At 41.7% G+C, this 72,089-nt stretch overlaps 1 protein-coding gene across 1 annotated transcript; it reads left to right on the forward strand.

Annotated features, from left to right (window-relative positions):
• The first annotated feature begins 21,489 nt into the window (after positions 1-21,489).
• LOC116364204 (uncharacterized) lies at positions 21,490-36,009 on the forward strand. The gene is made up of 3 exons (XM_031817445.1): positions 21,490-21,539; positions 22,582-23,479; positions 35,775-36,009. Exons 2-3 carry the CDS (start codon positions 22,605-22,607, stop codon positions 36,007-36,009), a joined length of 1,110 nt encoding a protein of 369 aa, XP_031673305.1. The 5' UTR covers positions 21,490-21,539; positions 22,582-22,604.
• Positions 36,010-72,089: the final 36,080 nt, after the last annotated feature.

The following is a 72,089-nucleotide window of genomic DNA, read 5'->3' on the forward strand; positions in this document are numbered from 1 at the left end:
CTCTGGGAGAATGTATCTTCTCTGGTAGAATGTATCTTCTCTGGTAGAATGTATCTTCTCTTGTAGAATGTATCTTCTCTGGGAGAATGTATCTTCTCTGGTAGAATGTATCTTCTCTGGTTGAATGTATCTTCTCTCATAGAATGTATCTTCTCTGGTAGTATGTATCTTCTCTTCCAGAATGTATCTTCTCTGGCAGAATGTATCTTCCCTGGTAGAATGTATCTTCTCTGGTAGAATGTATCTTCTCTGGTAGAATGTATCTTCTCTGCTAGAATGTATCTTCTCTGGTAGAATGAATCTTCTCTGAGAGAAAGTGTCTTCTCTGGGAGAATGTGTCTTCTCTGGGAGAATGTGTCTTCTCTGGGAGAATGTGTCTTCTCTGTCTGAAAGTGTCTTCTCTGGGAGAATGTGTCTTCTCTGGTAGAATGTATCTACTCTGGTAGAATGTATCTTCTCTGGTAGAATGTATCTTCTCTGGTAGAATGTATCTTCTCTGGGAGAATGTATCTTCTCTGGTAGAATGTATATTCTCTGGTAGAATGTGTCTTCTCTGGTAGAATGTATCTTCTCTGGGAGAATGTGTCTTCTCTGGGAGAATGTGTCTTCTCTGGGAGAAAGTGTCTCCTCTGGGAGATAGTGTCTTCTCTGGGACATTGTGTCTTCTCTGGGAGATAGTGTCTTCTTTGGGAGAAAGTTTCTTCTCTGGGAGAATGTGTCTTCTCTGGTAGAATGTATCTTCTCTGGTAGAATGTATCTTCTCTGGTAGAATGTATCTTCTCTGGGAGAAAGTGTCTTCTCTGGGAGATAGTGTCTTCTCTGGGAGAAAGTGTCTTCTCTGGGAGAATGTGTCTTCTGTGGGAGAATGTGTCTTCTCTGGGAGAATGTATCTTCTCTGGGAGATTGTGTCTTCCTTGGGAGAATGTTTCTTCTCTGGGAGAATGTGTCTTCTCTGGGAGAATGTGTCTTCTCTGGGAGAATGTGTCTTCCTTGGGAGAATGTTTCTTCTCTGGGAGAATGTGTCTTCTCTGGGAGAATGTGTCTTCTATGGGAGAAAGTGTCTTCTCTGGGAGATAGTGTCTTCTCTGGGAGATAATGTCTTCTCTGGGAGATAACGTCTTCTCTGGGAGATAGTGTATTCTCTGGGAGAATGTGTCTTCTCTGGGAGAATGTGTCTTCTCTGGGAGAATGTGTCTTCTCTGGGAGATAGTGTCTTCTCTGGGAGAATGTGTCTTCTCTGGTAGAAAGTGTCTTCTCTGGGAGATAGTGTCTTCTCTAGGAGATAGTGTCTTCTCTGGGAGATAGTGTCTTCTCTGGGAGAAAGTGTCACATCGAATAGCTGAGTTTCTCTTTTATACACTTTCTCCAGTTAAGTTGGCAAATGATTCACCATTCAGAGTTCTACAGAATACGTATTCCTAGGAACTTTGTCTTTCCTCCTCCTCAGACTACACCCTTCCTCTAGTCATATCTCAACCTGTCCCTCCATTACCCAGTCCATGTCTCCTTTTGACCCTGACCTAAAAGTAGGAATCCATAGAGGTGAAACTGCCACTTCAGTTTGTGATATTATAACAAAGATGTTAATTCAAACAACAAAAACAAAATGATGATCGGACATCATTCCACCTGAACAATAGAACAGTATGTAGTAAATACATGTTACATACTATATATATGTTACATGCCTTGTATATGTTACATACTATATATGTTACATACTATATATATGTTACATACTATGTATATGTTACATACTAGATACATGTTACATACTAGATACATGTTACATACTATATACATGTTGCATACTATATACATGTTACATACTAGATACATGTTACATACTATATACATGTTACATACTATATATATGTTACATACTAGATACATGTTACATACTATATGCATGTTACATACTAGATACATGTTACATACTATATACATGTTACATACTATATGCATGTTACATACTAGATACATGTTACATACTATATACATGTTACACACTATATACATGTTACATACTATATACATGTTACATACTAGATACATGTTACACACTATATACATGTTACACACTATATACATGTTACATACTATATACATGTTACATACTAGATAAGAGAATGTGTCTTCTGTGCTAAGAGAATGAAAATAATATTGATCGATTGACTATGACTTGTTAAAACACCCAGCATTGGTATTTGCAAAAATAACTTCCTCAGCAATTCCTGAACCTGTGACCAAAAACAAGCCACATTTGGGCAGTACCAAAACAAGCTACATTTGGGCAGTACCAAAATAAGTGATCTAATGATTCTGACTCTTCGCAGCAAAATCTGCAGAGCTGGGATGGTTGTATCCCCATATACAGTGTGGAGAACAAGTATTTGTTACACTGACGATTTTGAAGGTTTTCCTACTTACAAAGCATGTAGAGGTCTGTAATTTTTTATCATAGGTACACTTCAACTGTGAGAGGCGGAATCAAAAAAAAAAATCCAGAAAATCACATGTTATGATTTTTAAGTAATTTATTTGCATTTTATTGCATGACATAAGTATTTGATCACCTACCAACCAGTAAGAATTCCGGTTCTCACAGACCTGTTAGTTTTTCTTTAAGAAGCCCTCCTGTTCTCCACTCATTACCTGAATTAACTGCACCTGTTTGTTACCTGTATAAAAGACATCTGTCCACACACTCAATCAAACAGACTCCAACCTCTCCACAATGGCCAAGACCAGAGAGCTGTGTAAGGACATCAGAGATAAAATTGTAGGCCTGCACAAGGATGGGATGGGCTACATGACAATAGGCAAGCAGCTTGGTGAGAAGGCAACAACTGTTGGCGCAATCATTAGAAAATGGAAGAAGTTCAAGATGACGGTCAATCACCCTCGGTCTGGGGCTCCATGCAAGATCTCACCTCGTGGGGCATCAATGATCATGAGGAAGGTGAGGGATCAGCCCATAACTACACGGCAGGACCTGGTCAATGACCTGAAAAGAGCTGGGACCACAGTCTCAAAGAAAACCATTAGTAACACACTACGCCGTCATGGATTAAAATCCTGCAGCACATGCAATGTCCCCCTGCTCAAGCCAGCGCATGTCCAGGGACGTCTGAAGTTTGCCAATGACCATCTGGATGCTAAGGAGGAATGGGAGAAGGTCATGTGGTCTGATGAGACAAAAATATAGCTTTTTTTTTACACTCGCCGTTTTTAGAGGAAGAAGAAGGATGAGTACAACCCCAAGAACACCATCCCAACCGTGAAGCATGGAGGTGGAAACATCATTCTTTGGGGATGCTTTTCTGCAAAGGGGACAGGACGACTGCACCGTATTGAAGGGAGGATGGATGGGGCCATGTATCGCGAAATCTTGGCCAACAACCTCCTTCCCTCACTAAGAGCATTGAAGATGGGTCGTGGCTGGGTCTTCCAGCATGACAAGGACCCGAAACACACAGCCAGGGCAACTAAGGAGTGGCTCCATGAGAAGCATCTCAGGGTCCTGGAGTGGCCTAGCCAGTCTCCAGACCTGAACCCAATAGAAAATCTTTGGAGGGAGCTGAAAGTCCGTATTGCCCAGAGACAGCCCCGAAACCTGAAGGATCTGGAGAAGGTCTGTATGGAGGTGTGGGCCATATACTCCCTGCTGCAGTTTGTGCAAACCTGGACAAGATTGAATGTTGTATAATAATAAAAATGAAAAACTCTAAGTTTTGAATCCGGGGTCATTTTATGTATCAGTTCATAAATCATAAAGGATCAGCCGATGTTGCAATTCCGTATCTTTAGTGAAAAGTGTCAGAGCAAGAGTGGTGTTTGTCAGACCAGGAGACATCCTGAAAACCTGTCTTGTCATTAAAACATCTGTAGCGTCTGAACGGTTCGGTCTACAAACTAATACGACCTACAAACTAATACGACCTACAAACTAACACGACCTACAAACTAATAGGACCAACAAACTAACACGACCTACAAACTAACACGACCTACAAACTAACACGACCTACAAACTAACACGACCTACAAACTAATAGGACCACTCTATGCAAAATGTCCCGGAGTCATCTAAAGCGAACCGTTACCCTTTTAAAAAATAAGTATGGTGGTAGTTTTGTGACTAGTTTTGTGTAAAAAAAAGTATATATATATACATATATATATATATATATATATATATATATATATATATATATATATACTGTAACCCCACACATCCTGTGCCAGACCTTAGGCCCCAAATACAAATAACTTTGTTTTGTTCAGTACTTAGGAAATTTGTTGTTACTTAGTTTCCACCTTGAACTAGGGGAGTTAACAATCTCCCCCTAGGAGGAGGTGACTGACGCACAGACACTGTGGAGACAAGTGATTGGTTCCCATTACTCACACCATGGTCCCCACGCCAGGGCAACAGTGTTTCCTTCTGACCTCCTTTGCCCTATTCTCTTTCTGATATTCTGCATAGCAACAGCGACACGTGATAGACAAACCTGACTTCTCCCCTCTCTGGTCCCCAGGTGACTGAGGCTCATATGAGGGAGGAAGAGCAGCTGCCAACACCAGACTCAGAAAGGAGACATTCTAATGACAAGAGATCACCAGCCTCAGAAAGGAGACATTCTAATGACAAGAGATCACCAGACTCAGAAAGGAGACATTCTAATGACAAGAGATCAACAGTTCAGCATATTCTGCAGATTAGACATATTAATTACCTTTGTTACTTAGCTAATTCTGATTTCTCCACCACAACCGAAAGACCTTCTCAAATTCAATAGCTAAATGATCCATGGTATGCCCATCTTAAAACGATTCGGCTCAACCCTCATTTGCTTTATATTGCAATATTTTATTACAGTGATCAGGTTATGAATATGTATTTTGTCATAAGTTTTCTTACAAATTAAGTTTTTAATATTCTATAAACATATAGTATTATTTCAATGACTAGATGGAACCTATGCTGTCACTAATCTGTGTTGTTACAATGTTAACTAGTGTGAAGCTAACCTCTTTATAACAGGGTCATGCTAGTTAGACAGAAAACAGATGGAGGCACTTCCAAACTGGAGATACTATCTGAACTTGTCCAGTGGTTGTTCTGTATATATTGTTGTCTTTGGTGTATTTCTATGCTACTAATCTGCTGTTCAGTTTCATTGTTGTGTAATAGTGAGATGCAGCACTGCCTTGGAAAAGAGACCTTGATCATCTTGGACACTACAAGCTGCTGTTTAGTTTAATTGTTGTGTAATAGTGAGATGCAGCGCTGCCTTGGATAAGAGACCTTGATCATCTTGGACACAACAAGCTGCTGTTTAGTTTAATTGTTGTGTAATAGTGAGATGCAGCGCTGCCTTGGAAAAGAGACCTTGATCATCTTGGACACTATAAACTGCCGTTGACAGATCAACTTAGTGACAACAAATCAAATCAAATGTATTTATATAGCCATTCGTACATCAGCTGATATCTCAAAGTGCTGTACAGAAACCCAGCCTAAAACCCCAAACAGCAAGCAATGCAGGTGTAGAAGCACGGTGGCTAGGAAAAACTCCCTAGAAAGGCCAAAACCTAGGAAGAAACCTAGAGAGGAACCAAGCTATGTGGTGTGGCCAGTCCTCTTCTGGCTGTGCCGGTTGGAGATTATAACAGAACATGGCCAAGATGTTCAGATGTTCATAAATGACCAGCATGGTCGAATAATAATAAGGCAGAACAGTTGAAACTGGAGCAGCAGCACGGTCAGGTGGACTGGGGACAGCAAGAAGTCATCATGTCAGGAAGTCCTGGGCATGGTCCTAGGGCTCAGGTCCTCCGAGAGAGAGAAAGAAAGAGAGAATTAGAGAGAGCATATGTGGGGTGGCCAGTCCTCTTCTGGCTGTGCCGGGTGGAGATTAATACAGAACATGGCCAAGATGTTTAAATGTTCATAAATGACCAGCATGGTCCAATAATAATAAGGCAGAACAGTTGAAACTGGAGCAGCAGCACAGCCAGGTGGACTGGGGACATGTCATCATGTCAGGTAGTCCTGAGGCATGGTCCTGGGCTCAGGTCCTCCGAGAGAGAGAAAGAAAGAGAGAAGGAGAGTATTAGAGAACGCACACTTAGATTCACACAGGACACTGAATAGGACAGGAGAAGTACTCCAGATATAACAAACTGACCCTAGCCCCCCGACACATAAACTACTGCAGGCAGTAATCATACAAACTTGGTTCTTTCTCTCTTTCGTGTGCAAATGAAACAATCTTGGTCATGCATTTTTACATTGCAAATGGTCTACATGAAATATTGAGTAAAACACTGCAATGACAAAGCACAGCGTTCAAGTACATTAGATCACTTGTTTTGGTAATGCCCATACATAGCTTTTTCTTGGTTCCATGTTCAGGAATGGCAGAAGAATTGCAACATTTACCTGGAGCTAACTCTGTATGTAGCACTGCTGGATGATTTGAAAGTCATTGTCAATTTATAAATAATAGAATAATACTCTTATCAAAAGTGATCATCTTTGCAATCTGTAGAAACTGCAGTGATAGATGGGAGAGGTTGAGGGTAGATTTAAATAAAATAATAACTCATGTAAAAAATGTGTGTAAAAAAACTAAACATATTGTACCTGTCAAAAGTTTGGACACACCTACTCATTCAAGGGCTTTTCGTTATTTTTACTATTTTCTAACTTGTAGAATAATAGTGAAGACATAAAAACTATGAAATAACACACATGGAATCATGTAGTAACCAAAAATATTGTTAAACAAATCAAAATATATATTTGGCATTTTCTCAACCAGCTTCAAGAGGGAGTCACCTGGAATGCATTTCAATTAACCGATGTGCCTTAAGTTAATTTGTGGAATTTCTTTCCGTTGTGTTGTGACTAGGTAGGGGTGGTATACAGAAGATATCCCTATTTTAAAGAAAAACCCTGGAATGAGTAGGTGTGTCAACGTTTGACTGGTACTATATATATATGGGGAATTGGAAACTAATGATGCAGACAATTACATTGATAGAAGCAACAATGTGCAATATTAAAGATGATCTGCCTCTAAAACAAATATGTAGAAAGAAAACCATAGCGCATTGCTGTTCTATTGTGCAATCATGTGGAATGATGTCCGGGAAAAATATAGTGTTTGAAGTAACATCTTTGTTGTAGTGTGTGTGTGTGTGTGTGTGTGTGTGTGTGTGTGTGTGTGTGTGTGTGTGTGTGTGTGTGTGTGTGTGTGTGTGTGTGTGTGTGTGTGTGTGTGTGTGTGTGTGTGTGTGTGTGTGTGTGTGTGTGTGTGTGTGTGTGTGTGTGTGTGTGTGTGTGTGTGTGTGTGTGTGTGTTGTGTGTGTGTGTGTGTGTGTGTGTGTGTGTGTGTTGTGTGTGTGTGTGTGTGTGTGTGTGTGTGTACTTCTAGTGAAGTAACCCTATTGGACCACACTATCTGAAGATCTCCGGGTTCAGTGAATCATCACTTCTACCTCTAATCAAATCAAAATAAAATCTAAATTATTTGTCACATACACATGGTTAGCAGATGTTAATGCGAGTGTAGAGGAATGCTTGTGCTTCTAGTTCCGACAATGCAGTAATAACCAACGAGTAATCTAACTAACAATTCCACAACGCTACCTTATTAACACAAGTGTAAAGGGATAAAGAATATGTACATAAAGATATATGAATGAGTGATGGTACAGAGCGGCATAGGCACGATGCAGTAGATGGTATCGAGTACAGTATATACATATGAGATGAGTAATGTAGGGTATGTAAACAAAGTGGCATAGTTTAAAGTGGCTAGTGATACATGTATTACATAAAGATGTAGTAGATGATATAGAGTACAGTATATACATATACATATGAGATGAGTAATGTAGGGTATGTAAACATTATATTAAGTAGCATTGTTTAAAGTGGCTAGTGATATATTTTACATCAATTTCCATCAATCCCGTTATTAAAGTGGCTGGAGTTGAGTCAGTGTGTTGGCAGCAGACACTCAATGTTAGTGGTGGCTGTTTAACAGTCTGATGGCCTTGAGATAGAAGCTTTTTTTCAGTCTCTCGGTCCCTGCTTTGATGCACCTGTACTGACCTCGCCTTCTGGATGGTAGCGGGGTGAACAGGCAGTGGCTCGGGTGGTTGTTGTCCTTGATGATCTTTATGGCCTTCCTGTGACATCGGGTGGTGTAGGTGTCCTGGAGGACAGGTAGTTTGCCCCCGGTGATGCGTTGTGCAGACCTCACTACCCTCTGGAGAGCCTTACGGTTGTGGGCGGCTCGGTTGACATACCAGGCGGTGATACAGCCTGACAGGATGCTCTCGATTGTGCATCTGTAGAAGTTTGTGAGTGTTTTTGGTGACTGGCCGAATTTCTTCAGCCTCCTGAGGTTGAAGAGGCGCTGCTTCGCCTTCTTCACGACGCTGTCTGTGTGGGTGGACCAATTCAGTTTGTCTGTGATGTGTATGCCAAGGAACTTAAAACGTACTACCCTCTCCACTACTGTCCCATCGATGTGGATAGGGGGGTGTTCCCTCTGCTGTTTCCTGAAGTCCACAATCATCTCCTTAGTTTTGTTGATGTTGAGTGTGAGGTTATTTTCCTGACACCACACTCCGAGGGCCCTCACTTCCTCCCTGTAGGCCTTCTCGTCGTTGTTGGTAATCAAGCCTACCACTGTTGTGTCGTCCGTAAACTTGATGATTGAGTTGGAGGCGTGCATGGCCACGCAGTCGTGGGTGAACAGGGAGTATGGGAGAGGGCTCAGAATGCACCCTTGTGGGGCCCCAGTGTTGAGGATCAGCGGGGTGGAGATGTTGTTACCTACCCTCACCACCTGGGGGCGGCCCTTCAGGAAGTCCAGTACCCAGTTGCACTGGGTGGGGTTGAGACCCAGGGTCTCGAGCTTGATGACGAGTTTTGAGGGTACTATTGTGTTAAATGCTGAGCTGTTGTCGATGAACAGCATTCTCACATAGATATTCCTCTTGTCCAGATGGGTTAGGGCAGTGTGCAGTGTGGTTGAGATTGCGTTGTCTGTGGACCTATTTGGGCGGTAAGCAAATTGGAGTGGGTCTAGGGTGTCAGGTAGGGTGGAGGTGATATGGTCCTTGACTAGTCTCTCAAAGCACTTCATGACGACGGAAGTGAGTGCTACGGGGCGATAGTCATTTAGCTCAGTTACCTTAGCTTTCTTGGGAACAGGGACAATGGTGGCCCTCTTAAAGCATGTGGGACCAGCAGACTGGGATAAGGATTGATTGAATATGTCCGTAAACACACCAGCTAGCTGGTCTGCACATGCTCTGAGGACGCGGCTGGGGATGCCGTCTGGGCCTGCAGCCTTGCGAGGGTTAACACGTTTAAATGATTTACTCACGTCGGCAGCAGTGAAGGAGAGTCCGCACGTTTTGGTTGCGGGCCATTTCAGTGGCACTGTATTGTCCTCAAAGCGGGCAAAAAAAGTGATTTAGTCTGCCTGGGAGCAAGACATCCTGGTCCGTGACGGGGCTTGTTTTCTTTTTGTAATCCGTGATTGACTGTAGACCCTGCCACATACCTCTTGTGTCTGAGCTGTTGAATTGTGACTCTACTTTGTCTCTATAATCAGCAATCAGCAATCACAGGATTCATTCATGCTCCTTAGATGCCAGGTTAGGGTTAATGACTAATTTCCTGTTATGTTCTATGGACCCCCTGAAGTAGCCTTGGCCACCCCCTGGCCACCCCATGTATAAAACTCTAGTTCTGCCACCGACACTGGCACACTCAGACAAGAGTGTTCTGAAATTGAAGTAAATAGTGAGAGTGAATTTGCTACGTCTATCAACAGTTGTTGCAGTGACATCATAAACATTCCATTGAAATGGTTTCTTAGACATGTAGCTAGCTAAACAGTGAAGCATAATCCCAACTCATAACGTTACTACCCTGCATGAATCTGCAGGTAGCTAACCAAACAGGTTCAATGTTAGCTAGCTAAAATTAGGTTATAACTAGCAATGCAAATGGCTCTGAGATACTACACATATCATACATGTAATGTTAGGTAGCTAGCCAGCCAGCTAACGTTAGCTAGCTAACAGTACACTTTAATTTGATATGAAAACTACTTCTGTCAAAATTTGAAACGTGTAATGCCATGGTTACCCTTAGTTTGAAGATGTAATCCGGAGCCTTCTGTGTGTTCTCCTTTCGACTCTGTCAGCCTATTTGCAATCAAACGGCAGAATGTTCTCTATCTCCTTAGCTATCATGCTCTTAGTCCACTGATTTCAAAACTCGCTTCTCCAGAAAGTGGAGAGCAACACTTATGCACTTCTTCTACGTGATATCTTTCAAAAAAGCAGTGTTAGAAATGATTACCTACACAGACTGACCTGCTCATATTATAGACAGAAGCGTGCCACATGGGAGACCAATCTGAACTCCTCTCTCGGCATGTCCAGCCCACTCATTATCTCAGCCAATCTTGACTAGCGGGAAGGTTGCTGACTTTTTCCATGGATAAACCAACTAGCCTCATATACATTTGTTTTTTGTATTTACAGATGGCATACACGTTTGTGCATGAAGGGTGTTGATTTTGCAGTCGTGCATCCTTGGTATCAAATTGTGAAGGTCTATCCCAATGAGTTTCATCTCCTCCTTGGTACTGTAACTTTAACATTTCATTTAGATTTTTAATGAGAACCAGTTGAAATGTACTTTATCCTAAAGGTTTATGTCTGTTATGTTAACTGTTGCTGAACACAAAGGTGAAAAGGTCAGGGCAGCTCCCAGTCCTGGTGTTCTGTCCTCTCCATGGATTCTGGCTTTCATTCTCTCATTCCCAGTGAGGGAACACACCTTGTCTGAAGGTTGCTCCTATTCAGTCTATTATTCATACAGTGTCTCTGGGCATTATAATGGGTGGACATGGAATGCATGCATCTACACATGGAACCCAAGACTGAGATGAGCCTGGTTAGAGTATCTTTGATAAGAGGAACAAGTGACATGTGGATGAGTGTAATTGTTTTGGTCACAGTATAGCAAAGGATGGGTGGAAGAGCATATGACCTCACACATCGTAGGTGGTATTGCAACACAAGAATATTCTTTACATTTTTAAGAGTGAAAGGGAATGAACTGTTAAAATTTATAGTAAATGATATGATAATAATTAGGCAAAGACTCAGATTCTGCAAAAGGTTTGTTGTTCTTTATTCAGAGAACGTTCTAAAGTCAACCAAAATGTGAGTAGTCTTTATACCACCCCACACACCCACACACCCCCACACCCCCCCACACACACAAACAGTAGGTGGGCTGTATCTTTTTCCACAGTTCACATTCCTCGTTTACTGTTCACTGTTCTACCCATCTGGCAGTTCCTCGCTGTTCCCTTCCTCTCTCTCTTAGAGGGGCCTTGACAGGGCCTCTTTCCCGTCGAAAGTTTTTCAGAGTTCCAACCAAGTAAAGGTCATGTATAGTTCAATTGTCCTCTGTGTTTTCTCAGTCACACATTTCTCACCCTTAACTTGTCTCAACCAAACCTTATTGGATTTTAGTCTAATTATTCTTTAGTCATTACTTTAAACAATAATTCCCTTATCAGTTACACCAGCTCTGTCAGGAGGAAATGGGCCAAAATTCCCCCAACTTATTGTGGGAAGCTTGTGGAAGGCTACCCAAAACATTTGACCCAAGTTAAACAACTTAAAGGCAATGCTACCAAATACTAATTGAGTGTATGTAAACTTCTGACCCACTGGGAATGTGATGAAAGAAATAAAAGCTGAAATGAATCATTCTCTCTACTATTATTCTGACATTTCACATTCTTAAATTATAGTTGTGATCCTAACTGACCTAAAACAGGGAATTTTTACAAGAATGAAATGTCAGGAATTGTGAAAAACTGAGTTTAAATGTATTTGTCTACTTCCTTTTCCGGTCACAACTTGCAAACTTGTTTACGTGTGGCTGTGCGTTTTGTTGCCAACCTATTTTGCTTCCTGACAACTTTACGGTTTTTACTTTTTAATTACCGTTTATATTAGTTTTTTTCCCTCAACTTTTTTTCATTCATATTTTTTTACTCCTGATGCTTTATCTGGACATGGTTCGTCAGGACCTCCAACAGCCTAAGCTAAGTAGTAACATTAACATGATGCCTTCTAATTGCAGTCGCTGTACTCAATATACAGGAGAACGATCACTTTACGGCGAGGATAGCTGTGCTACAAGCCCAGCTTCAGACGCAGTCGTTAGGCAAGGGTAATTTCAGTGTAGGAAAGGATGAAACAGCGTCTGTGCCACCAGTAAGTACAGATTGTAACGTTAGTATAACTCCCCTCGCACAGTCCCACAGCCGGACAACTTTCTCACGATTTCTGGAGGGAAATGCTGTAGGAATGCTCAACCGTCGCTCATTCAGCCAACAGAAACTTTCAACCGGTTTTCCCCATTAAGCAGCGAGTCGGAGTCAGAGGCCGACCTTCTCTGGTCTCTACTCCTCCCGTTACGGGGTCTGAGACGCCGAAGCTTCCCACCATTAGCTCTGACAAATTGAAAACTCTAGTCATTGGCAACTCCATTACCCGCAGTATTAGACTTAAAACGAATCATCCAGCGATCATACACTGTTTACCAGGGGGCAGGGCTACCGACGTTAAGGCTAATCTGACGATGGTGCTGGCTAAAGCTAAAACTGGCGAGTGTAGAGAGTATAGAGATATTGTTATCCTTGTCGGCTCCAACGATGTTAGGATGAAACAGTCAGAGATCACCAAGCGCAAAAAAGCTTCAGCGTGTAAATCAACTAGAAAGATGTGTCGCATTGAGTATTTGTATCTGGCCCCCTCCCAGTTAGGGGGAGTGATGAGCTCTACAGCAGAGTCTCACAACTCAATCGCTGGTTGAAAACTGTTTTCTGCCCCTCCCAAAAGATAGAATTTGTAGATAATTGTCCCTCTTTCCGGGACTCACCCACAAACAGGACCAAGCCTGACCTGCTGAGGAGTGACGGACTCCATCCTAGCTGGAGGGGTGATCTCATCTTATCTACCAACATAGACAGGGCTCTAACTCCTCTAGCTCCACAATGAAATAGGGTGCAGGCCAGGCAACAGGCTGTTAGCCAGCCTGCCAGCATAGTGAAGTCTGCCACTAGCACAGTCAGTGTAGTCAGCTCAGCTTTCCTCATTGAGACCGTGTCTGTGCCTCGACCTAGGTTGGGCAAAACTAAACATGGCAGTGTTCGCCTTAGCAATCTCACTAGGATAAAGACCTCCATTCCTGTCATTATTGAAAGAGATTGTGATACCTCACATCTCAAAATAGGGCTACTTAATTTTAGATCTCCTATGTTGAACATTTATATTTTCTTGACCCAGAAAATATAAAAAACTATCGGCCTATATCGAATCTTCCACTCCTCTCAAAATTTTTAGAAAAGGCTGTTGCGCTGCAACTCACTGCCTTCCTGAAGACAAACAATGTATACGAAATGCTTCAGTCTGGTTTTAGACCCCATCATAGCACTGAGACTGCACTTGTGAAGGTGGTAAATGACCTTTTAATGGCATCAGACCGAGGCTCTGCATCTGTACTCGTGCTCCTAGACCTTAGTGCTGCTTTTGATACCATTGATCACCACATTCTTTTGGAGAGATTGGAAACCCAAATTGGTCTACACGGACAAGTTCTGGCCTGGTTTAGATCTTATCTGTCGGAAAGATATCAGTTTGTCTCTGTGAATGGTTTGTCCTCTGACAAATTAACTGTAAATTTTGGTGTTCCTCAAGGTTCCATTTTAGGGCCACTATTGTTTTCACTATATATTTTACCTCTTGGGGATGTCATTCGAAAACATAATGTTAATTTTCACTGCTATGCGGATGACACACAGCTGTGCATTTCAATTAAACATGGTGAAGCCCCAAAATTGCCCTCGCTAGAAGCCTGTGTTTCAGACATAAGGAAGTGGATGGCTGCAAACATTCTACTTTTAAACTCGGACAAAACAGAGATGCTTTTTCTAGGTCCCAAGAAACAAAGAGATCTTCTGTTGAATCTGACAATTAATCTTAACGGTTGTACAGTCGTCTCAAATAAAACTGTGAAGGACCTCGGCATTACTCTGGACCCTGATCTCTCTTTTGACGAACATATCAAGACTGTTTCAAAGGACAGCTTTTTTCTGTCTACGTAACATTGCAAAAATCAGAAATGTTCTGTCCAAAAATGATGCTGAAAAATTCATCCATGCTTTTGTTGGTCCTAGGTTAGACTACAGCAATGCTCTACTTTCCGGCTACCTGGATAAAGCACTAAATAAACTTCAGTTAGTGCTAAATACGGCTGCTATAATCCTGACTAGAACCCCCAAAAAATATCATATTACTCCAGTGCTAGCCTCGCTACACTGGCTTCCTGTCAAGGCAAGGGCTGATTTCCAGGTTTTACTGCTAACCTACAAAGCATTACATGGGCTTGCTCCTACCTATCTCTCTGATTTGGTCCTGCCGTACATACCTACATGTACGCTAGGGTCACAAGACACAGGCCTCCTAATTGTCCCTAGAATTTCTAAGCAAACAGCTGGAGGCAGGGCTTTCTCCTATAGAGCTCAATTTTTATGGAATGGTCTGCCTACCCATGTGAGATACGCAAACTCGGTTTCAACCTTTAAGTCTTAAGACTCATCTCTTCAGTGGGTCATATGATTGAGTGTAGTCTGGCCCAGGAGTGTGAAGGTGAACGGAAAGGCTCTGGAGCAACGAACCGCCCTTGCTGTCTCTGCCTGGCCGGTTCCCCTCTCTAAACTGGGATTCTCTGCCTCTAACCCTATTACACTGGCTTACTGGGGCTCTTTCATGCCGTCCCTTGGAGGGATGCGTCACTTGAGTGGGTTGAGTCACTGACGTGATCTTCCTGTCTGGGTTGGCGCCGTGGCGTGGCGGAGATCTTTGTGAGCTATACTCGGCCTTGTCTCAGGATGGTAAGTTGGTGGTTGAAGATATCCCTCTAGTGGTGTGGGGGCTGTGCTTTGGCAAAGTGGGTGGGGTTATATCCTTCCTGTTTGGCCCTGTCCGGGAGTATCATCGGATGGGGCCACAGTGTCTCCTGACCCCTCCTGTCTGTGCATCCAGTATTTATGCTTCAGTAGTTTATGTGTCGGGGGGCTAGGGTCAGTTTGTTATACCTGGAGTACTTCTCCTGTCCTATCCGGTGTCCTGTGTGAATTTAAGTATGCTCTCTCTAATTCTCTCTTTCTTTCTCTCTCTCGGAGGACCTGACCCCTAGGACCTTGCCTCAGAACTACCTGGCATGATGACTCCTTGCAGTCACCAGTCCACCTGGCCGTGCTGCTGCTCCAGTTTCAACTGTTCTGCCTGTGATTATTATTATTTGACCATGCTGGTCATTTATGGACATTTGAACATCTTGGCCATGTTCTGTTATAATCTCCACCCGGCACAGCCAGAAGAGGACTGGCCACCCCTCATAGCCTGTTTCCTCTCTACGTTTCTTCCTAGGTTTTGGCCCTTCTAGGGAGTTTTTCGGGCCACCATGCCTCTACACCTGCATTGCTTGCTGTTTGGGTTTTTAGGCTGAGTTTCTGTACAGCACTTTGAGACATCAGCTGATGTCCTGAGCTACCAGAGCCGCCTGTCTGTCAGGAGCTGCCAGAGCCATCCGTCAGTCAGGATCTGCCAGAGCCGTCTGTCAGTCAGGAGCTGCCAGAGCCGCCCGTCAGTCAGGCGCTGCCGGAGCCGCCCGTCAGTCAGGAGCTGCCGGAATCTCCTGTCCATTCGGGGCCCGCTGCAGGGGTCCCCAGTTTGAGGTCGGCGGCGGGGGTCGCCGCGACAGGGGCGCCACTTAAGTGGACCGAGACTATGATGGAGTGGGGTCCAGAGCCAGAGCCAGAGCCGCGGACAGACGCCCATCCAGACCCTTCCCTATAGGTTCAGGTTTTGCGGCCGGAGTCCGCACCTTTTGGGGGGGGGGGGGGGTACTGTCACGTTCTGACCTTAGTTCCTTTAATTTGTCTTTGTGTTAGTATGGTAAGGGCGTGAGTTGGGGTGAACAGTCTATGTTCGTTTTTCTAGGTTGTGTTTAATAATGGGAAGTAGTAGTTTTAGTAGTAGTAGTAGTAGTAGTAGTAGTAGTTTTGGAATTGTTAGCTAGATTACTTGTTAGTTATTACTGCATTGTCGGAACTAGAAGCACAAGCATTTCGCTACACTCGCATTAACATCTGCTAACCATGTGTATGTGACAAATAAAATTGGATTTGATTTGATTTGTTTATGGGTTTGGCCTGGTTCTCAATCAGAGGCAGGTGTCGTTCGTTGTCTCTGATTGAGAATCATACTTAGGTAGCCTTTTCCCACCTGTGTTTTGTGGGTGAATGTTTTCTGTTTAGTGTATGTTTAGTGTATGTCCCCTTTCAGAAGTGTTTCATTTCATTCTCTGTTGTTACTTTGTTCAGTGTTCTGTTGAATAAATTAACATGGAAACGTACCATGCTGCATATTGGTCCGATCTCTCCTACTCCTCCTCAGACGAGGACGACGATCGTTACAAATATAAAATATACTATGTCTGTAAAATGTATATAGTATGTAACATGTATTTAGTATGTAAAATGTATCTAGTATGTAACATGTATCTAGTATGTAACATGTGTCTAGTATGTATATAGTATATAACATGTATCTAGTATGTAACATGTATATAGGGTGTATATAGTATTAACATGTATCTAGTATGTAACATGTATATAGTATGTAACATGTATATAGTGTGTATATAGTATGTAACATGTATCTAGTATGTAACATGTATATAGGATGTAACATGTACATAGTATGTAACATGTATACAGTATGTAACATGTATATAGTGTGTATATAGATGTAACATGTATATAGTGTGTATATAGTATGTAACATGTACATAGTATGTAACATGTATATAGTATGTAACATGTAAATAGTATGTAACATGTATATAGTATGTAACGTGTACATAGTATGTAACATGTATCTAGTATGTAACATGTATCTATTATGTAACATGTTTATAGTATGTAACATATACATAGTATGTAACATATATATAGTATGTAACATATATAGTATGTATTAGATGGAAGTAGAAGCCTAAGTGTTGACGTCCATTAGTTTACTATAATGTGGGGAGGGGTGGGAGGGTCAGGGGAAAAATAATACATCAATATAATACAAATATATATATGGGGGAAATGATGCAGACAATTACACTGAGAGAAGCCACTATCTATCTGCAATGTTTTTATTTCACCTTTGTTTAACCAGGTAGGCTAGTTGAGAACAAGTAGGAAAAAAAGGGAAAAAAGGGAGTCTATATACATTGTGTGCAAAAGGCATGAGGAGGTAGGCGAATAATTACAATTTAGCAGATTAACACTGGAGTGATAAATGATCAGATGGTCATGTACAGGTAGAGATACTGGTGTGCAAAAGAGCAGAAAAGTAAATAAATATAAACAGGGGAAGAGGTAGGTAAATTTGGGTGGGCTATTTACCGATAGACTATGTACAGCTGCAGCGATCGGTTAGCTGCTCAGATAGTAGATGTTTGAAGTTGGTGAGGGAGATAAAAGTCTCCAACTTCAGCGATTTTTGCAATTCATTCCAGTCACAGGCAGCAGAGAACTGGAACAAAAGGCGGCCAAATGAGGTGTTGGCTTTAGGGAAGATCAGTGAGATACACCTGCTGGAGCGCGTGCTACAGGTGGGTGTTGCCATCGTGACCAGTGAACTGAGATAAGGCGGCGCTTTACCTAGCATGGACTTGTAGATGACCTGGAGCCAGTGGGTCTGGCGACTAATATGTAGCGAGGGCCAGCCGACTAGAGCATACAGGTCGCAGTGGTGGGTGGTATAAGGTGCTTTAGTAACAAAACGGATGGCACTGTGATAAACTGCATCCAGTTTGCTGAGTAGAGTAATGGAAGCCATTTTGTAGATGACATCGCCGAAGTCGAGGATCGGTAGGATAGTCAGTTTTACTAGGGTAAGTTTGGCGGCGTGCGTGAAGGAGGCTTTGTTGCGGAATAGAAAGCCGACTCTAGATTTGATTTTAGATTGGAGATGTTTGATATGAGTCTGGAAGGAGAGTTTACAGTCTAGCCAGACACCTAAGTATTTGTAGTTGTCCACGTATTCTAAGTCAGAGCCGTCCAGAGTAGTGATGTTGGACAGGCGGGTAGGTGCAGGTAGCGATCGGTTGAAGAGCATGCATTTAGTTTTACTTGTATTTAAGAGCAATTGGAGGCCACGGAAGGAGAGTTGTATGGCATTGAAGCTTGCCTGGAGGGTTGTTAACACAGTGTCCAAAGAAGGGCCGGAAGTATACAGAATGGTGTCGTCTGCGTAGAGGTGGATCAGGGACTCACCAGCAGCAAGAGCGACCTCATTGATGTATACAGAGAAGAGAGTCGGTCCAAGAATTGAACCCTGTGGCACCCCCATAGAGACTGCCAGAGGTCCGGACAGCAGACCCTCCGATTTGACACACTGAACTCTATCAGAGAAGTAGTTGGTGAACCAGGCGAGGCAATCATTTGAGAAACCAAGGCTGTCGAGTCTGCCGATGAGGATATGGTGATTGACAGAGTCGAAAGCCTTGGCCAGATCAATGAATACGGCTGCACAGTAATGTTTCTTATCGATGGCGGTTAAGATATCGTTTAGGACCTTGAGCGTGGCTGAGGTGCACCCATGACCAGCTCTGAAACTGGATTGCATAGCAGAGAAGGTATGGTGAGATTCGAAATGGTCGGTAATCTGTTTGTTGACTTGGCTTTCGAAGACCTTAGAAAGGCACGGTAGGATAGATATAGGTCTGTAGCAGTTTGGGTCAAGAGTGTCCCCCCCTTTGAAGAGGGGGATGACCGCAGCTGCTTTCCAATCTTTGGGAATCTCAGACGACACGAAAGAGAGGTTGAACAGGCTAGTAATAGGGGTGGCAACAATTTCGGCAGATAATTTTTGAAAGAAAGGGTCCAGATTGTCTAGCCCGGCTGATTTGTAGGGGTCCAGATTTTGCAGCTCTTTCAGAACATCAGCTGGATTTGGGAGAAGGAGAAATGGGGAAGGCTTGGGCGAGTTGCTGTTGGGGGTGCAGTGCTGTTGTCCGGGGTAGGAGTAGCCAGGTGGAAAGCATGGCCAGCCGTAGAAAAATGCTTATTGAAATTCTCAATTATGGTGGATTTATCAGTGGTGACAGTGTTTCCTATCTTCAGTGCAGTGGGCAGCTGGGAGAAGGTGTTCTTATTCTCCATGGACTTTACAGTGTCCCAGAACTTTTTTGAGTTAGTGTTGCAGGAAGCAAATTTCTGCTTGAAAAAGCTAGCCTTGGCTTTTCTAACTGCCTGTGTATAATGATTTCTAGCTTCCCTGAACAGCTGCATATCACGGGGGCTGTTCGATGCTAATGCAGAACGCCATAGGATGTTTTTGTGTTGGTTAAGGGCAGTCAGGTCTGGGGAGAACCAAGGGCTATATCTGTTCCTGGTTCTAAATTTCTTAAATGGGGCATGTTTATTTAAGATGGTTAGGAAGGCATTTAAAAAAAATATCCAGGCATCCTCTACTGACGGGATGAGATCAATATCCTTCCAGGATACCCCGGCCAGGTCGATTAGAAAGGCCTGCTCGCAGAAGTGTTTCAGGGAGCGTTTTACAGTGATGAGTGGAGGTCGTTTGACCGCTGACCCATTACGGATGCAGGCAATGAGGCAGTGATCGCTGAGATCTTGGTTGAAGACAGCAGAGGTGTATTTAGAGGGGAAGTTGGTTAGGATGATAGCTATGAGGGTGCCCGTGTTTAAGGTTTTGGGGAGGTACCTGGTAGGTTCATTGATTATTTGTGTGAGATTGAGGGCATCAAGTTTAGATTGTAGGATGGCTGGGGTGTTAAGCATGTTCCAGTTTAGGTTGCCTAGCAGCACGAACTCTGAAGATAGATGGGTGGTTATAGATGTCCACATATTCTAGGTCGGAACCATCCAGGGTGGTGATGCTAGTCGGGCGTGCGGGTGCAGGCAGCAAACGGTTGAAAAGCATGCATTTGGTTTTACTAGCGTTTAAGAGCAGTTGGAGGCCACGGAAGGAGTGTTGTATGGCATTGAAGCTCGTTTGGAGGTTAGATAGCACAGTGTCCAAGGACGGGCCGGAAGTATACAGAATGGTGTCGTCTGCGTAGAGGTGGATCAGAGACTCACCAGCAGCAAGAGCAACATCATTGATATATACAGATGATCTACCCTCTAAAACGATATGTATAAATAACAAATACAACATTTTACATACTGTTCTAATGTTCAGGTAATCATTTACTACATACTGTTCTATTGTTCAGGTAATCATTTACTAGATACTGTTCTATTGTTCAGGTAATCATTTACTACATACTGTTCTATTGTTCAGGTAATCATTTACTACATACTGTTCTATTGTTCAGGTAATCATTTACTACATACTGTTCTATTGTTCAGGTAATCATTTACTACATACTGTTCTATTGTTCAGGTAATCATTTACTACATACTGTTCTATTGTTCAGGTAATCATTTACTACATACTGTTCTATTGTTCAGGTAATCATTTACTACATACTGTTCTATTGTTCAGGTAATCATTTACTACATACTGTTCTATTGTTCAGGTAATCATTTACTACATACTGTTCTATTGTTCAGGTAATCATTTACTACATACTGTTCTATTGTTCAGGTAATCATTTACTACATACTGTTCTATTGTTCAGGTAATCATTTACTACATACTGTTCTATTGTTCAGGTAATCATTTACTACATACTGTTCTATTGTTCAGGTAATCATTTACTACATACTGTTCTATTGTTCAGGTAATCATTTACTACATACTGTTCTATTGTTCAGGTAATCATTTACTACATACTGTTCTATTGTTCAGGTAATCATTTACTACATACTGTTCTATTGTTCAGGTAATCATGTGGAATGATGTCCGATCATCATTTTGTTTTTGTTGTTTGAATGAACATCTTTGTTATAATATCACAAACTGATGTGGCAGTTTCACCTCTATGAAACTCAAATTTAAGGTCAGGGTCAAAAGGAGACATGGACTGGGTAATGGATGGACAGGTTGAGATATGACTAGAGGAAGGGTGTAGTCTGAGGAGGAGGAAAGATAAAGTTCCTAGGAATACGTATTCTGTAGAACTCTGAATGGTGAATCATTTACCAACTTAACTGGAGAAAGTGTATAAAAGAGAAACTCAGATCTTCGATGTGACACTTTCTCCCAGAGAAGACACATTCTCCCAGAGAAGACACATTCTCCCAGAGAAGACACATTCTCCCAGAGAAGATACATTCTCCCAGAGAAGATACATTCTCCCAGAGAAGACACATTCTACCAGAGAAGACACTATCTCCCAGAGAAGACACATTCTACCAGAGAAGAACTCAACTTCGCAGGTAAAGAAATGACTTCCAATGAAAGGTTCCGATGTGTACATGTCTGTGTTACTATAAAGGCCAGGGTGGTGGTGGGATACATGTGATTCTCTTGTTCCACTAACACCATAACACCTGATTCAGATGATCAAAGAATCAGAGTCTTCAATTTGGATCATAATTAATGTAAGAGGAAAACAAATACATAACTAATGCTGTCCTCTAGGGGGTGTTGTTACCCCTCCTGATGTGTCAAAAGGTGCTTTAGTGTTGTTTTTTCAGTTAACCAATTCATTTTACATCATTATAATGAATCATTTGACTCAGCCGAGAACAACTGTCTGTTTTAGTATCTGTTTAGGGTGTTTAGTATCTGTTTAGGGTGTTTAGTATCTGTTTAGGGTGTTTAGTATCTGTTTAGGGTGTTTAGTATCTGTTTAGGGTGTTTAGTATCTGTATAGGGTGTTTAGTATCTGTTTAGGGTGTTTAGTATCTGTTTAGGGTGTTTAGTATCTGTTTAGGGTGTTTAGTATCTGTTTAGGGTGTTTAGTATCTGTTTAGGGTGTTTAGTATCTGTTTAGGGTGTTTAGTATCTGTTTAGGGTGTTTAGTATCTGTTCAGGGTGTTTGGTATCTGTTTAGGGTGTTTAGTATCTGTTTAGGGTGTTTAGTATCTGTTTAGGGTGTTTAGTATCTGTTTAGGGTGTTTAGTATCTGTTTAGGGTGTTTAGTATCTGTTTAGGGTGTTTAGTATCTGTTTAGGGTGTTTAGTATCTGTTTAGGGTGTTTAGTATCTGTTTAGGGTGTTTAGTATCTGTTTAGGGTGTTTAGTATCTGTTTAGGGTGTTTAGTATCTGTTTGGGGTGTTTTAGTGCATCCTTGAAGTCTTCATTTTATCAAGCCTTGTTTCCCCTTTAGGACCCCTGGAGAATATACTTAGTAAAGCTGGCCGCTAATTCCTTCATATTTTATACTTATCAGATGTCCTGGTCTTTGGTGTATTTAGTGTGTCATTTCATTCTTCATTTGAGGTGTTGACCAATCTATGTATTCTTACTTTACAGACACTTGTCTCCAACGACACAAAATGGCTTCCAAATACATCACAGAAATTGCAATCTCCACTACCCGTGAAATGGACCAACAGCTTCATGACCAAGACTATGACAAGATAAATGTCAACCTCAACTTAGGCACTTCATCCACCACCAGAGTTTACATCTGGTACAAAAAGGGCAATGGTAAACCCATCACCAGAGTCCAGTTTTCATTCACTGCTGAAATGAAAGATGTCCTGAAAAAAGCAGGGTTCACTGAGCTCCCAGAAAACCTCAACCCTGGAACACAAGGAGACGTCATCCAGCTGTGGTACTCTAGTGGTGCAAGCCCTAAGTATGACATTCCCATTGAAGATCTCTTCCTCACCACTAATGAGCAAGAAGAGGCCCACCAATTCAAGCTCGGCTGGGAAAGGTTACCATGCAATCTGAACCGCAGTAACTCAGGAGATTTCATCACCCTCTGGTTGAAGAGAAAGAGTAAGACCTACATCTGTGACGTTGCTGCCGCCACCTCATTCCAACAACACATCGACCTTTCCAAAGAGGGCTATATCCGTCTGGATGAAGATCTCAGTAGAGGTTCTGGAGGAAAACCCATCTTCCTCTGGTACCGTCAATCCACCACAGTGGGCGGCGGGATCACTGAGATGAATGCATGCATCAACCGTGAGCAGGATTCCATCCTAGTGGAGCGTGGTTTCACCGTGGTGAATGTTAACCTCAATGAGGGAACATGCGGTCAGCCAGTGTATGTCTGGTTCAAGAAAGATGGATCTCTCCCTATCAAGGCCTTGACCGTTACATCCAACCCTGATGTAACTGGCCCTTATGACGAGGCCGGCTTGATCCTCATCGATAGAAATCTGAATGCTGGCAACAGTGGTATGCCCTTCTACCTCTGGTATGGCAAATAAAAACCTGAGTTGGAGAGGCAGAATCAGCCCCAAAATATGGCCAGATATTAGCTTTTGCATGGCAATATATCAGTTTAATGTTTATCATTTAGAACGTTTTCTTTAATGTTGTTTTCAATCAATTAACAATTGAATTATAAAAATCATATTTTAGCAGCAGGTTTAAGTCGTCTGAATATACCAAGGGGGTGTAAGGTTTTATATTGCATTGTGTTAGTCAGATATTATTTTGAAAAACCTGAGTAAAGTAATATAATTAAAATGATTCCTGTGTAACACTGATCATTCTGTTAATCAATAAAGAAAGCATAGTAAATGAGAACATTGTACCTTTTAATTCATCAACTGCTTGATCTTATCACAAAGGCCTGATAACACCTACTGTACATTAACATTTATATTATAATGACCAGGAATGGGAGAGTACAAAGTTCACAAATGCACACTAAGGTTGATAATGTAAAGATCTGATAAATAACATAACTAAAGATTTGTTTCACTGAGAACTCACATTTGACAGTTTGGGTGCCTTGCAGATTGTAGGATATTTTTTCTTTGACTTGATCATCCAGTCTTCTATCTATATCATTTGTTCCGGCTCTCAATGCAATATTTCCGTGGTGCAAAACAGCACAGATTATAAGAACAATTCTAATACAATCAGCGTGATTAACTTTGAAACGTTTTTTAACAATGTGGGTTAAATCTGAAAGGAGAAGCCACCCTGCCACTGATTTGGTAACCAGCTGAGGGATGGGGCTGGAGAAATGTAACCACTCAAATGCATAGATAGAACTGTGGATGTAAGGACTGACCATCCATGATATCAACATTAGTTGTAACCATGTTTTGAGGTCGTACAGTGTTTGTTTACAATTACATCGTTGACAAACAAAGTAAAGCAACATTGTGTTGTCATGAGAATCAATAATAAACAGTTGTTATGTTCACTACTCAGCCCCTTGTGTTTTAATGTTGTGTGTTCCTTTTGACTCACATTATCTGTCCTATGGGAGCCACCGTATCTGCTTCCTGTTATGAATGTGAGGAGAGTTGTAGCTAATAAACACCCCAGCAGTTTATAAAGAATTTAGTTGGTCTCGTTCTTTCAACATAACAGTATTCTCTCTCTTTTTCTAGTTTTTACCCCCTTTTTCTCCCCAACTTCATGGAGTCCAATTGGTAGTTCCAGTCTTGTCTCGTGGCTGCACCATACGGACTCAGGAGAGGCCGCACTGCTTCTTGACACAATGCCCACTTAACCCGGAAGCCAGCCGCACCAATGTGACGAAGGAAACACCGTGCACCTGGCGACCGTGTCAGCGTGCACTGTACCCGGCCTGCCACAGGAGACGCTAGTGTGCGATGGGACAAGGACATCCCTGTCGCCCAGAATCTCTAGTTGCACAGCTATCACTGCAATGCAGTGCCTTAGACCCCATACGCTACTAGGGAGCTCCGTAACATTATTCTCAAGTATTCAAGGCCCTCCCCCGCCCTCCTTTTGGCAAATCTGTCCACAACTCTATTTTGCTCTTCCCTTCCTATAGGCAGAAACTCAAACAGGAAGCAACTGTGCTAATTAGCTAAGGACTAATCAACACTTCAGGATTGTTTTGATCACAGACATTTTAGTACCCATATCAAAATTGTCTGTACTGTCAAAGGTACTGGAGTCCTTAGTTAGTAGGCAGCTAAAGACCTACTTCCAAGAAAACAACTTCTTAAATGGAATGCAATCAGGTTTTAGGTCTGGCCACAGCACTGTTTCAGCAACATTGAAGGTTTTAAATGACATCCACTGTGCTCTTGATAAGTTGTTACATTGTGTGTCTGTTTTTATTGATTGTTGAAGGCATTTGACACCGTGGACCATGCTGTGTTAGTGCAAAGGTTAAAATGTTGTGGAATTACTGGTCATGCTCTAGATTGGTTCATAAATTACCTATCAAATCGTTCACAATGTGTAAAGGTGGATGGATGTAAATCTGAGTCCATAGAGTTGTGCTCAGGTGTTCCGCAAGGTACTATTTTGGGCCCACTGTTGTTCATTTTGTATATCAACAACATTGGGGATCTTATTGAAACATCAGATGTTCATTTTTATTCAGATTTCGACAGAAATATGGCTGAGACAATATGGGGCTACAAGAATGATCAGATTAATATTGCCATTGAGAAAATTCAAAACAAAACGAGACATGACCTTTTTAGAGGTCAGTAATACGCATTCTTGTGTTCTAACTACCCGCTATTCAAAGTGCTCTGAACAAATTAAGGGAATTGTTCACAAACATTGACACATCCTAAAATCCGATGATCATCTCGGTAATGTGTTTTCGGACCTTCCCTTGGTCGTATTCTCGCGGGGCAGAAATCTCAGACCAATTGGTACACTCTGATTTACCACCCCAAGATATTTCTGAACGTCTATTTGCGCCCCTACTGGATGGAAATTACAAGTGTAATGGCTGTGCTCAATGCAATGGCACTTATAAATGTAGATCCTTCAAACACCCACAAACAGGGAAATCGATCCCAATCAAAGGCGTTATTACGTGCTCCACTAAGGCAGTTATTTATCTTATAATTTGTCCTTGTGGTAAAAATTATGTAGGTAAAACAAAGCGCGAATTAAAAGTACGTATCTCAGAGCATCGTAGCACCATTAGGTGTAAAAACTTTACTTATCCAGTTGCGGCCCACTTCTTGGAGGCAGGCCACCTGATTTTGCGTTATATTGGCATCGAACATGTCACCCTCCCTAGGAGAGGGGGTGACCTTGATAATTTATTGTCAAAACAAGAGGCTGCCTGGATCTTTAACTTAAAGACCCTTGCGCCCTTCGGTCTCAACGTAGACTTTGATCTGAAGACATTCTTGTGATTATTGTGACTTTGCCATTGTAATTGTTTGTATACTTGTGTAGTCAAATTAATCTATGATCGTATGCTATCCATTTGTTGTTTGCATGCTGTTCTTTGTATGACATTTTAATATTTGATAATTAACCAATGATATTAGGCCACTCTTGGCCATGATTACAGACACCTGTGTCTTTTGACACTACATAAACGAGTCATCCCACAGTGTTTGTGATTATACCCTGATGAAGACAGCTTGGCTGTCCAAACGTTGGTAATTTCATTTTTGCATCTGAGCTCCTAGAGTGTGCGGGTCTCTTTTATTTTCAAGATCTCAATGAGAATAACCTGTATAAATAAAGGATAAATAATAATAAAATAATGAAATAATAAGGATAAAAAATACAAATGTTTTTTCACCCATGAACAGGGAGTACAGACATGCACGCCTCCAACTCAATCCTCCCCGTATCCATATCAACGGTGGAGAAGGCTCAACGACAGATTTGTACCTTGTCAGCTCGGGGATATGAACTTGCAACCTTTACAGTTACTAGTCCAACACTCTAACCACTAAGCTACCCTGACGCGCCTCTGTCATCATGAAGTGCATTGAGAGACTAGTCACGGATCATATCACCTCTACTGTACCTGTCATCCTAGACCCACTTCCATTTGCTTACCACCCCAATAGATCTACAGACGATGCAATCGCCATCACTCTGCACACTGCCCTATCCCATCTGGATAAGAGGAATACCTATGCAATAATGTTTACATATCTGGCATTACTCATCTCATGTGTATATATACTGTATTCTACTGTATCTCAGTCTATGTATTACTCATCTCATGTGTATATACTGTATTCTATACTATTCTACTGTATCTCAGTTCATGTATTACTCATCTCATGTGTATATACTGTATTCTACTGTATCTCAGTCCATGTAGACGACACCATTCTGTATACTTCCGGCCCTTCTTTGGACACTGTGTTAACAACCCTCCAGGCAAGCTTCAATGCCATACAACTCTCCTTCCGTGGCCTCCAATTGCTCTTAAATACAAGTAAAACTAAATGCATGCTCTTCAACCGATCGCTACCTGCACCTACCCGCCTGTCCAACATCACTACTCTGGACGGCTCTGACTTAGAATACGTGGACAACTACAAATACTTAGGTGTCTGGTTAGATTGTAAACTCTCCTTCCAGACCCATATCAAACATCTCCAATCCAAAGTTAAATCTAGAATTGGCTTCCTATTTCGCAACAAAGCATCCTTCACTCATGCTGCCAAACATACCCTTGTAAAACTGACCATCCTACCAATCCTCGACTTTGGCGATGTCATTTACAAAATAGCCTCCAATACCCTACTCAACAAATTGGATGCAGTCTATCACAGTGCAATCCGTTTTATCACCAAAGCCCCATATACTACCCACCATTGCGACCTGTACGCTCTTGTTGGCTGGCCCTCGCTTCATACTCGTCGCCAAACCCACTGGCTCCATGTCATCTACAAGACCCTGCTAGGTAAAGTCCCCCCTTATCTCAGCTCGCTGGTCACCATAGCATCTCCCACCTGTAGCACACGCTCCAGCAGGTATATCTCTCTAGTCACCCCCAAAACCAATTCTTTCTTTGGCCGCCTCTCCTTCCAGTTCTCTGCTGCCAATGACTGGAACGAACTACAAAAATCTCTGAAACTGGAAACACTTATCTCCCTCACTAGCTTTAAGCACCATCTGTCAGAGCAGCTCACAGATTACTGCACCTGTACATAGCCCACCTATAATTTAGCCCAAACAACTACCTCTTTCCCAACTGTATTTAATTTTTATTTATTTATTTATTTTGCTCCTTTGCACCCCATTATTTTTTATTTCTACTTTGCACATTCTTCCATTGCAAAACTACCATTCCAGTATTTTACTTGCTATATTGTATTTACTTTGCCATCATTTTTTGCCTTTACCTCCCTTCTCACCTCATTTGCTCACATTGTATATAGACTTGTTTATACTGCATTATTGACTGTATGTTTGTTTTTACTCCATGTGTAACTCTGTGTCGTTTTATCTGTCGAACTGCTTTGCTTTATCTTGGCCAGGTCGCAATTGTAAATGAGAACTTGTTCTCAACTTGCCTACCTGGTTAAATAAAGGTAAAATAAAATTAAAATAAAAGTATCTCAGTCTATGTATTACTCATCTCATATGTATATACTGTATTCTACTGTATCTCAGTCCATGTATTACTCATCTCATGTGTATATATACTGTATTCTACTGTATCTCAGTCCATGTATTACTCATCTCATGTGTATATATACTGTATTCTACTGTATCTCAGTTCATGTATTACTCATCTCATGTGTATATATACTGTATTCTACTGTATCTCAGTCCATGTATTACTCATCTCATGTGTATATATACTGTATTCTACTGTATCTCAGTCCATGCTGCTCTGACATCACTCGTCCATATATGTTCAGCTGGAAAAAATGAAGAGACCACTGCAAAATGATCAGTTTCTCTTGGTTTTACTATTTGCAATGCAATGAAAATAAGTTCATATTCATATTTTATTCACATTGTCATTGTTCATGACAATCTGACTTCAAACGTGCTAGTGTGTCTGATGCTGTTGTCTATTACAATGGTACACCTCTTTGGAGAACTAGTGTGTCTGATGCTGTTGTCTATTACAATGGTACACCTCTTTGGAGAACTAGTGGGTCTGATGCTGTTGTCTATTACAATGGTACACCTCTTTGGAGAACTAGTGTGTCTGATGCTGTTGTCTATTACAATGGTACACCTCTTTGGAGAACTAGTGTGTCTGATGCTGTTGTCTATTACAATGGTACACCTCTTTGGAGAACTAGTGTGTCTGATGCTGTTGTCTATTACAATGGTACACCTCTTTGGAGAACTAGTGTGTCTGATGCTGTTGTCTATTACAATGGTACACCTCTTTGGAGAACTAGTGTGTCTGATGCTGTTGTCTATTACAATGGTACACCTCTTTGGAGAACTAGTGTGTCTGATGCTGTTGTCTATTACAATGGTACACCTCTTTGGAGAACTAGTGTGTCTGATGCTGTTGTCTATTACAATGGTACACCTCTTTGGAGAACTAGTGTGTCTGATGCTGTTGTCTATTACAATGGTACACCTCTTTGGAGAATTAGTGTGTCTGATGCTGTTGTCTATTACAATGGTACACCTCTTTGGAGAACTAGTGTGTCTGATGCTGTTGTCTATTACAATGGTACACCTCTTTGGAGAACTAGTGTGTCTGATGCTGTTGTCTATTACAATGGTACACCTCTTTGGAGAACTAGTGTGTCTGATGCTGTTGTCTATTACAATGGTACACCTCTTTGGAGAACTAGTGTGTCTGATGCTGTTGTCTATTACAATGGTACACCTCTTTGGAGAACTAGTGTGTCTGATGCTGTTGTCTATTACAATGGTACACCTCTTTGGAGAACTAGTGTGTCTGATGCTGTTGTCTATTACAATGGTACACCTCTTTGGAGAACTAGTGTGCATGATGCTGTTGTCTATTACAATGGTACACCTCTTTGGAGAACTAGTGTGTCTGATGCTGTTGTCTATTACAATGGTACACCTCTTTGGAGAACTAGTGTGTCTGATGCTGTTGTCTATTACAATGGTGGACCTCTTTGGAGAACTAGTGTGCATGATGCTGTTGTCTATTACAATGGTACACCTCTTTGGAGAACTAGTGTGTCTGATGCTGTTGTCTATTACAATGGTACACCTCTTTGGAGAACTAGTGTGCATGATGCTGTTGTCTATTACAATGGTACACCTCTTTGGAGAACTAGTGTGTCTGATGCTGTTGTCTATTACAATGGTACACCTCTTTGGAGAACTAGTGTGTCTGATGCTGTTGTCTATTACAATGGTACACCTCTTTGGAGAACTAGTGTGTCTGATGCTGTTGTCTATTACAATGGTACACCTCTTTGGAGAACTAGTGTGTCTGATGCTGTTGTCTATTACAATGGTACACCTCTTTGGAGAACTAGTGTGTCTGATGCTGTTGTCTATTACAATGGTACACCTCTTTGGAGAACTAGTGTGTCTGATGCTGTTGTCTATTACAATGGTACACCTCTTTGGAGAACTAGTGTGTCTGATGCTGTTGTCTATTACAATGGTACACCTCTTTGGAGAACTAGTGTGTCTGATGCTGTTGTCTATTACAATGGTACACCTCTTTGGAGAATTAGTGTGTCTGATGCTGTTGTCTATTACAATGGTACACCTCTTTGGAGAACTAGTGTGTCTGATGCTGTTGTCTATTACAATGGTACACCTCTTTGGAGAACTAGTGTGTCTGATGCTGTTGTCTATTACAATGGTACACCTCTTTGGAGAACTAGTGTGTCTGATGCTGTTGTCTATTACAATGGTACACCTCTTTGGAGAACTAGTGTGTCTGATGCTGTTGTCTATTACAATGGTACACCTCTTTGGAGAACTAGTGTGCATGATGCTGTTGTCTATTACAATGGTACACCTCTTTGGAGAACTAGTGTGTCTGATGCTGTTGTCTATTACAATGGTACACCTCTTTGGAGAACTAGTGTGTCTGATGCTGTTGTCTATTACAATGGTACACCTCTTTGGAGAACTAGTGTGTCTGATGCTGTTGTCTATTACAATGGTACACCTCTTTGGAGAACTAGTGTGCATGATGCTGTTGTCTATTACAATGGTACACCTCTTTGGAGAACTAGTGTGTCTGATGCTGTTGTCTATTACAATGGTACACCTCTTTGGAGAACTAGTGTGTCTGATGCTGTTGTCTATTACAATGGTGGACCTCTTTGGAGAACTAGTGTGCATGATGCTGTTGTCTATTACAATGGTACACCTCTTTGGAGAACTAGTGTGTCTGATGCTGTTGTCTATTACAATGGTACACCTCTTTGGAGAACTAGTGTGCATGATGCTGTTGTCTATTACAATGGTACACCTCTTTGGAGAACTAGTGTGTCTGATGCTGTTGTCTATTACAATGGTACACCTCTTTGGAGAACTAGTGTGTCTGATGCTGTTGTCTATTACAATGGTACACCTCTTTGGAGAACTAGTGTGTCTGATGCTGTTGTCTATTACAATGGTACACCTCTTTGGAGAACTAGTGTGTCTGATGCTGTTGTCTATTACAATGGTACACCTCTTTGGAGAACTAGTGTGTCTGATGCTGTTGTCTATTACAATGGTACACCTCTTTGGAGAACTAGTGTGTCTGATGCTGTTGTCTATTACAATGGTACACCTCTTTGGAGAACTAGTGTGCATGATGCTGTTGTCTATTACAATGGTACACCTCTTTGGAGAACTAGTGTGTCTGATGCTGTTGTCTATTACAATGGTACACCTCTTTGGAGAACTAGTGTGTCTGATGCTGTTGTCTATTACAATGGTGGACCTCTTTGGAGAACTAGTGTGCATGATGCTGTTGTCTATTACAATGGTACACCTCTTTGGAGAACTAGTGTGTCTGATGCTGTTGTCTATTACAATGGTACACCTCTTTGGAGAACTAGTGTGCATGATGCTGTTGTCTATTACAATGGTACACCTCTTTGGAGAACTAGTGTGTCTGATGCTGTTGTCTATTACAATGGTACACCTCTTTGGAGAACTAGTGTGTCTGATGCTGTTGTCTATTACAATGGTACACCTCTTTGGAGAACTAGTGTGTCTGATGCTGTTGTCTATTACAATGGTACACCTCTTTGGAGAACTAGTGTGTCTGATGCTGTTGTCTATTACAATGGTACACCTCTTTGGAGAACTAGTGTGTCTGATGCTGTTGTCTATTACAATGGTACACCTCTTTGGAGAACTAGTGTGTCTGATGCTGTTGTCTATTACAATGGTACACCTCTTTGGAGAACTAGTGTGTCTGATGCTGTTGTCTATTACAATGGTACACCTCTTTGGAGAACTAGTGTGTCTGATGCTGTTGTCTATTACAATGGTACACCTCTTTGGAGAACTAGTGTGTCTGATGCTGTTGTCTATTACAATGGTACACCTCTTTGGAGAACTAGTGTGTCTGATGCTGTTGTCTATTACAATGGTACACCTCTTTGGAGAACTAGTGTGTCTGATGCTGTTGTCTATTACAATGGTACACCTCTTTGGAGAACTAGTGTGTCTGATGCTGTTGTCTATTACAATGGTACACCTCTTTGGAGAACTAGTGTGTCTGATGCTGTTGTCTATTACAATGGTACACCTCTTTGGAGAACTAGTGTGTCTGATGCTGTTGTCTATTACAATGGTACACCTCTTTGGAGAACTAGTGTGTCTGATGCTGTTGTCTATTACAATGGTACACCTCTTTGGAGAACTAGTGTGTCTGATGCTGTTGTCTATTACAATGGTACACCTCTTTGGAGAACTAGTGTGTCTGATGCTGTTGTCTATTACAATGGTACACCTCTTTGGAGAACTAGTGTGTCTGATGCTGTTGTCTATTACAATGGTACACCTCTTTGGAGAATTAGTGTCAACACTTTATAAATGGATTGATTCTCTTTCCCTCCCATAGATGACTTCCTAAGCAACATTCATACATCTCTCATCCAACAACTGAGAAGAAAAGGATTCAAATCAGGGAAAAAAACAATAATGCTTGAATCTCATCAGAATCCCTTTGATTAACATCTATTTACATTTCAGCACTAAGGCCCGAGGAGGTGTGGTATGTGGCCAATATACCACGGCTAAGGGCTGTTCTTAAGGCCCGAGGAGGTGTGGTATGTGGCCAATATACCACGGCTAAGGGCTGTTCTTAAGGCCCGAGGAGGTGTGGTATGTGGCCAATATACCACGGCTAAGGGCTGTTCTTAAGGCCAGAGGAGGTGTGGTATGTGGCCAATATACCACGGCTAAGGGCTGTTCTTAAGGCCCGAGGAGGTGTGGTATGTGGCCAATATACCACGGCTAAGGGCTGTTCTTAAGGCCCGAGGAGGTGTGGTATGTGGCCAATATACCACGGCTAAGGGCTGTTCTTAAGGCCCGAGGAGGTGTGGTATGTGGCCAATATACCACGGCTAAGGGCTGTTCTTAAGGCCCGAGGAGGTGTGGTATGTGGCCAATATACTACGGCTAAGGGCTGTTCTTAAGGCCCGAGGAGGTGTGGTATGTGGCCAATATACCACGGCTAAGGGCTGTTCTTAAGGCATGAAAGCAATGTAAAGTATATGGCCAATATACCTTAGCCGCGGAATATTGGCCGTATACTACGAACCCCAGAGGTGCCTTATTGCTATTATAAACTGGTTACCAATGGAATTACAGCAGTAACGATAAATGTTTTGTCATACCTGTGGTTTAAGTTCTGTTTTACCACAGCGGTTCAGCCAATCAGCATTCAGTGTTCGAACCACCCAGTTTAAATTCATAAATAAATCCTATATTAATGTCACAAACCACATTCACCATCAAACAGCCAATCTGTCGTCACTTTTAGTGAGTTAATCTGCAAAGATTCACATCTCATAATCTGGCATCCTGTTTCTCTCTTCAGACTGATGTATCAGCATTAAAATGTGTTCATTTCTACACAAATCTGGTCATCATCTACAGAACAGACAGAAAGGGTGTCATTTTACAATACAGTAGCCTACATGGTAACCGTCCATCCACAACCATGAGTGTTAGTCGGTCAGCAGAAGAGATGCTGGAAACAGAACAGAGTTCTGGTTAGGAGTTACAGTAAGAGAGAGTACTCCTCTCTATTTACACTCAGACACACTAAACGGGGTGGAAAACCTATTCTCAGTGACATTTACTCTTCATTTTAACAGTTTATTCCCTTTCAGTTTATTCTTGTGTTGCAATACCACCTACGATGTGTGAGGTCATATGCTCTTCCACCCATCCTTGGGTTTAATGTGACCAAAACAATTACACTCATCCACATGTCACTTGTTCCTCTTATCAAAGATACTCAAACCAGGCTCATCTCAGTCTTGGGTTCCATGTGTAGACTCATGCATTCCATGTCCACCTGTTATAATGCCCAGAGACACTGTATGAATAATAGACGGAATAGGTGCAACCTTCAGACAAGGTGTGTTCCCTCACTGGGAATGAGAGAATGAAAGCCAGAATCCATGGAGAGGACAGAACACCAGGACTGGGAGCTGCCCTGACCTTTTCACCTTCGTGTTCAGCAACAGTTAACATAACAGACGTTTAGGATAAAGTGCATTTCAACTGGTTCACGTTAAAAATCTTAATGAAATGTTAAAGTTACAGTACCAAGGAGGAGATGAAACTCATTGGGATAGACCTTCACAATCTGATACCAAGGATGCACGACTGTCAGATGACCTTGGTCTTCAAAGGTCAAACCAGCGTCCCAGTCCACCACTGTCCATATGGAACAGCATTGTACCATTATACCTACCAGAGGACCTAGTGCCATTCACTGCTGGGGATTTTGTTCATTATAACAGAGATGCACATCTCCAGTCCTAAAATGTAAAAGTGTCAGTCTGGTTTTTATCTGATCTGATCATTACTAGGGGAAAGAACATGAGCAAACACTACAGAATGTAGAAATGTATTGTGTAGAACACAGATATGACAGTGTTATGGAGAATCATTACAGTACAACACATACTTTCTGTAACATTTGCTGAGTGGATTCTGTGGTCAATGTATGAGTTCATTTGGCTCATGTATCAAGTGCTAAAGAAAAGAGAAATCTAACTGAGCACCGTGTCAGCGTTTAAAGTGTCCTCTCTCCTTTCTGTTTAGAAACACATGACATTCATTTACAGTCCAACTTTACTCTGTGCAAGAAAAGGGCTACAGTACTGGATTTATAATCATGTTCACTGCTAAAGGCGGTTTGAAGATGTTGTCAAGAAACAAGCGAAATTGTTGTTGGCATCCTTACGATTCAAGTGTTTGTCGCCACAATAATCACAATTTATGAGGCACAAGTGTTCTGAGAAGTGTGTTTCTTTAAACATGGTGACAGATCTCAACTCACTATACTCACATACTCCTCTGTGGGTTGCTAAGGTTACTGTCCTGGACAGACCAACACGTATCTTTCATTATTACAGGTCTTTAGATGTGGGAATGACATACATACAATGTAAAGGTGGTGAAACACATCAGAACAATGTGCTATTTCCCCACAATGGGAGATAGAGAGAGAGAAATAGAAAGAGAGAGGCTTTTATAAGTGTTAATATACAACTATAAACTCAACTGAATTTAATCTCTGGTGCTTCAACATGTTCAGAAAAGAGAGTGCTGCTATTCCACCTTCTGGCCACTAGAGGGAGGGATTTCTCCTGGAACTCAAACATGTCTGTCTGCTTCTTGGTCAGCTTTGCCATCTCCCGGCAGTCGCCCTGGACCAGGGCGGATGTGGACAGGATCTCCAGTAAGCCTCCCTTTGGAGGAGTAGGATCTCCATGTGACCTTCATCTCAGTGATCCCGCCGCCCACTGTGGTGGATTGACGGTACCAGAGGAAGATGGGTTTTTCTCCAGAACCTCTACTGAGATCTTCATCCAGCCGGATATAGCCCTCTTTGGAAAGGTTGATGTGTTGTTGGAATGAGGTGGTGGCAGCAACGTCACAGACGTAGGTCTTACTCTTTCTCTTCAACCAGAGGGTGATGAAATCTCCTGAGTTACATTGCATGGTAGTCTTTCCCAGCCGTGTTTGAAATGAGCAGCCTCTGCATTCACATTAGTTAATACGTTTTACCTGTCCTCCAGTACCCAGTTCAGGTCTCATTTTACCCTGCCCTACCTTAAAGAGCCTGAGTGTTACACATTTCTGCATTAGTTCAACTTAGCTTTTCTAAGTAAAATGTTTGCTTCTTAGTTTTCTTTATTCATTCTCGTTTTTTAAGTTCCTGAAGTAAAACATGTTGAGTTGGATTTAATACAGTTGTAGTGCCCGGGGTGTAGTGGAGGAAGGAGTCAGACGCAGGAGACAGAGAGTTCAGAGTAGCGCTACTTCTTTATACACCAACCCAGTGAAAACAGACGCCACTCAAAACAAATACCCCAAAACACAGGGGAACTAAAACAGCCCCAAAACACAGGGGAACTAAAACAGCCCCAAAACACAGGGGAACTAAAACAGCCCCAAAACACAGGGGAACTAAAACAGCCCCAAAACAAAGGGGAACTAAACAGCCCCAAAACACAGGGCAACTAAACAGCCCCAAAACACAGGGGAACTAAACAGCCCCAAAACACAGGGGAACTAAACAGTCCCAAAACAAAGGGGAACTAAACAGCCCCAAACCACAGGGGAACTAAAAAAGCCCCAAAACACAGGGGAACTAAACAGCCCCAAAACAAAGGGGAACTAAACAGTCCCAAAACACAGGGGAACTAAACAGTCCCAAAACAAAGGGGAACTAAACAGCCCCAAAACAAAGGGGAACTAAACAGCCCCAAAACACAGGGGAACTAAACAGTCCCAAAACACAGGGGAACTAAACAGCCCCAAAACACAGGGGAACTAAACAGCCCCAAAACACAGGGGAACTAAACAGCCCCAAAACACAGGGGAACTAAAACAGCCCCAAAACACAGGGGAACTAAACAACCCCAAAACACAGGGGAACTAAACAGCCCCAAAACAAAGGGGAACTAAACGGCCCCAAAACACAGGGGAACTAAACAGCCCCAAAACACAGGGGAACTAAACAGCCCCAAAACACAGGGGAACTAAACGGCCCCAAAACACAGGGGAACTAAACAGCCCCAAAACACAGGGGAACTAAACAGCCCCAAAACACAGGGGAACTAAACAGCCCCAAAACAAAGGGGAACTAAACAGACCCAAAACACAGGGGAACTAAACAGTCCCAAAACAAATAGGAACTAAACAGCCCCAAAACAAAGGGGAACTAAACAGTCCCAAAACACAGGGGAACTAAACAGTCCCAAAACACAGGGGAACTAAACAGCCCCAAAACAAAGGGGAACTAAACAGCCCCAAAACAAAGGGGAACTAAACAGACCCAAAACACAGGCGAACTAAACAGTCCCAAAACAAATAGGAACTAAACAGCCCCAAAACAAAGGGGAACTAAACAGTCCCAAAACACAGGGGAACTAAACAGTCCCAAAACACAGGGGAACTAAACAGCCCCAAAACAAAGGGGAACTAAACAGTCCCAAAAATAACTCACGTACACGAACAACCGTGACTTACAGGCGTGTACACGAGTACACATAAAACAATCCCGCACACCCAGCAGGCGGGCCGGCTGACTGATAATGCCCAACTAATAAACCTAATTAACAACAGGTGTAACTAATAAACAGACAAGGAGGAAAAGATCAGTGGCAGCTAGTAGGCCGGTGACGACGACCGCCGAGCGCCACCCGAACGGGAAGGGCACCCACCTTCGGTAGGAGTCGTGACAACAGTTCATGCTAATTAATTACTACATCTTGATCATCTTGTAGTGATGTTTTCTTCATTTTATTCCTACTGTTCATATGTTACAGTAAATATGTTGTAATGACGTGGAGGGTAATTGAGGTAAATGGGGCACAGCCACAACTTCTATATCTTACCCACTAGGTGTAGCAGCAACCAGAACAGGTGCTGTGCCAGGGGTGTGTTCAGTTTGATTGAATGTTTGCTACATTGAATAGCAGTTTGTAGTGAATTCCACAAACGTTCCTGGAGATTCTTGAACAAACTTTGAGTTTGCTCTGTTTGGTGGGTGTGGATTCAAGCAATGCGTAACGTATTTAAGTGCATTTTGAACCCACAACTCAACACAATTTATTCTTTCAATACATTGATCTGGAGCTTATGTGGTCAATGCGGTCAATGGTAACTAGTGTGTAGCTAACCTCTTTATAACAGGGTCATGCTAGTTAGACAGAAAACAGATGGAAGCACTTCCAAACTGGAGATACTATCTGAACTTGTCCAGTGGTTGTTCTGTATATATTGTTGTCTTTGGTGTATTTCTATGCTACAAGCTGCCGTTTAGTTTAATTGTTGTGTAATAGTGAGATGCAGCGCTGCCTTGGAAAAGAGACCTTGATCATCTTGGACACTACAAGCTGCTGTTTAGTTTAATTGTTGTGTAATAGTGAGAGGCAGCGCTGTCTTGGACAAGAGACCTTGATCATCTTGGACACAACAAGCTGCTGTTTAGTTTCATTGTTGTGTAATAGTGAGAGGCAGCGCTGCCTTGGAAAAGAGACCTTGATCATCTTGGACACAACAAGCTGCTGTTTAGTTTAATTGTTGTGTAATAGTGAGAGGCGGTGCTGCCTTGGAAAAGAGACCTTGATCATCTTGGACACTACAAGCTGCAATTGACAGATCAACTTAGTGACAACTTAGTGACAACACCTGATATTGGATTAGAATGGCCACGGTCATGACGTTGGCCTGGGGGTAGGTTTATGACAGTCATAAATACCTCTTCCCCCCTTTTTCCTCTCTCTACCCTACTGATGTTAATTAGAAAACCCTTGGTTAACATAGAGATTCTGGGAACATCAGAAGGTGGGGGGAAATGAACTATATTCTGGTGATCCGACCATATGCTCTTAGCATATGAGGTGGTACTTAATGAATATGATGTCAGTTCAGTTGTCATCAGAGACATTCTCATCAATGATAAGATGACATAAACTCTACAGTGGAAAGTCTACACATCAGAGTTATCGGATTCACATGGAATTGTTGTTCAATTTAAATGTTTGAATATGAAATTATTCGTGATGGGGTGAAATGTGATTTTAGCTTCGAAAATGTGAGATTTGGGTTTTCATAAGGTATGGCTCTGCTCAATCAGTGGCCCGCCCCTGTGAAGGGACATGGGCTATAAAACTTTTCAAACATGCCCTCCTCTCCCTTCCTATATAAAGCCTTGACGACAATATAACCTGCTGTTCCGAGGATGTGAGGACGACGGTCCGATGTCAGAATGGTTCAGATAATAACTACAGAACGAAGCCAACATCAGTGTGAGCTTTGGTTGCGAATGGTATGAACTTTGAACTCTTATTCACTACAGAAGTGATACCTCCTAGCCGTTGAGTTAGCAACAGCAACTGCAAACGAGGGATAGGAAGGAACAGACAGAGTATCCCGTCTATCACATAACAACGTTACTACAACGTATCCAATTGACCACCAGAGACATTCTTCAAAGGACAAAAGACTCGGTTTGGCAACACGGTCTTCCATCTACCACCAACCTACTGAAGCGCAGCTCAGAGTAAATATTTATTGCATTTTCCTTTTCCAAATGGCCGGTAATTTAGAATGCATAAGGTAGTAATTGGGTTTATGTAATTGGGTTTATTTATGATAGCACAGCTTCTTCCCTTTGTTCCTCAGTCTTCCCGCTCTTTCACTCAACCCAGCCCCTTTCTTTTGTGTAACAAGCTGTAATATCTGTTCCGCCCGCTAGGAACGTTTTCCTTTATGACGTAATTTGTATGATTAATTACGTGTATGTGTAATTCTGTGTGATTAGTTAGGTATTTAGTAAATCAATAATTAAACCCAATTTTGCATTGCTAATTCAACTTGTTAGCCAGGGTTCGTGCAGATAAACAAGAATTTACAACTTGGATGATCAAGTCAAAGAAAAAATATCCTACAATCTGCAAGGCACCCAAACTTTGTCAGTGAAATAAATCTTTAGTTATGTCATTTATCAGATTTTTACATTATCAACCTTAGTGTGCATTTGTGAACTTTGTACTCTCCCATTCCTGGTCATTATAATATAAATGTTAATGTACAGTAGGTGTTATCAGGCCTTTGTGATAAGATCAAGCAGTTGATGAATTAAAAGGTACAATGTTCTCATTTGCTATGCTTTCTTTATTGATTAACAGAATGATCAGTGTTACACAGGAATCATTTTAATTATATTACTTTACTCAGGTTTTTCAAAATAATATCTGACTAACACAATGCAATATAAAACCTTACAACCCCTTGGTATATTCAGACGACTTAAACCTGCTGCTAAAATATCGTTTATATAATTCAATTGTTAATTGATTGAAAACAACATTAAAGAAATCTTTCTAAATTATCTCTGACAGTGACTTTATGACATAGAAGATAACATTGAGTGTCAGAAAAATATTTAAAAATTAAACACAGATAAATTGCCATGCAAATATAGCTAATTAGCTAATAGCTAATATCTGTCACAATTTAAGGCTCATTCTGCCTCTCCAACTCAGGTTTTTATTTGCCATACCAGAGGTAGAGGGGCACACCACTGTTGCCAGCATTCAGATTTTTATCGATGAGGATCAAGCCGGCCTCGTCATAAGGGCCAATTACATCAGGGTTGGATGTAACGGTCAAGGCCTTGATAGGGAGAGATCCATCTTTCTTGAACCAGACATACACTGGCTGACCGCATGTTCCCTCATTGAGGTTAACATTCACCACGGTGAAACCACGCTCCACTAGGATGGAATCCTGCTCACGGTTGATGCATGCATTCATCTCAGTGATCCTGCCGTCCACTGTGGTGGATTGACGGTACCAGAGGAAGATGGGTTTTCCTCCAGAACCTCTATTGAGATCTTCATCCAGCCGGATATAGCCCTCTTTGGAAAGGTTGATGTGTTGTTGGAATGAGGTGGCGGCAGCAACGTCACAGATGTAGGTCTTACTCTTTCTCTTCAACCAGAGGGTGATGAAATCCCCTGAGTTACTGCGGTTCAGATTGCATGGTAATCTTTCCCAGCCGAGCTTGAATTGGTGGGCCTCTTCTTTCTCATTAGTGGTGAGGAAGAGATCTTCAATGGGAATGTCATACTTAGGGCTTGCACCACTAGAGTACCACAGCTGGATGACGTCTCCTTGTGTTCCAGGGTTGAGGTTTTCTGGGAGCTCAGTGAACCTTGCCTTTTTCAGGACATCTTTCATTGCATCAGTGAATGAAAACTGGACTCTGGTGATGGGTTTACCATTGCCCTTTTTGTACCAGATGTAAACTCTGGTGGTGGATGAAGTGCCTTTGTTGAGGTTGACATTTATCTTGTCATAGTCTTGGTCATGAAGATGTTGGTCCATTCCAGGGGTAGTGGAGATGGCAATTTCTGTGATGTATTTAGAAGCCATTTTGTGTCGTTGGAGACAAGTGTCTGTAAAGTGAGAATACAAAGTGACATTGGTCAACACATCAAATGAAGCATTAAATGGCACACTAAATAAACCAAAGACCAGGACATCTGATAAGTATAAAATATGAAGGAATTAGCGACCAGCTTTACTAAGTATATTCTCCAGGTGTCATAAAGGGGAAACAAGGCTTGATAAAATGAAGACTTCAAGGATGCACTAAAACACCCCAAACAGATACTAAACACCCTAAACAGATACTAAACACCCTAAACAGATACTAAACACCCTAAACAGATACTAAACACCCTAAACAGATACTAAACACCCTAAACAGATACTAAACACCCTAAACAGATACTAAACACCCTAAACAGATACTAAACACCCTAAACAGATACTAAACACCCTAAACAGATACTAAAACACCCTAAACAGATACTAAACACCCTAAACAGATACTAAACACCCTAAACAGATACTAAACACCCTAAACAGATACTAAACACCCTAAACAGATACTAAACACCCTAAACAGATACTAAACACCCTAAACAGATAATAAACACCCTAAACAGATACTAAACACCCTAAACAGATACTAAACACCCTAAACAGATACTAAACACCCTAAACAGATACTAAACACCCTAAACAGATACTAAACACCCTAAACAGATACTAAACACCCTAAACAGATACTAAACACCCTAAACAGATACTAAAACACCCTAAACAGATACTAAACACCCTAAACAGATACTAAACACCCTAAACAGATACTAAAACAGACAGTTGTTCTCGGCTGAGTCAAATGATTCATTATAATGATGTAAAATGAATTGGTTAACTGAAAAAACAACACTAAAGCACATATTGACACATCAGGAGGGGTAACAACACCCCCTAGAGGACAGCATTAGTTATGTATTTGTTTTCCTCTTACAGTAATTATGATCCAAATTGAAGACTCTGATTCTTTGATCATCTGAATCAGGTGTTATGGTGTTAGTGGAACAAGAGAAACACATGTATCCCACCACCACCCTGCCCTTTATGGTAACACAGACATACTCATATACACATCGGAACCTTTCATTGGAAGTCATTTCTTTACCTACGATGTTGAGTTCTTCCTCTGTTCTGGAGTGTCTTCTCTGGGAGAATGTGTCTTCCCTGGTAGAATGTATCTTCTCTGGTAGAATGTGTCTTCTCTGGTAGAATGTATCTTCTCTGGGAGAAAGTGTCTTCTCTGGGAGAATGTGTCTTCTCTGGGAGAATGTGTCTTCTGTTGGAGAATGTGTCTTCTCTGGGAGAAAGTGTCTTCTCTGGGAGAATGCGTCTTCTCTGGTAGAATGTGTCTTCTCTGGTAGAATGTATCTTCTCTGGTAGAATGTATCTTCTCTGGTAGAATGTATCTTCTCTGGTAGATTGTATCTTCTCTGGGAGAAAGTGTCTTCTCTGGGAGAATGTGTCTTCTCTGGGAGAATGTGTCTTCTGTTGGAGAATGTGTCTTCTCTGGGAGAATGCGTCTTCTCTGGTAGAATGTGTCTTCTCTGGTAGAATGTATCTTCTCTGGTAGAATGTATCTTCTCTGGGAGAATGTGTAATCTCTGGGAGAATGTGTCTTCTGTGGGAGAATGCGTCTTCTCTGGGAGAATGTGTTTTCTCTGGTAGAATGTGTCTTCTCTGGGAGAATGCGTCTTCTCTGGTAGAATGTGTCTTCTCTGGTAGAATGTATCTTCTCTGGGAGAATATGTCTTCTCTGGTAGAATGTATCTTCTCTGGTAGAATGTATCTTCTCTGGTAGAATGTATCTTCTCTGGGAGATCGTGTCTTCTCTGGGAGAATGTGTCTTCTGTGGGAGAATGTGTCTTCTCTGGGAGAATGTGTCTTCTCTGGGAGAATGCATCTTCTCTGGTAGAATATGTCTTCTCTGGTAGAATGTATCTTCTTTGGTAGAATGTATCTTCTCTGGTAGAATGTATCTTCTCTGGGAGAATGTATCTTCTCTGGTAGAATGTATCTTCTCTGGGAGAATGTGTATTCGCTGGGAGAATGTGTCTTCTGTGGGAGAATGTGTCTTCTCTGGGAGAAAGTGTCTTCTCTGGGAGAATGCGTCTTCTCTGGTAGAATGTGTCTTCTCTGGGAGAATGTGTATTCTCTGGGAGAATGTGTCTTCTCTTGGAGAAAGTGTCTTCTCTGGGAGAATGTGTCTTCTCTGGTAGAATGTGTATTCTCTGGGAGGATGTATCTTCTCTGGTAGAATGTATCTTCTTTGGTAGAATGTATCTTCTCTGGTAGTATGTATCTACTCTGGATGAATGTATCTTCTCTGGTAGAATGCGTCTTCTCTGGTAGAATGTGTCTTCTCTGGTAGAATGTATCTTCTCTGGGAGAATATGTCTTCTCTGGTAGAATGTATCTTCTCTGGTAGAATGTATCTTCTCTGGTAGAATGTATCTTCTCTGGGAGATCGTGTCTTCTCTGGGAGAATGTGTCTTCTGTGGGAGAATGTGTCTTCTCTGGGAGAATGTGTCTTCTCTGGGAGAATGCGTCTTCTCTGGTAGAACATGTCTTCTCTGGTAGAATGTATCTTCTCTGGTAGAATGTATCTTCTCTGGTAGAATGTATCTTCTCTGGGAGAATGTGTCTTCTCTGGGAGAAAGTGTCTTCTCTGGGAGAATGCGTCTTCTCTGGTAGAATGTATCTTCTCTGGTAGTATGTATATTTTCTGGTACAATGTATCTTCTCTGGTAGAATGTTTCTTTTCTGGTAGAATGTATCTTCTCTGGTAGAATGTATCTTCTCTGGCAGAATGTATCTTCTCTGGCAGAATGTATCTTCTCTGGCAGAATGTATCTTCTCTGGTAGAATGTATCTTCTCTGGTAGAATGTATCTTATCTGGTAGAATGTATCTTCTCTGGGATAAAGTGTCTGCTCTGGGAGAATGTGTCTTCTCTGGGAGAATGTGTCTTCTGTTGGAGAATGTGTCTTCTCTGGGAGAAAGTGTCTTCTCTGGGAGAATGCGTCTTCTCTGGTAGAATGTGTCTTCTCTGGTAGAATGTATCTTCTCTGGTAGAATGTATCTTCTCTGGTAGAATGTATCTTCTCTGGGAGAATGTGTATTCTCTGGGAGAATGTGTCTTCTGTGGGAGAATGTGTCTTCTCTGGGAGAATGCGTCTTCTCTGGTAGAATGTGTCTTCTCTGGGAGAATGCATCTTCTCTGGTAGAATGTGTCTTCTCTGGTAGAATGTATCTTCTCTGGGAGAATATTTCTTCTCTGATAGAATGTATCTTCTCTGGTAGAATGTATCTTCTCTGGTAGAATGTATCTTCTCTGGGAGATCGTGTCTTCTCTAGGAGAATGTGTCTTCTGTGGGAGAAAGTGTCTTCTCTGGGAGAAAGTGTCTTCTCTGGGAGAATGCGTCTTCTCTGGTAGAATATGTCTTCTCTGGTAGAATGTATCTTCTCTGGTAGAATATATCTTCTCTGGTAGAATGTATCTTCTCTGGGAGAATGTATCTTCTCTGGTAGAATGTATCTTCTCTGGTAGAATGTATCTTCTCTGGGAGAATGTGTATTCTCTGGGAGAATGTGTCTTCTGTGGGAGAATGTGTCTTCTCTGGGAGAATGCGTCTTCTCTGGTAGAATGTGTCTTCTCTGGTAGAATGCGTCTTCTCTGGTAGAATGTGTCTTCTCTGGGAGAAAGTGTCTTCTCTGGGAGAATGTGTCTTCTCTGGTAGAATGTATCATCTCTGGTAGAATGTATCTTCTCTGGTACAATGTATCTTCTCTGGGAGAATGTATCTTTGGGAGACTGTATCTTCTCTGGTAGAATGTATCTTCTCCGGTAAAATGTATCTTCTCTGGGAGAATGTATCTTCTCTGGTAGAATGTATCTTCTCTGGTAGAATGTATCTTCTCTTGTAGAATGTATCTTCTCTGGGAGAATGTATCTTCTCTGGTAGAATGTATCTTCTCTGGTTGAATGTATCTTCTCTCATAGAATGTATCTTCTCTGGTAGTATGTATCTTCTCTTCCAGAATGTATCTTCTCTGGCAGAATGTATCTTCCCTGGTAGAATGTATCTTCTCTGGTAGAATGTATCTTCTCTGGTAGAATGTATCTTCTCTGCTAGAATGTATCTTCTCTGGTAGAATGAATCTTCTCTGAGAGAAAGTGTCTTCTCTGGGAGAATGTGTCTTCTCTGGGAGAATGTGTCTTCTCTGGGAGAATGTGTCTTCTCTGTCTGAAAGTGTCTTCTCTGGGAGAATGTGTCTTCTCTGGTAGAATGTATCTACTCTGGTAGAATGTATCTTCTCTGGTAGAATGTATCTTCTCTGGTAGAATGTATCTTCTCTGGGAGAATGTATCTTCTCTGGTAGAATGTATATTCTCTGGTAGAATGTGTCTTCTCTGGTAGAATGTATCTTCTCTGGGAGAATGTGTCTTCTCTGGGAGAATGTGTCTTCTCTGGGAGAAAGTGTCTCCTCTGGGAGATAGTGTCTTCTCTGGGACATTGTGTCTTCTCTGGGAGATAGTGTCTTCTTTGGGAGAAAGTTTCTTCTCTGGGAGAATGTGTCTTCTCTGGTAGAATGTATCTTCTCTGGTAGAATGTATCTTCTCTGGTAGAATGTATCTTCTCTGGGAGAAAGTGTCTTCTCTGGGAGATAGTGTCTTCTCTGGGAGAAAGTGTCTTCTCTGGTAGAATGTATCATCTCTGGTAGAATGTATCTTCTCTGGTACAATGTATCTTCTCTGGGAGAATGTATCTTTGGGAGACTGTATCTTCTCTGGTAGAATGTATCTTCTCCGGTAAAATGTATCTTCTCTGGGAGAATGTATCTTCTCTGGTAGAATGTATCTTCTCTGGTAGAATGTATCTTCTCTTGTAGAATGTATCTTCTCTGGGAGAATGTATCTTCTCTGGTAGAATGTATCTTCTCTGGTTGAATGTATCTTCTCTCATAGAATGTATCTTCTCTGGTAGTATGTATCTTCTCTTCCAGAATGTATCTTCTCTGGCAGAATGTATCTTCCCTGGTAGAATGTATCTTCTCTGGTAGAATGTATCTTCTCTGGTAGAATGTATCTTCTCTGCTAGAATGTATCTTCTCTGGTAGAATGAATCTTCTCTGAGAGAAAGTGTCTTCTCTGGGAGAATGTGTCTTCTCTGGGAGAATGTGTCTTCTCTGGGAGAATGTGTCTTCTCTGTCTGAAAGTGTCTTCTCTGGGAGAATGTGTCTTCTCTGGTAGAATGTATCTACTCTGGTAGAATGTATCTTCTCTGGTAGAATGTATCTTCTCTGGTAGAATGTATCTTCTCTGGGAGAATGTATCTTCTCTGGTAGAATGTATATTCTCTGGTAGAATGTGTCTTCTCTGGTAGAATGTATCTTCTCTGGGAGAATGTGTCTTCTCTGGGAGAATGTGTCTTCTCTGGGAGAAAGTGTCTCCTCTGGGAGATAGTGTCTTCTCTGGGACATTGTGTCTTCTCTGGGAGATAGTGTCTTCTTTGGGAGAAAGTTTCTTCTCTGGGAGAATGTGTCTTCTCTGGTAGAATGTATCTTCTCTGGTAGAATGTATCTTCTCTGGTAGAATGTATCTTCTCTGGGAGAAAGTGTCTTCTCTGGGAGATAGTGTCTTCTCTGGGAGAAAGTGTCTTCTCTGGGAGAATGTGTCTTCTGTGGGAGAATGTGTCTTCTCTGGGAGAATGTATCTTCTCTGGGAGATTGTGTCTTCCTTGGGAGAATGTTTCTTCTCTGGGAGAATGTGTCTTCTCTGGGAGAATGTGTCTTCTCTGGGAGAATGTGTCTTCCTTGGGAGAATGTTTCTTCTCTGGGAGAATGTGTCTTCTCTGGGAGAATGTGTCTTCTATGGGAGAAAGTGTCTTCTCTGGGAGATAGTGTCTTCTCTGGGAGATAATGTCTTCTCTGGGAGATAACGTCTTCTCTGGGAGATAGTGTATTCTCTGGGAGAATGTGTCTTCTCTGGGAGAATGTGTCTTCTCTGGGAGAATGTGTCTTCTCTGGGAGATAGTGTCTTCTCTGGGAGAATGTGTCTTCTCTGGTAGAAAGTGTCTTCTCTGGGAGATAGTGTCTTCTCTAGGAGATAGTGTCTTCTCTGGGAGATAGTGTCTTCTCTGGGAGAAAGTGTCACATCGAATAGCTGAGTTTCTCTTTTATACACTTTCTCCAGTTAAGTTGGCAAATGATTCACCATTCAGAGTTCTACAGAATACGTATTCCTAGGAACTTTGTCTTTCCTCCTCCTCAGACTACACCCTTCCTCTAGTCATATCTCAACCTGTCCCTCCATTACCCAGTCCATGTCTCCTTTTGACCCTGACCTAAAAGTAGGAATCCATAGAGGTGAAACTGCCACTTCAGTTTGTGATATTATAACAAAGATGTTAATTCAAACAACAAAAACAAAATGATGATCGGACATCATTCCACCTGAACAATAGAACAGTATGTAGTAAATACATGTTACATACTATATATATGTTACATGCCTTGTATATGTTACATACTATATATGTTACATACTATATATATGTTACATACTATGTATATGTTACATACTAGATACATGTTACATACTAGATACATGTTACATACTATATACATGTTGCATACTATATACATGTTACATACTAGATACATGTTACATATATATACATGTTACATACTATATATATGTTACATACTAGATACATGTTACATACTATATGCATGTTACATACTAGATACATGTTACATACTATATACATGTTACATACTATATGCATGTTACATACTAGATACATGTTACATACTATATACATGTTACACACTATATACATGTTACATACTATATACATGTTACATACTAGATACATGTTACACACTATATACATGTTACACACTATATACATGTTACATCCTATATACATGTTACATACTAGATAAGAGAATGTGTCTTCTGTGCTAAGAGAATGAAAATAATATTGATCGATTGACTATGACTTGTTAAAACACCCAGCATTGGTATTTGCAAAAAGCACTTCCTCAGCAATTCCTGAACCTGTGACCAAAAACAAGCCACATTTGGGCAGTACCAAAACAAGCTACATTTGGGCAGTACCAAAATAAGTGATCTAATGATTCTGACTCTTCGCAGCAAAATCTGCAGAGCTGGGATGGTTGTATCCCCATATACAGTGTGGAGAACAAGTATTTGTTACACTGACGATTTTGAAGGTTTTCCTACTTACAAAGCATGTAGAGGTCTGTAATTTTTTATCATAGGTACACTTCAACTGTGAGAGACGGAATCTAAAAAAAAAAATCCAGAAAATCACATGTTATGATTTTTAAGTAATTTATTTGCATTTTATTGCATGACATAAGTATTTGATCACCTACCAACCAGTAAGAATTCCGGTTCTCACAGACCTGTTAGTTTTTCTTTAAGAAGCCCTCCTGTTCTCCACACATTACCTGTATTAACTGCACCTGTTTGAACTTGTTACCTGTATAAAAGACACCTGTCCACACACTCAATCAAACAGACTCCAACCTCTCCACAATGGCCAAGACCAGAGAGCTGTGTAAGGACATCAGAGATAAAATTGTAGGCCTGCACAAGGATGGGATGGGCTACATGACAATAGGCAAGCAGCTTGGTGAGAAGGCAACAACTGTTGGCGCAATCATTAGAAAATGGAAGAAGTTCAAGATGACGGTCAATCACCCTCGGTCTGGGGCTCCATGCAAGATCTCACCTCGTGGGGCATCAATGATCATGAGGAAGGTGAGGGATCAGCCCATAACTACACGGCAGGACCTGGTCAATGACCTGAAAAGAGCTGGGACCACAGTCTCAAAGAAAACCATTAGTAACACATTACGCCGTCATGGATTAAAATCCTGCAGCACATGCAATGTCCCCCTGCTCAAGCCAGCGCATGTCCAGGGACGTCTGAAGTTTGCCAATGACCATCTGGATGCTAAGGAGGAATGGGAGAAGGTCATGTGGTCTGATGAGACAAAAATATAGCTTTTTTTTTTACACTCGCCGTTTTTAGAGGAAGAAGAAGGATGAGTACAACCCCAAGAACACCATCCCAACCGTGAAGCATGGAGGTGGAAACATCATTCTTTGGGGATGCTTTTCTGCAAAGGGGACAGGACGACTGCACCGTATTGAAGGGAGGATGGATGGGGCCATGTATCGCGAAATCTTGGCCAACAACCTCCTTCCCTCAGTAAGAGCATTGAAGATGGGTCGTGGCTGGGTCTTCCAGCATGACAAGGACCCGAAACACACAGCCAGGGCAACTAAGGAGTGGCTCCATGAGAAGCATCTCAGGGTCCTGGAGTGGCCTAGCCAGTCTCCAGACCTGAACCCAATAGAAAATCTTTGGAGGGAGCTGAAAGTCCGTATTGCCCAGAGACAGCCCCGAAACCTGAAGGATCTGGAGTAGGTCTGTATGGAGGTGTGGGCCATATACTCCCTGCTGCAGTTTGTGCAAACCTGGACAAGATTGAATGTTGTATAATAATAAAAATGAAAAACTCTAAGTTTTGAATCCGGGGTCATTTTATGTATCAGTTCATAAATCATAAAGGATCAGCCGATGTTGCAATTCCGTATCTTTAGTGAAAAGTGTCAGAGCAAGAGTGGTGTTTGTCAGACCAGGAGACATCCTGAAAACCTGTCTTGTCATTAAAACATCTGTAGCGTCTGAACGGTTCGGTCTACAAACTAATACGACCTACAAACTAACACGACCTACAAACTAACACGACCTACAAACTAATAGGACCAACAAACTAACACGACCTACAAACTAACACGACCTACAAACTAACACGACCTACAAACTAATACGACCTACAAACTAATAGGACCACTCTATGCAAAATGTCCCGGAGTCATCTAAAGCGAACCGTTACCCTTTTAAAAAATAAGTATGGTGGTAGTTTTGTGACTAGTTTTGTGTAAAAAAAAGTATATATATATACATATATATATATATATATATATATATATATATATATATATATACTGTAACCCCACACATCCTGTGCCAGACCTTAGGCCCCAAATACAAATAACTTTGTTTTGTTCAGTACTTAGGAAATTTGTTGTTACTTAGTTTCCACCTTGAACTAGGGGAGTTAACAATCTCCCCCTAGGAGGAGGTGACTGACGCACAGACACTGTGGAGACAAGTGATTGGTTCCCATTACTCACACCATGGTCCCCACGCCAGGGCAACAGTGTTTCCTTCTGACCTCCTTTGCCCTATTCTCTTTCTGATATTCTGCATAGCAACAGCGACACGTGATAGACAAACCTGACTTCTCCCCTCTCTGGTCCCCAGGTGACTGAGGCTCATATGAGGGAGGAAGAGCAGCTGCCAACACCAGACTCAGAAAGGAGACATTCTAATGACAAGAGATCACCAGACTCAGAAAGGAGACATTCTAATGACAAGAGATCACCAGCCTCAGAAAGGAGACATTCTAATGACAAGAGATCACCAGACTCAGAAAGGAGACATTCTAATGACAAAAGATCACCAGACTCAGAAAGGAGACATTCTAATGACAAGAGATCACCAGACTCAGAAAGGAGACATTCTAATGACAAGAGATCAACAGTTCAGCATATTCTGCAGATTAGACATATTAATTACCTTTGTTACTTAGCTAATTCTGATTTCTCCACCACAACCGAAAGACCTTCTCAAATTCAATAGCTAAATGATCCATGGTATGCCCATCTTAAAACGATTCGGCTCAACCCTCATTTGCTTTATATTGCAATATTTTATTACAGTGATCAGGTTATGAATATGTATTTTGTCATAAGTTTTCTTACAAATTAAGTTTTTAATATTCTATAAACATATAGTATTATTTCAATGACTAGATGGAACCTATGCTGTCACTAATCTGTGTTGTTCCAATGTTAACTAGTGTGTAAATAACCTCTTTATAACAGGGTCATGCTAGTTAGACAGAAAACAGATGGAAGCATTTCCAAACTGGAGATACTATCTGAACTTGTCCAGTGGTTGTTCTGTATATATTGTTGTCTTTGGTGTATTTCTATGCTACTAATCTGCTGTTCAGTTTCATTGTTGTGTAATAGTGAGATGCAGCACTGCCTTGGAAAAGAGACCTTGATCATCTTGGACACTACAAGCTGCTGTTTAGTTTAATTGTTGTGTAATAGTGAGATGCAGCGCTGCCTTGGATAAGAGACCTTGATCATCTTGGACACAACAAGCTGCTGTTTAGTTTAATTGTTGTGTAATAGTGAGATGCAGCGCTGCCTTGGAAAAGAGACCTTGATCATCTTGGACACTATAAACTGCCGTTGACAGATCAACTTAGTGACAACAAATCAAATCAAATGTATTTATATAGCCATTCGTACATCAGCTGATATCTCAAAGTGCTGTACAGAAACCCAGCCTAAAACCCCAAACAGCAAGCAATGCAGGTGTAGAAGCACGGTGGCTAGGAAAAACTCCCTAGAAAGGCCAAAACCTAGGAAGAAACCTAGAGAGGAACCAAGCTATGTGGTGTGGCCAGTCCTCTTCTGGCTGTGCCGGTTGGAGATTATAACAGAACATGGCCAAGATGTTCAGATGTTCATAAATGACCAGCATGGTCGAATAATAATAAGGCAGAACAGTTGAAACTGGAGCAGCAGCACGGTCAGGTGGACTGGGGACAGCAAGAAGTCATCATGTCAGGAAGTCCTGGGGCATGGTCCTAGGGCTCAGGTCCTCCGAGAGAGAGAAAGAAAGAGAGAATTAGAGAGAGCATATGTGGGGTGGCCAGTCCTCTTCTGGCTGTGCCGGGTGGAGATTAATACAGAACATGGCCAAGATGTTTAAATGTTCATAAATGACCAGCATGGTCCAATAATAATAAGGCAGAACAGTTGAAACTGGAGCAGCAGCACAGCCAGGTGGACTGGGGACATGTCATCATGTCAGGTAGTCCTGAGGCATGGTCCTGGGCTCAGGTCCTCCGAGAGAGAGAAAGAAAGAGAGAAGGAGAGTATTAGAGAACGCACACTTAGATTCACACAGGACACTGAATAGGACAGGAGAAGTACTCCAGATATAACAAACTGACCCTAGCCCCCCGACACATAAACTACTGCAGGCAGTAATCATACAAACTTGGTTCTTTCTCTCTTTCGTGTGCAAATGAAACAATCTTGGTCATGCATTTTTACATTGCAAATGGTCTACATGAAATATTGAGTAAAACACTGCAATGACAAAGCACAGCGTTCAAGTACATTAGATCACTTGTTTTGGTAATGCCCATACATAGCTTTTTCTTGGTTCCATGTTCAGGAATGGCAGAAGAATTGCAACATTTACCTGGAGCTAACTCTGCATGTAGCACTGCTGGGTGATTTGAAAGTCATTGTCAATTTATAAATAATAGAATAATACTCTTATCAAAAGTGATCATCTTTGCAATCTGTAGAAACTGCAGTGATAGATGGGAGAGGTTGAGGGTAGATTTAAATAAAATAATAACTCATGTAAAAAATGTGTGTAAAAAAACTAAACATATTGTACCTGTCAAAAGTTTGGACACACCTACTCATTCAAGGGCTTTTCGTTATTTTTACTATTTTCTAACTTGTAGAATAATAGTGAAGACATAAAAACTATGAAATAACACACATGGAATCATGTAGTAACCAAAAATATTGTTAAACAAATCAAAATATATATTTGGCATTTTCTCAACCAGCTTCAAGAGGGAGTCACCTGGAATGCATTTCAATTAACCGATGTGCCTTAAGTTAATTTGTGGAATTTCTTTCCGTTGTGTTGTGACTAGGTAGGGGTGGTATACAGAAGATATCCCTATTTTAAAGAAAAACCCTGGAATGAGTAGGTGTGTCAACGTTTGACTGGTACCATATATATATGGGGAATTGGAAACTAATGATGCAGACAATTACATTGATAGAAGCAACAATGTGCAATATTAAAGATGATCTGCCTCTAAAACAAATATGTAGAAAGAAAACCATAGCGCATTGCTGTTCTATTGTGCAATCATGTGGAATGATGTCCGGGAAAAATATAGTGTTTGAAGTAACATCTTTGTTGTAGTGTGTGTGTGTGTGTGTGTGTGTGTGTGTGTGTGTGTGTGTGTGTGTGTGTGTGTGTGTGTGTGTGTGTGTGTGTGTGTGTGTGTGTGTGTGTGTGTGTGTGTGTGTGTGTGTGTGTGTGTGTGTGTGTGTGTGTGTGTGTGTGTGTGTGTGTGTGTGTGTGTGTGTGTGTGTGTGTGTGTGTGTGTGTGTGTGTGTGTGTGTGTGTGTGTGTGTGTGTGTGTGTGTGTGTGTGTACTTCTAGTGAAGTAACCCTATTGGACCACACTATCTGAAGATCTCTGGGTTCAGTGAATCATCACTTCTACCTCTAATCAAATCAAAATAAAATCTAAATTATTTGTCACATACACATGGTTAGCAGATGTTAATGCGAGTGTAGAGGAATGCTTGTGCTTCTAGTTCCGACAATGCAGTAATAACCAACGAGTAATCTAACTAACAATTCCACAACGCTACCTTATAAACACAAGTGTAAAGGGATAAAGAATATGTACATAAAGATATATGAATGAGTGATGGTACAGAGCGGCATAGGCACGATGCAGTAGATGGTATCGAGTACAGTATATACATATGAGATGAGTAATGTAGGGTATGTAAACAAAGTGGCATAGTTTAAAGTGGCTAGTGATACATGTATTACATAAAGATGTAGTAGATGATATAGAGTACAGTATATACATATACATATGAGATGAATAATGTAGGGTAAGTAAACATTATATTAAGTAGCATTGTTTAAAGTGGCTAGTGATATATTTTACATCAATTTCCATCAATCCCATTATTAAAGTGGCTGGAGTTGAGTCAGTGTGTTGGCAGCAGACACTCAATGTTAGTGGTGGCTGTTTAACAGTCTGATGGCCTTGAGATAGAAGCTTTTTTTCAGTCTCTCGGTCCCTGCTTTGATGCACCTGTACTGACCTCGCCTTCTGGATGGTAGCGGGGTGAACAGGCAGTGGCTCGGGTGGTTGTTGTCCTTGATGATCTTTATGGCCTTCCTGTGACATCGGGTGGTGTAGGTGTCCTGGAGGACAGGTAGTTTGCCCCCGGTGATGCGTTGTGCAGACCTCACTACCCTCTGGAGAGCCTTACGGTTGTGGGCGGCTCGGTTGACATACCAGGCGGTGATACAGCCTGACAGGATGCTCTCGATTGTGCATCTGTAGAAGTTTGTGAGTGTTTTTGGTGACTGGCCGAATTTCTTCAGCCTCCTGAGGTTGAAGAGGCGCTGCTTCGCCTTCTTCACGACGCTGTCTGTGTGGGTGGACCAATTCAGTTTGTCTGTGATGTGTATGCCAAGGAACTTAAAACGTACTACCCTCTCCACTACTGTCCCATCGATGTGGATAGGGGGGTGTTCCCTCTGCTGTTTCCTGAAGTCCACAATCATCTCCTTAGTTTTGTTGATGTTGAGTGTGAGGTTATTTTCCTGACACCACACTCCGAGGGCCCTCACTTCCTCCCTGTAGGCCTTCTCGTCGTTGTTGGTAATCAAGCCTACCACTGTTGTGTCGTCCGTAAACTTGATGATTGAGTTGGAGGCGTGCATGGCCACGCAGTCGTGGGTGAACAGGGAGTATGGGAGAGGGCTCAGAATGCACCCTTGTGGGGCCCCAGTGTTGAGGATCAGCGGGGTGGAGATGTTGTTACCTACCCTCACCACCTGGGGGCGGCCCTTCAGGAAGTCCAGTACCCAGTTGCACAGGGTGGGGTTGAGACCCAGGGTCTCGAGCTTGATGACGAGTTTTGAGGGTACTATTGTGTTAAATGCTGAGCTGTTGTCGATGAACAGCATTCTCACATAGATATTCCTCTTGTCCAGATGGGTTAGGGCAGTGTGCAGTGTGGTTGAGATTGCGTTGTCTGTGGACCTATTTGGGCGGTAAGCAAATTGGAGTGGGTCTAGGGTGTCAGGTAGGGTGGAGGTGATATGGTCCTTGACTAGTCTCTCAAAGCACTTCATGACGACGGAAGTGAGTGCTACGGGGCGATAGTCATTTAGCTCAGTTACCTTAGCTTTCTTGGGAACAGGGACAATGGTGGCCCTCTTAAAGCATGTGGGACCAGCAGACTGGGATAAGGATTGATTGAATATGTCCGTAAACACACCAGCCAGCTGGTCTGCACATGCTCTGAGGACGCGGCTGGGGATGCCGTCTGGGCCTGCAGCCTTGCGAGGGTTAACACGTTTAAATGATTTACTCATGTCGGCAGCAGTGAAGGAGAGTCCGCACGTTTTGGTTGCGGGCCATTTCAGTGGCACTGTATTGTCCTCAAAGCGGGCAAAAAAAGTGATTTAGTCTGCCTGGGAGCAAGACATCCTGGTCCGTGACGGGGCTTGTTTTCTTTTTGTAATCCGTGATTGACTGTAGACCCTGCCACATACCTCTTGTGTCTGAGCTGTTGAATTGTGACTCTACTTTGTCTCTATAATCAGCAATCAGCAATCACAGGATTCATTCATGCTCCTTAGATGCCAGGTTAGGGTTAATGACTAATTTCCTGTTATGTTCTATGGACCCCCTGAAGTAGCCTTGGCCACCCCCTGGCCACCCCATGTATAAAACTCTAGTTCTGCCACCGACACTGGCACACTCAGACAAGAGTGTTCTGAAATTGAAGTAAATAGTGAGAGTGAATTTGCTACGTCTATCAACAGTTGTTGCAGTGACATCATAAACATTCCATTGAAATGGTTTCTTAGACATGTAGCTAGCTAAACAGTGAAGCATAATCCCAACTCATAACGTTACTACCCTGCATGAATCTGCAGGTAGCTAACCAAACAGGTTCAATGTTAGCTAGCTAAAATTAGGTTATAACTAGCAATGCAAATGGCTCTACACATATCAAATGGATACTACACATATCATACATGTAATGTTAGGTAGCTAGCCAGCCAGCTAACGTTAGCTAGCTAACAGTACACTTTAATTTGATATGAAAACTACTTCTGTCAAAATTTGAAACGTGTAATGCCATGGTTACCCTTAGTTTGAAGATGTAATCCGGAGCCTTCTGTGTGTTCTCCTTTCGACTCTGTCAGCCTATTTGCAATCAAACGGCAGAATGTTCTCTATCTCCTTAGCTATCATGCTCTTAGTCCACTGATTTCAAAACTCGCTTCTCCAGAAAGTGGAGAGCAACACTTATGCACTTCTTCTACGTGATATCTTTCAAAAAAGCAGTGTTAGAAATGATTACCTACACAGACTGACCTGCTCATATTATAGACAGAAGCGTGCCACATGGGAGACCAATCTGAACTCCTCTCTCGGCATGTCCAGCCCACTCATTATCTCAGCCAATCTTGACTAGCGGGAAGGTTGCTGACTTTTTCCATGGATAAACCAACTAGCCTCGTATACATTTGTTTTTTGTATTTACAGATGGCATACACGTTTGTGCATGAAGGGTGTTGATTTTGCAGTCGTGCATCCTTGGTATCAAATTGTGAAGGTCTATCCCAATGAGTTTCATCTCCTCCTTGGTACTGTAACTTTAACATTTCATTTAGATTTTTAATGAGAACCAGTTGAAATGTACTTTATCCTAAAGGTTTATGTCTGTTATGTTAACTGTTGCTGAACACAAAGGTGAAAAGGTCAGGGCAGCTCCCAGTCCTGGTGTTCTGTCCTCTCCATGGATTCTGGCTTTCATTCTCTCATTCCCAGTGAGGGAACACACCTTGTCTGAAGGTTGCTCCTATTCAGTCTATTATTCATACAGTGTCTCTGGGCATTATAATGGGTGGACATGGAATGCATGCATCTACACATGGAACCCAAGACTGAGATGAGCCTGGTTTGAGTATCTTTGATAAGAGGAACAAGTGACATGTGGATGAGTGTAATTGTTTTGGTCACAGTATAGCAAAGGATGGGTGGAAGAGCATATGACCTCACACATCGTAGGTGGTATTGCAACACAATAATATTCTTTACATTTTTAAGAGTGAAAGGGAATGAACTGTTAAAATGTATAGTAAATGATATGATAATAATTAGGCAAAGACGTTTGTTGTTCTTTATTCAGAGAACGTTCTAAAGTCAACCAAAATGTGAGTAGTCTTTATACCACCCCACACACCCACACACCCCCATACCCCCCCACACACACAAACAGTAGGTGGGCTGTATCTTTTTCCACAGTTCACATTCCTCGTTTACTGTTCACTGTTCTACCCATCTGGCAGTTCCTCGCTGTTCCCTTCCTCCCTCTCTTAGAGGGGCCTTGACAGGGCCTCTTTCCCGTCTAAAGTTTTTCAGAGTTCCAACCAAGTAAAGGTCATGTATAGTTCAATTGTCCTCTGTGTTTTCTCAGTCACACATTTCTCACCCTTAACTTGTCTCAACCAAACCCTATTGGATTTTAGTCTAATTATTCTTTAGTCATTACTTTAAACAATAATTCCCTTATCAGTTACACCAGCTCTGTCAGGAGGAAATGTACCAAAATTCCCCCAACTTATTGTGGGAAGCTTGTGGAAGGCTACCCAAAGCGTTTGACCCAAGTTAAACAATTTAAAGGCAATGCTACCAAATACTAATTGAGTGTATGTAAACTTCTGACCCACTGGGAATGTGATGAAAGAAATAAAAGCTGAAATGAATCATTCTCTCTACTATTATTCTGACATTTCACATTCTTAAATTATAGTTGTGATCCTAACTGACCTAAAACAGGGAATTCTTACAAGAATGAAATGTCAGGAATTGTGAAAAACTGAGTTTAAATGTATTTGTCTACTTCCTTTTCCGGTCACAACTTGCAAACTTGTTTACGTGTGGCTGTGCGTTTTGTTGCCAACCTATTTTGCTTCCTGACAACTTTACGGTTTTTACTTTTTAATTACCGTTTATATTTGTTTTTTCACTGAACTTTTTTTCATTCATTTTTATTTTACTCCTGATGCTTTATCTGGACATGGTTCGTCAGGACCTCCAACAGCCGAAGCTAAGTAGTAACATTAACATGATGCCTTCTAATTGCAGTCGCTGTACTCAATATACAGGAGAACGATCGCTTTACGGCGAGGATAGCTGTGCTACAAGCCCAGCTTCAGACGCAGTCGTTAGGCAAGGGTAATTTCAGTGTAGGAAAGGATGAAACAGCGTCTGTGCCACCAGTAAGTACAGATTGTAACGTTAGTATAAATCCCCTCGCACAGTCCCACAGCCGGACAACTTTCTCACGATTTCTGGAGGGAAATGCTGTAGGAATGCTCAACCGTCGCTCATTCAGCCAACAGAAACTTTCAACCGGTTTTCCCCATTAAGCAGCGAGTCGGAGTCAGAGGCCGAGCCTTCTCTGGTCTCTACTCCTCCCGTTACGGGGTCTGAGACGCCGAAGCTTCCCACCATTAGCTCTGACAAATTGAAAAATCTAGTCATTGGCAACTCCATTACCCGCAGTATTAGACTTAAAACGAATCATCCAGCGATCATACACTGTTTACCAGGGGGCAGGGCTACCGACGTTAAGGCTAATCTGACGATGGTGCTGGCTAAAGCTAAAACTGGCGAGTGTAGAGAGTATAGAGATATTGTTATCCTTGTCGGCTCCAACGATGTTAGGATGAAACAGTCAGAGATCACCAAGCGCAAAAAAGCTTCAGCGTGTAAATCAACTAGAAAGATGTGTCGCATTGAGTATTTGTATCTGGCCCCCTCCCAGTTAGGGGGAGTGATGAGCTCTACAGCAGAGTCTCACAACTCAATCGCTGGTTGAAAACTGTTTTCTGCCCCTCCCAAAAGATAGAATTTGTAGATAATTGTCCCTCTTTCCGGGACTCACCCACAAACAGGACCAAGCCTGACCTGCTGAGGATTGACGGACTCCATCCTAGCTGGAGGGGTGATCTCATCTTATCTACCAACATAGACAGGGCTCTAACTCCTCTAGCTCCACAATGAAATAGGGTGCAGGCCAGGCAGCAAGCTGTTAGCCAGCCTGTCAGCATAGTGAAGTCTGCCACTAGCACAGTCAGTGTAGTCAGCTCAGCTTTCCTCATTGAGACCGTGTCTGTGCCTCGACCTAGGTCGGGCAAAACTAAACATGGCAGTGTTCGCCTTAGCAATCTCACTAGGATAAAGACCTCCATTCCTGTCATTATTGAAAGAGATTGTGATACCTCACATCTCAAAATAGGGCTACTTAATTTTAGATCCCTTACTTCAAAGGCAATTATAGTCAATGAACTAATCACTGATCATAATCTTGATGTGATTGGCCTGACTGAAACATGGCTTAAGCCTGATGAATTTACTGTGTAAATGAGGCCTCACCTCCTGGCTACACTAGTGACCACATCCCCCATGCATCCCGCAAAGGCGGAGGTGTTGCTAACATTTACGATAGCAAATTTCAATTTACAAAAATAAATGACGTTTTCGTCTTTTGAGCTTCTAGTCATGAAATCATGCAGCCTACTCAATCCCTTTTTATAGCTACTGTTTACAGGCCTCCTGGGCCATATACAGTGTTCCTCATTGAGTTCCCTGAATTCCTTTCGGACCTTGAAGTCATAGCAGATAATATTCAAATTTTTGGTGACTTTAATATTCACATGGAAAAGTCCACAGACCCACTCCAAAAGGCTTTCGGAGCCATCATCTATTCAGTGGGTTTTGTCCAACATGTCACTGTCACAGTCATACTCTGGATCTTTGTTTTGTTGCAAAGCTAACTAAAAAGCAGCATTCCCCAAGAGAGGATGGCTTTCACTTCAGCAGTAATAAATTCATGAACTTCTTTGAGGAAAAGATCATGATTATTAGAAAGCAAATTACAGACTCCTCTTTAAATCTGCGTATTCCTTCAAAGCTCAGTTGTCCTGATTCTGCACAACTCTGCCAGGACCTAGGATCAAGAGAGACACTCAAGTGTTTTAGTACTATATCTCTTGACACAATGATGAAAATAATCATGGCCTCTAAACCTTCAAGCTGCATACTGGACCCTATTCCAACTAAATTACTGAAAGAGCTGCTTCCTGTGCTTGGCCCTCCTATGTTGAACATAATAAACATAATATGTTGAACATTTATATTTTCTTGACCCAGAAAATATAAAAAACTATCAGCCTAAATCGAATCTTCAATTCCTCTCAAAATTTTAGAAAAGGCTGTTGCGCAGCAACTCACTGCCTTCCTGAAGACAAACAATGTATACGAAATGCTTCAGTCTGGTTTTAGACCCCATCATAGCACTGAGACTGCACTTGTGAAGGTGGTAAATGACCTTTTAATGGCATCAGACCGAGGCTCTGCATCTGTACTCGTGCTCCTAGACCTTAGTGCTGCTTTTGATACCATTGATCACCACATTCTTTTGGAGAGATTGGAAACCCAAATTGGTCTACACGGACAAGTTCTGGCCTGGTTTAGATCTTATCTGTCGGAAAGATATCAGTTTGTCCCTGTGAATGGTTTGTCCTCTGACAAATTAACTGTACATTTTGGTGTTCCTCAAGGTTCCATTTTAGGGCCACTATTGTTTTCACTATATATTTTACCTCTTGGGGATTCGAAATGTATTCACTGCTATGCGGATGACACACAGCTGTGCATTTCAATTAAACATGGTGAAGCCCCAAAATTGCCCTCGCTAGAAGCCTGTGTTTCAGACATAAGGAAGTGGATGGCTGCAAACGTTCTACTTTTAAACTCGGACAAAACAGAGATGCTTTTTCTAGGTCCCAAGAAACAAAGAGATCTTCTGTTGAATCTGACAATTAATCTTAACGGTTGTACAGTCGTCTCAAATAAAACTGTGAAGGACCTCGGCGTTACTCTGGACCCTGATCTCTCTTTTGACGAACATATCAAGACTGTTTCAAAGGACAGCTTTTTTCTGTCTACGTAACATTGCAAAAATCAGAAATGTTCTGTCCAAAAATTATGCAGAAAAATTCATCCATGCATTTGTTAGTCCTAGGTTAGACTACAGCAATGCTCTACTTTCCGGCTACCTGGATAAAGCACTAAATAAACTTCAGTTAGTGCTAAATACGGCTGCTATAATCCTGACTAGAACCAAAAAAATGTATCATATTACTCCAGTGCTAGCCTCGCTACACTGGCTTCCTGTCAAGGCAAGGGCTGATTTCCAGGTTTTACTGCTAACCTACAAAGCATTACATGGGCTTGCTCCTACCTATCTCTCTGATTTGGTCCTGCCGTACATACCTACATGTACGCTACGGTCACAAGACACAGGCCTCCTAATTGTCCCTAGAATTTCTAAGCAAACAGCTGGAGGCAGGGCTTTCTCCTATAGAGCTCAATTTTTATGGAATGGTCTGCCTACCCATGTGAGAGACGCAAACTCGGTTTCAACCTTTAAGTCTTAAGACTCATCTCTTCAGTGGGTCATATGATTGAGTGTAGTCTGGCCCAGGAGTGTGAAGGTGAACGGAAAGGCTCTGGAGCAACGAACCGCCCTTGCTGTCTCTGCCTGGCCGGTTCCCCTCTCTAAACTGGGATTCTCTGCCTCTAACCCTATTACACTGGCTTACTGGGGCTCTTTCATGCCGTCCCTTGGAGGGATGCGTCACTTGAGTGGGTTGAGTCACTGACGTGATCTTCCTGTCTGGGTTGGCGCCGTGGCGTGGCGGAGATCTTTGTGAGCTATACTCGGCCTTGTCTCAGGATGGTAAGTTGGTGGTTGAAGATATCCCTCTAGTGGTGTGGGGGCTGTGCTTTGGCAAAGTGGGTGGGGTTATATCCTTCCTGTTTGGCCCTGTCCGGGGGTATCATTGGATGGGGCCACAGTGTCTCCTGACCCCTCCTGTCTGTGCATCCAGTATTTATGCTGCAGTAGTTTATGTGTCGGGGGGCTAGGGTCAGTTTGTTATACCTGGAGTACTTCTCCTGTCCTATCCGGTGTCCTGTGTGAATTTAAGTATGCTCTCTCTAATTCTCTCTTTCTTTCTCTCTCTCGGAGGACCTGACCCCTAGGACCTTGCCTCAGAACTACCTGGCATGATGACTCCTTGCAGTCACCAGTCCACCTGGCCGTGCTTCTGCTCCAGTTTCAACTGTTCTGCCTGTGATTATTATTATTTGACCATGCTGGTCATTTATGGACATTTGAACATCTTGGCCATGTTCTGTTATAATCTCCACCCGGCACAGCCAGAAGAGGACTGGCCACCCCTCATAGCCTGTTTCCTCTCTACGTTTCTTCCTAGGTTTTGGCCCTTCTAGGGAGTTTTTCGGGCCACCATGCCTCTACACCTGCATTGCTTGCTGTTTGGGTTTTTAGGCTGAGTTTCTGTACAGCACTTTGAGACATCAGCTGATGTCCTGAGCTACCAGAGCCGCCTGTCTGTCAGGAGCTGCCAGAGCCATCCGTCAGTCAGGATCTGCCAGAGCCGTCTGTCAGTCAGGAGCTGCCAGAGCCGCCCGTCAGTCAGGCGCTGCCGGAGCCGCCCGTCAGTCAGGACCTGCCGGAATCTCCTGTCCATTCGGGGCCCGCTGCAGGGGTCCCCAGTTTGAGGTCGGCGGCGGGGGTCGCCGCGACAGGGGCGCCACTTAAGTGGACCGAGACTATGATGGAGTGGGGTCCAGAGCCAGAGCCAGAGCCGCGGACAGACGCCCATCCAGACCCTTCCCTATAGGTTCAGGTTTTGCGGCCGGAGTCCGCACCTTTTGGGGGGGGGGGGTACTGTCACGTTCTGACCTTAGTTCCTTTAATTTGTCTTTGTGTTAGTATGGTAAGGGCGTGAGTTGGGGTGAACAGTCTATGTTCGTTTTTCTAGGTTGTGTTTAATAATGGGAATTGATGGGAAATTATGTAAAATATATCACTAGCCACTTTAAACAATGCTACCTAATATAATGTTTACATACCCTACATTATTCATCTAATATGTATACGTATATACTGTACTCTATATCATCTACTGCATCTTTATGTAATACATGTATCACTAGCCACTTTAACTATGCCACTTTGTTTACATACTCATCTCATATGTATATACTGCACTCAATACCATCTACTGTATCTTGCCTATGCTGCTCTGAACCATCACTCAATCATATATCTTTATGTACATATTCTTTATCCCCTTACACTTGTGTCTATAAGGTAGTAGTTTTGGAATTGTTAGCTAGATTACTTGTTGGTTATTACTGCATTGTCGGAACTAGAAGCACAAGCATTTCGCTACACTCGCATTAACATCTGCTAACCATGTGTATGTGACAAATAAAATTGGATTTGATTTGATTTGTTTATGGGTTTGGCCTGGTTCTCAATCAGAGGCAGGTGTCGTTCGTTGTCTCTGATTGAGAATCATACTTAGGTAGCCTTTTCCCACCTGTGTTTTGTGGGTGAATGTTTTCTGTTTAGTGTATGTTTAGTGTATGTCACCTTTCAGAAGTGTTTCATTTCATTCTCTGTTACTTGTTCAGTGTTCTGTTGAATAAATTAACATGGAAACGTACCACGCTGCATATTGGTCCGATCTCTCCTACTCCTCCTCAGACGAGGACGACGATCGTTACAAATATAAAATATACTATGTCTGTAAAATGTATATAGTATGTAACATGTATTTAGTATGTAAAATGTATCTAGTATGTAACATGTATCTAGTATGTAACATGTGTCTAGTATGTATATAGTATATAACATGTATCTAGTATGTAACATGTATATAGGGTGTATATAGTATTAACATGTATCTAGTATGTAACATGTATATAGTATGTAACATGTATATAGTGTGTATATAGTATGTAACATGTATCTAGTATGTAACATGTATATAGGATGTAACATGTACATAGTATGTAACATGTATACAGTATGTAACATGTATATAGTGTGTATATAGTATGTAACATGTATATAGTGTGTATATAGTATGTAACATGTATCTAGTATGTAACATGTATATAGTGTGTATATAGTATGTAACATGTATATAGTATGTAACATGTATATAGTGTGTATATAGTATGTAACATGTATCTAGTATGTAACATGTATATAGGATGTAACATGTACATAGTATGTAACATGTATACAGTATGTAACATGTATATAGTGTGTATATAGTATGTAACATGTATATAGTGTGTATATAGTATGTAACATGTACATAGTATGTAACATGTAAATAGTATGTAACATGTATATAGTATGTAACATGTATATAGTATGTAACATGTATATAGTATGTAACATGTATATAGTGTGTATATAGTATGTAACATGTACATAGTATGTAACATGTAAATAGTATGTAACATGTATATAGTATGTAACATGTATATAGTATGTAACATGTAAATAGTATGTAACATGTATATAGTATGTAACATGTATATAGTGTGTATATAGTATGTAACATGTACATAGTATGTAACATGTAAATAGTATGTAACATGTATATAGTATGTAACATATATATAGTATGTAACATGTATATAGTATGTAACATGTAAATAGTATGTAACATGTATATAGTATGTAACATGTATATAGTGTGTATATAGTATGTAACATGTAAATAGTATGTAACATGTATATAGTATGTAACATGTACATAGTATGTAACATATATAGTATGTATTAGATGGAAGTAGAAGCCTAAGTGTTGACGTCCATTAGTTTACTATAATGTGGGGAGGGGTGGGAGGGTCAGGGGAAAAATAATACATCAATATAATACAAATATATATATGGGGGAAATGATGCAGACAATTACACTGAGAGAAGCCACTATCTATCTGCAATGTTTTTATTTCACCTTTGTTTAACCAGGTAGGCTAGTTGAGAACAAGTAGGAAAAAAATGGAAAAAAGGGAGTCTATATACATTGTGTGCAAAAGGCATGAGGAGGTAGGCGAATAATTACAATTTAGCAGATTAACACTGGAGTGATAAATGATCAGATGGTCATGTACAGGTAGAGATACTGGTGTGCAAAAGAGCAGAAAAGTAAATAAATATAAACAGTATGGGGAAGAGGTAGGTAAATTTGGGTGGGCTATTTACCGATAGACTATGTACAGCTGCAGCGATCGGTTAGCTGCTCAGATAGTAGATGTTTGAAGTTGGTGAGGGAGATAAAAGTCTCCAACTTCAGCGATTTTTGCAATTCATTCCAGTCACAGGCAGCAGAGAACTGGAACAAAAGGCGGCCAAATTAGGTGTTGGCTTTAGGGAAGATCAGTGAGATACACCTGCTGGAGCGCGTGCTACAGGTGGGTGTTGCCATCGTGACCAGTGAACTGAGATAAGGCGGCGCTTTACCTAGCATGGACTTGTAGATGACCTGGAGCCAGTGGGTCTGGCGACTAATATGTAGCGAGGGCCAGCCGACTAGAGCATACAGGTCGCAGTGGTGGGTGGTATAAGGTGCTTTAGTAACAAAACGGATGGCACTGTGATAAACTGCATCCAGTTTGCTGAGTAGAGTAATGGAAGCCATTTTGTAGATGACATCGCCAAAGTCGAGGATCGGTAGGATAGTCAGTTTTACTAGGGTAAGTTTGGCGGCGTGCGTGAAGGAGGCTTTGTTGCGGAATAGAAAGCCGACTCTAGATTTGATTTTAGATTGGAGATGTTTGATATGAGTCTGGAAGGAGAGTTTACAGTCTAGCCAGACACCTAGGTACTTATTTTTTTTTATTTTTTTTTATTTTTTTTAACCTTTATTTAACCAGGTAGGCAAGTTGAGAACAAGTTCTCATTTACAATTGCGACCTGGCCAAGATAAAGCAAAGCAGTTCAACAGATAAAACGACACAGAGTTACACATGGAGTAAAAACAAACATACAGTCAATAATGCAGTATAAACAAGTCTATATACAATGTGAGCAAATGAGGTGAGAAGGGAGGTAAAGGCAAAAAAGGCCATGATGGCAAAGTAAATACAATATAGCAAGTAAAATACTGGAATGGTAGTTTTGCAATGGAAGAATGTGCAAAGTAGAAATAAAAAAATAATGGGGTGCAAAGGAGCAAAATAAATAAATAAATAAAATTAAATACAGTTGGGAAAGAGGTAGTTGTTTGGGCTAAATTATAGGTGGGCTATGTACAGGTGCAGTAATCTGTGAGCTGCTCTGACAGTTGGTGCTTAAAGCTAGTGAGGGAGATAAGTGTTTCCAGTTTCAGAGATTTTTGTAGTTCGTTCCAGTCATTGGCAGCAGAGAACTGGAAGGAGAGGCGGCCAAAGAAAGAATTGGTTTTGGGGGTGACTAGAGAGATATACCTGCTGGAGCGTGTGCTACAGGTGGGAGATGCTATGGTGACCAGCGAGCTGAGATAAGGGGGGACTTTACCTAGTAGGGTCTTGTAGATGACATGGAGCCAGTGGGTTTGGCGACGAGTATGAAGCGAGGGCCAGCCAACGAGAGCGTACAGGTCGCAATGGTGGGTAGTATATGGGGCTTTGGTGATAAAACGGATTGCACTGTGATAGACTGCATCCAATTTGTTGAGTAGGGTATTGGAGGCTATTTTGTAAATGACATCGCCAAAGTCGAGGATTGGTAGGATGGTCAGTTTTACAAGGGTATGTTTGGCAGCATGAGTGAAGGATGCTTTGTTGCGAAATAGGAAGCCAATTCTAGATTTAACTTTGGATTGGAGATGTTTGATATGGGTCTGGAAGGAGAGTTTACAGTCTAACCAGACACCTAAGTATTTGTAGTTGTCCACGTATTCTAAGTCAGAGCCGTCCAGAGTAGTGATGTTGGACAGGCGGGTAGGTGCAGGTAGCGATCGGTTGAAGAGCATGCATTTAGTTTTACTTGTATTTAAGAGCAATTGGAGGCCACGGAAGGAGAGTTGTATGGCATTGAAGCTTGCCTGGAGGGTTGTTAACACAGTGTCCAAAGAAGGGCCGGAAGTATACAGAATGGTGTCGTCTGCGTAGAGGTGGATCAGGGACTCACCAGCAGCAAGAGCGACCTCATTGATGTATACAGAGAAGAGAGTCGGTCCAAGAATTGAACCCTGTGGCACCCCCATAGAGACTGCCAGAGGTCCGGACAGCAGACCCTCCGATTTGACACACTGAACTCTATCAGAGAAGTAGTTGGTGAACCAGGCGAGACAATCATTTGAGAAACCAAGGCTGTCGAGTCTGCCGATGAGGATATGGTGATTGACAGAGTCGAAAGCCTTGGCCAGATCAATGAATACGGCTGCACAGTAATGTTTCTTATCGATGGCGGTTAAGATATCGTTTAGGACCTTGAGCGTGGCTGAGGTGCACCCATGACCAGCTCTGAAACCGGATTGCATAGCAGAGAAGGTATGGTGAGATTCTAAATGGTCGGTAATCTGTTTGTTGACTTGGCTTTCGAAGACCTTAGAAAGGCACGGTAGGATAGATATAGGTCTGTAGCAGTTTGGGTCAAGAGTGTCCCCCCCTTTGAAGAGGGGGATGACCGCAGCTGCTTTCCAATCTTTGGGAATCTCAGACGACACGAAAGAGAGGTTGAACAGGCTAGTAATAGGGGTGGCAACAATTTCGGCAGATAATTTTAGAAAGAAAGGGTCCAGATTGTCTAGCCCGGCTGATTTGTAGGGGTCCAGATTTTGCAGCTCTTTCAGAACATCAGCTGAATGGATTTGGGAGAAGGAGAAATGGGGAAGGCTTGGGCGAGTTGCTGTTGGGGGTGCAGTGCTGTTGTCCGGGGTAGGAGTAGCCAGGTGGAAAGCATGGCCAGCCGTAGAAAAATGCTTATTGAAATTCTCAATTATGGTGGATTTATCAGTGGTGACAGTGTTTCCTATCTTCAGTGCAGTGGGCAGCTGGGAGGAGGTGTTCTTATTCTCCATGGACTTTACAGTGTCCCAGAACTTTTTGGAGTTAGTGTTGCAGGAAGCAAATTTCTGCTTGAAAAAGCTAGCCTTGGCTTTTCTAACTGCCTGTGTATAATGATTTCTAGCTTCCCTGAACAGCTGCATATCACGGGGGCTGTTCGATGCTAATGCAGAACGCCATAGGATGTTTTTGTGTTGGTTAAGGGCAGTCAGGTCTGGGGAGAACCAAGGGCTATATCTGTTCCTGGTTCTAAATTTCTTAAATGGGGCATGTTTATTTAAGATGGTTAGGAAGGCATTTAAAAAAAATATCCAGGCATCCTCTACTGACGGGATGAGATCAATATCCTTCCAGGATACCCCGGCCAGGTCGATTAGAAAGGCCTGCTCGCAGAAGTGTTTCAGGGAGCGTTTTACAGTGATGAGTGGAGGTCGTTTGACCGCTGACCCATTACGGATGCAGGCAATGAGGCAGTGATCGCTGAGATCTTGGTTGAAGACAGCAGAGGTGTATTTAGAGGGGAAGTTGGTTAGGATGATAGCTATGAGGGTGCCCGTGTTTAAGGTTTTGGGGAGGTACCTGGTAGGTTCATTGATTATTTGTGTGAGATTGAGGGCATCAAGTTTAGATTGTAGGATGGCTGGGGTGTTAAGCATGTTCCAGTTTAGGTTGCCTAGCAGCACGAACTCTGAAGATAGATGGGTGGTTATAGATGTCCACATATTCTAGGTCGGAACCATCCAGGGTGGTGATGCTAGTCGGGCGTGCGGGTGCAGGCAGCAAACGGTTGAAAAGCATGCATTTGGTTTTACTAGCGTTTAAGAGCAGTTGGAGGCCACGGAAGGAGTGTTGTATGGCATTGAAGCTCGTTTGGAGGTTAGATAGCACAGTGTCCAAGGACGGGCCGGAAGTATACAGAATGGTGTCGTCTGCGTAGAGGTGGATCAGAGACTCACCAGCAGCAAGAGCAACATCATTGATATATACAGATGATCTACCCTCTAAAACGATATGTATAAATAACAAATACAACATTTTACATACTGTTCTAATGTTCAGGTAATCATTTACTACATACTGTTCTATTGTTCAGGTAATCATTTACTAGATACTGTTCTATTGTTCAGGTAATCATTTACTACATACTGTTCTATTGTTCAGGTAATCATTTACTACATACTGTTCTATTGTTCAGGTAATCATTTACTACATACTGTTCTATTGTTCAGGTAATCATTTACTACATACTGTTCTATTGTTCAGGTAATCATTTACTACATACTGTTCTATTGTTCAGGTAATCATTTACTACATACTGTTCTATTGTTCAGGTAATCATTTACTACATACTGTTCTATTGTTCAGGTAATCATTTACTACATACTGTTCTATTGTTCAGGTAATCATTTACTACATACTGTTCTATTGTTCAGGTAATCATTTACTACATACTGTTCTATTGTTCAGGTAATCATTTACTACATACTGTTCTATTGTTCAGGTAATCATTTACTACATACTGTTCTATTGTTCAGGTAATCATTTACTACATACTGTTCTATTGTTCAGGTAATCATTTACTACATACTGTTCTATTGTTCAGGTAATCATTTACTACATACTGTTCTATTGTTCAGGTAATCATTTACTACATACTGTTCTATTGTTCAGGTAATCATTTACTACATACTGTTCTATTGTTCAGGTAATCATTTACTACATACTGTTCTATTGTTCAGGTAATCATGTGGAATGATGTCCGATCATCATTTTGTTTTTGTTGTTTGAATGAACATCTTTGTTATAATATCACAAACTGATGTGGCAGTTTCACCTCTATGAAACTCAAATTTAAGGTCAGGGTCAAAAGGAGACATGGACTGGGTAATGGATGGACAGGTTGAGATATGACTAGAGGAAGGGTGTAGTCTGAGGAGGAGGAAAGATAAAGTTCCTAGGAATACGTATTCTGTAGAACTCTGAATGGTGAATCATTTACCAACTTAACTGGAGAAAGTGTATAAAAGAGAAACTCAGATCTTCGATGTGACACTTTCTCCCAGAGAAGACACATTCTCCCAGAGAAGACACATTCTCCCAGAGAAGACACATTCTCCCAGAGAAGATACATTCTCCCAGAGAAGATACATTCTCCCAGAGAAGACACATTCTACCAGAGAAGACACTATCTCCCAGAGAAGACACATTCTACCAGAGAAGAACTCAACTTCGCAGGTAAAGAAATGACTTCCAATGAAAGGTTCCGATGTGTACATGAGTATGTCTGTGTTACTATAAAGGCCAGGGTGGTGGTGGGATACATGTGTTTCTCTTGTTCCACTAACACCATAACACCTGATTCAGATGATCAAAGAATCAGAGTCTTCAATTTGGATCATAATTAATGTAAGAGGAAAACAAATACATAACTAATGCTGTCCTCTAGGGGGTGGTGTTACCCCTCCTGATGTGTCAATACGTGCTTTAGTGTTGTTTTTTCAGTTAACCAATTCATTTTACATCATTATAAAGAATCATTTGACTCAGCCGAGAACAACTGTCTGTTTTAGTATCTGTTTAGGGTGTTTAGTATCTGTTTAGGGTGTTTAGTATCTGTTTAGGGTGTTTAGTATCTGTTTAGGGTGTTTAGTATCTGTTTAGGGTGTTTAGTATCTGTTTAGGGTGTTTAGTATCTGTTTAGGGTGTTTAGTATCTGTTTAGGGTGTTTAGTGTCTGTTTAGGGTGTTTAGTATCTGTTTAGGGTGTTTAGTATCTGTTTAGGGTGTTTAGGTTTAGTATCTGTTTAGGGTGTTTAGTATCTGTTTAGGGTGTTTAGTATCTGTTTAGGGTGTTTAGTATCTGTTTAGGGTGTTTAGTATCTGTTTAGGGTGTTTAGTATCTGTTTAGGGTGTTTAGTATCTGTTTAGGGTGTTTAGTATCTGTTTAGGTGTTAGTATGTTAGTATCTGTTTAGGGTGTTTAGTATCCGTTTGGGGTGTTTTAGTGCATCCTTGAAGTCTTCATTTTATCAAGCCTTGTTTCCCCTTTAGGACACCTGGAGAATATACTTAGTAAAGCTGGTCGCTAATTCCTTCATATTTTATACTTATCAGATGTCCTGGTCTTTGGTGTATTTAGTGTGTCATTTCATGATTCATATGATGGGTTGACCAATGTCACGATGTATTCTCACTTTACAGACACTTGTCTCCAACAACACAAAATGGCTTCTAAATACATCACAGAAATTGCCATCTCCACTACCCCTGGAATGGACCAACAGCTTCATGACCAAGACTATGACAAGATACATGTCAACCTCAACAAAGGCACTTCATCCACCACCAAAGTTTACATCTGGTACAAAAAGGGCAATGGTAAACCCATCACCAGAGTCCAGTTTTCATTCACTGATGAAATGAAGGATGTCCTGAAAAAAGCAAGGTTCACTGAGCTCCCAGAAAACCTCAACTCTGGAACACAAGGAGACGTCATCCAGCTGTGGTACTCTAGTGGTGCAAGCCCTAAGTATGACATTCCCATTGAAGATCTCTTCCTCACCACTAATGAGAAAGAAGAGGCCCACCAATTC

The sequence above is a fragment of the Oncorhynchus kisutch genome, unplaced genomic scaffold, assembly GCF_002021735.2.
Source record: "Oncorhynchus kisutch isolate 150728-3 unplaced genomic scaffold, Okis_V2 scaffold1027, whole genome shotgun sequence".
NCBI lineage: Eukaryota > Metazoa > Chordata > Actinopteri > Salmoniformes > Salmonidae > Oncorhynchus > Oncorhynchus kisutch.

Bases quoted from the DNA above. Each gene is read 5' to 3' on its own strand.
- LOC116364204 (XM_031817445.1), top strand. From the start codon at position 22,605: ATGGCTTCCAAATACATCACAGAAATTGCAATCTCCACTACCCGTGAA. The intron at 23,480-35,774 runs GTATGGCAAATA...CTTCTTGGTCAG, and splicing joins GGTATGCCCTTCTACCTCTG to CTTTGCCATCTCCCGGCAGT.